This window comes from Pinus tabuliformis, chromosome J (genome assembly GCF_031772625.1).
Source record: "Pinus tabuliformis cultivar Carrire ecotype Pingquan chromosome J, CPIR1, whole genome shotgun sequence".
Taxonomy (NCBI): domain Eukaryota; kingdom Viridiplantae; phylum Streptophyta; class Pinopsida; order Pinales; family Pinaceae; genus Pinus; species Pinus tabuliformis.
Window position 1 is genome coordinate 1,472,720,771 of NC_142295.1, and position 72,089 is coordinate 1,472,792,859.

At 38.1% G+C, this 72,089-nt stretch overlaps 1 protein-coding gene across 2 annotated transcripts; it reads right to left on the minus strand.

Moving 5' to 3' along the window:
* Window positions 1–25,151: 25,151 nt before the first annotated feature.
* On the minus strand, window positions 25,152–37,978 carry LOC149232938 (mitochondrial outer membrane protein porin of 36 kDa-like). 2 transcript variants are annotated; one of them, XM_089379565.1, is made up of 7 exons: window positions 37,768–37,978; window positions 37,542–37,665; window positions 37,383–37,450; window positions 35,620–35,730; window positions 35,290–35,376; window positions 26,140–26,348; window positions 25,152–25,988 (listed from the first exon to the last, which is right to left on the minus strand). In XM_089379565.1, the coding sequence occupies exons 2-7, from the start codon at window positions 37,588–37,590 to the stop codon at window positions 25,682–25,684; spliced, it is 831 nt and encodes a 276-aa protein (XP_089235691.1). In that variant the 5' UTR covers window positions 37,591–37,665; window positions 37,768–37,978; the 3' UTR covers window positions 25,152–25,681. The 2 variants fall into 2 exon arrangements, with proteins under 2 accessions (XP_089235691.1, XP_089235690.1); XM_089379564.1 differs by having other exon boundaries at window positions 37,542–37,628; window positions 37,768–37,976.
* Between the last annotated feature and the right edge of the window lie 34,111 nt (window positions 37,979–72,089).

The following is a 72,089-nucleotide window of genomic DNA, read 5'->3' on the forward strand; positions in this document are numbered from 1 at the left end:
AATGAGCATCACACTGCCACAAATTCCTTTAGAAGTTGCCCCATAAAAAAAAAACAATCGAGTATGTGTGCCAAGTGTCCTTTAGAGTAAAGTGTCTACAAGTGACCTTATGTTTCACCGAGCCTTTCTCTAGAAAAAGATATGAGCTTTTGATGCTAGTCTCTCCCACTTAAAGTATCCTATGCTAAAAAATCAGGGAGTTTCTAGCCATCCATATACCCCAAAAGATGTAGAAGGGGAGGGCTTTGTGTTCCTTGTTATCCCTTAACCAATTGGGAATGAATTTGTTCACCAACAAATGATCCCACATATTTCCTATGTGTAGATGAGTGAGTACCTCATGCCAAACGATTACGGCAAAGAAGCATTGTAAAAATATGTGACAAGTGTCCTCCACTGCTGCCCTACATAGTGTGCACCAACCCGGCCCCACGAATACTCCCTTTCGTAGATTATTCCAGGTCAGAATTTTATCGTGGACGAGCAGCCAACCGAAACAAATCGGCTTCATAGATATGTCCTATTTCCACACAGCTTGAAGCCAACCATATATGGGGACCCCATAAAATCCTTGAGTCAAATATGAATATATACCTTTGACGGTGAGTTATCCCATGACCATAGTGCCATTCCAAGTAAGATGATCTTCCTCCTTGGACAAGCCTAATCCAGAAGACTTGAAAAGAAGAATGTATTCCTCCCACTCATACATTAGATCTCTCATGAGGCCTATATATGTTGCCCCCATCCATATGCAGCGCCCTAACATTGGATCACAGATAGCTATATCATCCTTGAGACAATGAATCCCTTTGCCATGTATGTGATGTAAAATAGGAGGTGATAGATTAATATATTCCGGCATACCAATAATGGCAGCCAAGCTAATCTTTGTTATATCCCCATTACTAATGACCCACCTCAAATTGCTCATAAACCAGGGAGTTATTTTCATAAAACACTTCCAAGTCATAGATGTTTCCTTTTTTACAATAGCACCCGCACGAATCTAGGGGATCAGAGATTGTTGCTCTTTATAATCTGATTCCTAATACCCTCCATGTTGACTACCCTCCAAAGGTTTTTGATCAATAATTCCTAGATGAAAATGCCCACGTCCAGGATACCCCATCCCCCAACTGACACATGTCTAGTAAGAAGCTCAAATTTACAAGATGATACTTTTTCGTATCCCCTGTGCCTTCCCATAGGAAATTAGCCATAATAGACTTGATCTAGTGAATGACTGACCCCAGAAGGAAAATAATATGCATCCAATAAATCGAAATACCCTGAAGAACTGCCTTTATCAACACCAATCTACCACCCACTGATAACCACGTATGCAACCAAGTTGTCAATCTTTTTTTAAATTTCACTTCCAACCAATTCCAATCATTAATGTCGTATTTATTGGGTTTTATGAAGAAACCCAAATATCGAAAACCATCACAAATATTTAGGGATAAAACCCCAAAACAGTTGGTTATGTATGATGCCAATGGGGACTCCTGCTCTAATGAATATAGATGTGACTTCTTTGAATTCATGAAGGGGCAAGATGCATCCCGAAAGTCTCCCATAATGTAGTAAATAGATTATCGTTCCAAAAAGGAACCCTGGCCCATCATAAGCACATTGTCAACTAACATCAGGTGGGACAGAGTCACTATCCTAGTAAGTTTGTAATCGGCGATAATCCCTCTATTCTTGGCATCCAACATCCTTCTACTGAGACCATCAATAACTAGCAAAAATAATAGGGGAGACAAAGCACAACCCCGCCTCAGCCCGCTCCCTAGATGTCCTGAAGAAATTAGTTGGGTATCCATTAATGATCACCACCAAATGCGCAGTAGAGACACATGACATTATCCATCTTACCGTCAATAGACCAAAAACGATCTTGAACAATATCAGTCTGATGAGCTCCCAATCCATGCAGTGATAGGCTTTGACCAGGTCGATCTTCAGGAGACGGGCATCCAACTGCTTAAATTTGATAGAATGGGCACATTCTTGTGCAATGACTACAAAATCATGGATGTGTCTCTGTTCTAGGAAGCCAAACTAATCACAAGTAATATGCCTAAATAAAACCAACTTAATATGGGATGCAATGAGCTTAAAGATCACTTTGTATACCAGATCTCCATGTAGTTTCCATCACCAAGAACCATGAAGTTGAGACAATTGGTACAAGTGGACAAATTCCGTGTTATTTGGATGATGGAGATAGCTATGAGAAGTCATTTCAAGCTCATCGTACGTCCTTTGATCGACACTTATGCACTCAACTATTATCGCAACTTAGCCTTGGTGCATTCCACAACCAAGGTGGAAGTGATCTCAATCTTATGGATAGTTATTGTTAAAATATCTATGTTTTTGTAGGAACACCCAACTCTACACTCCATTTGGACCCCTCGCTTTGTCATCTTAGCCTCACTCCCCCCGCCCCCCACCTCCATGTGTTTCCATGCCCTTTGGTACCCAATCCCTTAACTCATTATTGGGCTCAACTATATCCTCTTTAATCTTTGTGCATTATTGCTTGGAACCAACATTGGCCCTCATCACGCTCTTCGCCTCACTCTCCCTACTTACCTCCTCTTTATCCCTCTTGTCCCCCTACTTACCACCTCTCTATTCCTCTTGTCCTTGACCTAAATCTCACCATGTTGCACCATACCTACTGTCTTAATCGTCATGCAAGCCAAGGGAGGAGGGCGATTCCCAGTTCAAGAGCTCCAACTAATATACAAGTTTCAGCCACCCATTATTAACAACACGCTTCCCATGCAACTAGGGAGAAGATTGACTTGGTCGAGCAGCAAGCAAAATTTGAACGTTGATTCATTTTTTATATAGAGGGCGAAGAAAATGTAGGACAATGGATTCTAAACAAGGGGAACATGAAAGGAACAGTTACTCTTGGTTGACATGGTATATGTAAATAATGGATATATATTGGTAGATAAAACCATTATGAGTGAAGCTCTGGTGGACTGTAGTGAGGCTTAGTAGGAGATATTGCTCGGACTGAATAACTTGCAATTGTAGCACGCAACAATGGATAACAAGGCCTCTATGCTTGCTAAGAAAATTGCAAACTTGGACTTTCCCAATAGTGACTAGCAAGAAGCAACCACTCAAGTGGTCTCCCCCACTAATCTAATGATATTTGTTTTGGTATTTTTGCACCTAAGTAGACATGTTGGCCTAACTATTAGCTTAAATTCTATATTAATTAGTGGTTTTCCAGATAGACCTAGACTCAATTCTTATACAAACATGTTTTAAAAGTTGGACTGATCATTTTGACAAACATTATATCCTTGTGTCATTGGTCTAGTTTCCCAAGCAACATGCCAAAGCTTCAAGAATGTTATCTTTTGCTTGAAATAAGATAAATTTGTGCCTAGCTTACAAAAAAGATGCTTCAAAATAATAATGATAATAATATAATTTAAGGTCACATCTAAGACAAACATCAAACTAGTGTATGAAACCCCGTTGTTTTTGGGACAAGATACTCCCCCTGCAATGATTTGACTACTAAAATATACAACCATTCAAATTCACAACATTCGTTTAGGGTGTCCTTCAATTTTTTGAAGGACAAAGGGGTGGCCTTTGTGTTGGAAAAGTAACTAGGTTCGGTCTTCATTCTTGTATCAATTTGTATTTTTATGTAAAAGAAGAAGAAAAAATATTTAAGCATGGGTTTCATGCTCCATTTAATTGTCTTCTAGGTCAAGCATGCATTTCATGCTCCTAGGGTTTGTCAAGAGTCAAAAGAATTAGTTATATGTAAAAGACCCTCTTAGGAAATTTGTATCAAAAAATAAATATTATTTTTGAAATTATAAAGTCAATTTGGACTTCCAAGACCAAGTCGGCCTTGCCAGTGTAAGTCGGCCAAGAAGAGGAACATTTGATCTCTTGCATTAGGGGAATTTTGAGGTCTAAAATGGACCTCCTAAGAAAATAATAAAATAATAGTCAAACCAATAAAATAATTTATGAATTTGCAATTCACTTTTTGCACCACAATCCATGTAACCATGGTTAAATTCAATTCAAAATTTGTACCAAAATAAAATTAATAAAAAATTTGTATTAATGTGACTAAATAAAAATAAACTTTTTAAAAAAAATCATTATCATTCAAAAACTAAAACATTTTCCCTTTGTACTTAAAAAAAACTTGAAATAAATTATAAATATAAAATCATAAATTTTTAATTATATAATATACTATTAATTAAAAATTATATTATTTAATTTATATAATAACACATAATTAAAATACTATATAAAAGTTATATCATATTAGGGAATATAATATATATTTTATTACATTTAGATTATTTTTCATAATATTAATATAATCCTAATATTATATATAATGATATATAATATTAATATAATCATAATAAAATGAATTGAGTTGTTTTTTTTTTTAAATTGAAATAAATTTATTTTATATTTATGGGGAGGTATTTATTTATATATGTATAGATATTAATTTATAATTAATTTGAAATTGTAATATTAAATAAAATGAAATAAATATATATATATGAAAAATAAAAATATAATATTTATTGAAAAGTGTATAGATTGTATACGAATATACATTGTTTTTTTCAAAAAAATTACGAAATGACATTTATTTTGAGTACTTTACTTTAGACTTAGAGCACTACCATGGTTACCCATGAGTTTTTGTCCACCATTGAAAATATAACAAATACTTTTAACTCAAGCAATGGCAATGCCACATCAATCATGGGGGATGATGTCATCTCCTAAAATGTGATTGATTTTCATAAAGTAAATTTTGATTGTATCTTTTTCTTAGGAGGCCAATTTTTTACCTCAAAATTCCTCTAATGAAAGGTGTATATATAACCAAAGACTTTGACATATTGGAGCACACACTTACACAGTTCAATCTACAGCAAAAAAAGAGAAAGTGAAAAGCTCAAGAAGAATGTTTGAGAAATATATTTTTTGTCCACACGTGTGAGCAGATTAGGGCTTTCTGTGCAAATTGCAGGGACCAAAGTTGCAAGGCGAATTGCAAAATTGCAGTTGCAGGGCCGAGATTTCGATAGATGCGGAATTGGCAAAAATTTGACCTTCGTTGACTTTGGAAGACTTTTACTAGTTTGGAAAAAATCATTTGGAGGGCTAACTAGGGACTTGAGGAGGTCTTGGACTTGGTATTTGAGTCTTGGAGGTCTCATTTTGATCTAACTCTATAAGAAGAGGATTGTTAGAGTTTTCCCCAAGTTGTCGGGTGTTGCCCTGGCATGGAGCGTATATCTTGCATTCTTTATGTTTTGTAATCTTTGTGTTTTGATAATTACTTGATGAAAAATTAGAAATTAAATAATAAAATGCCAACAAATATCACAAGTAATTATCATGAAAGGAGAATCAAAATTAAACTACAAATACTTCGATTTTCCAACATGGTATCAAAGCTAAGGTTGGTAAAAGGAGGTCGGAGGATCACTCATGTTGACAGATTGAAACAGATATCACTCACGAAAAGGGGAAGAAAGGCTTGAAGGTTTGTACCCTTATCACAATCCCCAATTGATCTCAAGACTAAAGGCATCAAGGCCCTGAAAGGAAGTTTAGACCAAGACCTCTATTGAGACGATTAAAGTTGTAGTTAACAATGATCCAAGGAGTTTCTGAAGTATTAAAGAAATACTAAGGAAGAGCTAATTTTTATGTTCATTAGTACGAAGGTCTGCAATAAGAAAATTGAAGAACTACGAAGAATGAGTGCAAATTAATAGGTCGAGCAACAAATAATGATCTCTAATCTAAATAGAATTACCTCAGTTATGATATGTGGAAAATATGTTCAAGATAAGAGGCATATGAACCCTCTTTTAGACATCCATCTGAGCTACTACAATATACAAATATCGCAGTGGCATGTGTTGTCACTCCCATGACTATGATTCGATGCTACTCTAACTTTGATGCCCTGAATTACTATGGCAGTAATATGTTGGTTACTTTCATTAACATAACAATGTTGTACATAATACAAACTCTTTATGAGGTTGAGATGAGGTTGAGATGAGGTTGAGATGTTGTCCATATGTAGACCAAGTTTGAAGGTCAAAATGGGCTGCTAAGAAGGCCTTAATCTTATTCATCCAAAAGAGGAAACATCAAAGGCATATCTACCTCTGGGACAACCAAAACCTGATAAATCGCAAAGAGAGAGGAGTAGTTTGTTTTGGGATATTTGTCTCTTGAAATTGCAGACCAAAGATAGGAGGAGCAGCGAGTGAAGGAGAGAGCCTTGTAAGGCATTCTTGTGCCGAATTTGAAGGGTATTCTTCTTGTAGGTCAAGTCTAAAACTTTTGTTCATGCCCTAGTTACGGGTTGCATACTTGAATATGACTTTTGAGGGACTAAAAGCCTAATCAAGAGGGTCGTAAGTGGCATAAGGAACAACGAGTTAGGAAGATTTTTTTGAGAGGATAAGTTGCAGACTTTGGAAGCTTAGACAACCAAGTTAAGCGATTGTCACTGTTGTTACAGTCAATCCTAACCAAAAGGTCGTGATTGTTGAGGGAAGGTACAAAATGCAAGGATAAGGACGACAGTGGATTGTTGGTAAACAAGGTGTGGTTGTTCTATTGTTTTGATGCTTTTGCTAATGGATAGATAGTCCAAATTTGGTACAGTTGTCATTAGGGGAATTTTGAGGTCTAAAATGGGTCTCCAAAAAAATTATAAAATAATTGTGCAAATAATAAAATAAGATTTATATTACATCATCAAATTTTAGAGAGAAAAAAGAAAACAATTTTTTCAACTCGTATTTTCAACTTATCTCCCTATGGGTTTACTCAAATTTTAAGCAGTAACACTCATTGGATGCAAAATTTGATTCTACATCCAAGGAGTACCCATGTTGCATACTTTTGATGAACGCTACTACATGAAAAATAAAAAATACATGCAATCACATTTTTTCATGTATTTCTCATTTTTTATGTAGCAGGGTCCATCCAAAGTATGCAACATGGTTATTCCTTGGATGAGGAATTAAATTTTGCATCCAATGAGTACTCCACTTGAAATTTGAGTAAAACCTTAAAGAGATAAGTTGAAAATACGAGTTAAAAAAATAGTTTTATTATTTTATTATATTTTTATATCTTTACTTTTTTACTCCAAAAATAGTGAATCACCCCCATGGTTGACATCATTATCTTGAATCCTATTGGTCCTTGTAAAGTTTGTTTTGTTTGTACATTTTTTTATGAAGCCCATTTTAGACCTCAAAATTCCCTTAATGTGAAGGACACTTGTGGATTGTTTGGAAGGCAACAAGTAGGCATCTCTTATGCCCTAGGTGTAGATCTAAGAATGTCATTGGGCTTACTAGGAGTGTGATTTGGAGGCCTAGTGGTTGATCACCTGAAGGAAGAAGTGGCAACCTAAGTAGACTAGTAAATCATACCTAAGTTGACAACTGGAAAAGGGCATTTTGAGCAAAAGGAGGAAGATTCTCACAATCAAGAAGGGAATAAAACTTCTATGTAATTACAAATTGAAAGAAGGTCTTGTTTTGGAGGCTTGAGTTATCTTGTAGGCTTTCCAAAACTAGGTCACATCTCTTTGGGGCAACTACATAGGAAGAAGGTTCTTTGGTGAGGGTTTTTTGTTTTTCTTTGCACATAGAAAGAAGCCCTAAATAGGGTAGAATGGTGTAGGCTCAGATCAACGATTAAAGAAGCTCTTTGTAAAGTAAATAAATGAGTTGGTTCACTTATGTATGGGCATATTTATGAAAACCTAAAGGATAGTGAAGAAGTGGACATTCACTATCAAGTGGGTTATGCTTGGAAGACCTTATGTTAATGATCTTGGAAAAGCTAAGTCACTATTGTAAGGCAATTTGATTGGTGCCCTAAGGAATGTCAATTTGAAGCAGCAATAAGATAGTTAGAGGGTTAGGAACACAACTAAAGGACTAACATGAAAGTTCATTTGAAGACCCCAAGAGATGGTTATTTTGAATAGATGAAAATAACAACTAGAGGGCATAATTATTTATTGAGTTGCATTGGCAGCCACGTTGACTGGACAATGGATTGCCTGACCTAGTATTGTGATGATCGGAACTATGTGATGGATTATCTTCAAGGCAAGAAGCAGTGTTGGAAGTAGTGTCAGCCACAATTTTGGATGCAATTGATGAAAACCTAAAGTACAGTGGATTATTAGGAGGCAAATTTGGAGCCCCAATTCAAGAAGTTGCAAGATGAGCAAAATTAGTAATAAAAGGGTTGATTAAGGAAGCTACAATTGGTAGTTGATGTAAAGGAAGCATGAATACTTTTGATACAAGTTGAGGCTTCTTGATGAATTATCCCTGTTTGAGAGGGAGTGAGCATGGATTTCTCCTCTCGGGTTGAGAGGGAGTGAGGTTGCATACTAGGTCTCCATGTGTCATGTACTAGACCAAGACTAACCATTGTAAGTCTAGTGCATGCATCATGGATAGGGAGAATGATGGATTGAATTAGCATGGTTGTCCTTGTGTCAAGTATTGTGACGAATTAGGACTAATATCCTCAAATGAGTACATGGATAAGGAGAATGGTGGATTAGACATACATGGATTAGAATGGAGATCATAAGTACATGGACTTGGATAAAAATGCTTTGATGGACAGACATTTCGTTAAGGGAAATGGTCCGATGAAAGATACTCAAGTATCCTAGGTGGAGTATATACCTCGATGAGGCAGTATGTTGTCTCATGGAATGCCTCCCAACATTGTGCTTTGATCTTGTGAGAGATAGAATGTAATTGTCGAGGCCTTGGTAAAGTGGCAATGTTGACTATAATGATCTTTGATGCTTATCAATTTGGATCCTTTTTTATGAGAATATCTCAACTTGAAAAACACCTATTGAGCCATTATGAATGCCTCCCTAGTTGACAAGGAATGTTGGAAAAGTAACTAGGTTCGGTCTTCATTCTTGTATCAATTTGTGTTTTTGTGTAAAAGAAAAAAAATAATTTAAATTTTAAGTATGGTTTTCATGGTCCATTTAATGGTCTTCTTGGTCAAGCGTGCATTTCATGCTCCTATGGTTTGTCATGAGTCAAAGAATTATTGTCATATGTAAAAGACCCTTTTGGGAAATTTTAATCAAGAAAGAAATATTATTTTTAAATTTATAATCAATTTGTACTCCCAAGGCCAAGTCAACCAACCAATGTAAGTCAACCTAGAAGAGGCACATTCAATCCCTTGAAAGGTGTATATATATAGCTAGAGACTTCGACCTATTGGAGCACACACTTTACAAATTTGATCTCCAACAAAAAAAAAAATCGAAAAACTCAAGAAAGAAAAGCTAGAGCAAGAAATAAGGCTTTAAAAATATATCTTTCAATCCAAACGTGCAAGCAAATTAGGATTTGCTATGCAAATTGCAAGGTAGAAGTTGCAAGACGAATTGCAAAATTGAAGTTACAGGGCCGAGATTTTGACAAAAGCATAATTGGCAAAAGTTTGACCCTCTTTTAGTTTGAAGCCTTTGACTTGTTTAGAAGAGATCATTTGGAAAGTTGACTTAGGGCTTGAGGAGGTCTTGGGCTTGGTCTTTGGGTCTTGGAGGTCTCATTTTGCTCTAATTCTATAAGAAGAGAATTGTTCTAGTTTCCCCAAGTTGTGGAGTTTTGCCCTAGAATGGAGCTTATATCTTGTGTTCTCTGTGTTTTGTGATCTTCATGTTTTAATAATTGCTTGATGAAAAAGTAAAAATTAAATAATAAAATGTCAACAACTATCACGAGCAATTATCATGAAAGGAGAATCAACATTAAACTACAAATACTTTGATTTTCCAACACTTTGATCCACTAACATGTGCATTAATCACGAAACTATTTAATATAACCCCTCAATGTGCAACCACACGTTCGACCACTATGGCTTCAAGTTACGCCCTCATGGAATCTGAACATTATACAACATTGTTTTAAGGGCATGGGGATATGATTTGATCCACTTATGTGCACATGTCATGAGATCATTAATATGATCTCTAACTGCAATCACACATTCAACCACTACCTCAAAGTGTCCTTATAGTTTCCAAGGTAAACGACCCTCACGAGAATTCAAAATTACCCAATGGCGAAAAACTAGACTTTTTACCATTAGATCCAACCTCTTTAGACAAAGGGTGGTTGGGCAAACAATTAGTTCTCCTTCCCACCCCAATTCAATTCCCACAAATGAACGTTGGCCCACTGTAATGAGGTTAAAAAGATAGATGCCTTATAGTGAATGAGACCCCCTTGCAAGTTCATCACCAAACGCCTAAATCATTGCTAAGTAATAAGTTCCCTACTAAACATTGGCTTAAGAAATGTTGGCACTAACCTAGGGGCTATGATGGCAATTAGTCAAATTAAAAAATATCAATTTAAATAACAAGACAACAAAACAACAAAAGAGATTCAATGGTGTACATACTTTATCCCACTCTTGATTTAAACATGTGACTTCTTATGAAGAAATACATGTTCTTAACCTTTAAGACCACTCACAATGTACATATTAAAGGCATAGTCTAACTTATAGATGAAATAGCCTTTTTAGGGTATTTTTTCTAGTTAATTTCTTTCGGTTAATTTTAACCAAATTCTCACAGAGATTTTTAAAAACTTGAGTTTAAATTATTTAATTTGTAAAATTCAAGTGCCCAAAGGGTTTTTCAAAGTGATGAATCCAATTTATGCATTTAAAAAAGTGTTTTAAACAACAAAAGAAATTGTATCAACAAATTCTGGTGAAAAAGGTTATTAGAAGTTAGACCCTATAATTAATATATTATATTAGAAGTTAGACCCTATAATTAATGCAATTGGTTACACCATCCCCCAAGGTAAAATGGGAAGGACGTAGGAAAAATCCATTGGAGTCCCTCAATATTGCTAACTGCTATTGTTACTAATAACTGAGCCATTCTCCATCCAAATATTATGTGGAAGGGAATCCCCCAATTGTCACCTTACCAATGCCCTAATTCATGACATTCTGATGAGGTGCACAACCCAAAACCAACAGGTTTACTTGAGATGCCATCCACAAATGTGGGAAAGCATTCCAGGGAATTTCTAATGAAACTTCCTTTGCAAAAAATAGTATGCTGATTTAAAATTTAGAGTTTCTTAAAGAGCATATACAAAATGTTTCAAAATAGCATCATGGAAAAGGATGTCGACATCCAAAAAACAAGGATCAGTTGGAAACATGGACGAACAACAAACGGGGCACTAAGCTTGTTGGCAAGCTTAAAAGTAAAAGGTGGACGAGTCCAAAATGATGCCCATCAAAATTTAAAAATGAAAAGAACGAAAATGTATAGAGAATTGCTTATAACAATTGGAGGAATATCAGAAAGCAGGGTGAACACAATAAAATGAATACACAATTGAAGCAATTGAAGTTACTTATATCGCCCTTTGTTGCAGGGAAGATAGTCTTGCAAAAGACAAGATAAAAGAATACACAATTGAAGTTAGCTATATTGCCCTGTTGCAAGGAAAATACAACAAAATAATTTTGTGAAGGACAAGATCAAGAAACACTGAAAGTTCACACTAAAAATTTTCAATAACCATTTATTATTCAAAAATATCCCGTTACTCCAACGAAACATGATTGGTTTGATATAAGCTTGCGCTGATTTCCCATTCACACAAGGAATTTTTAACTGAAAAAGCCGTCAGCCGTTATCTGTCCGGTGGAAATCAGCGCAAGCTTACATCACACCAATCATCTTTCGTTAGAATAACGTGATATTTTTTAATAATCAAAATAACATTAGCTTTGGAAAAGAATATAGTGTGTAATGACTGATGCAACAATATCACGGGGAGAAGAAAAGGCAAACTGTGCTAACTGAAATATTGCTATAACAAATTAGTTATTAGTATATGTTGAAGGTCTCGTTTCCAAATTAGAGGCATCTATCAAGAAAGGTGTGCCACAGGTGGTCCTGTTGAGGGGCACTAAGCTTTTTATCAAGTAAATTCAAAAAATTGCAAATCGAAAATTCTCCGCTATAGATTTAATAAATGAGAGAAAGCAACAACACGGGGGAAAAATTAATAATATGCCGACCAACTACCATGAGAAACCTTAGTGAAAGATCAATTCTTAAAACACTGCAAAATTGATACAACATTCTGGATAGAGGCCAATAAAACCAGCATCTCTCAAATGCAGGCAACATTCCCGAGGGTTGCAAAGAATGAAAACCAATGACTTTATAAATTTAAAGTGATTGTACCACTGTTGAGTGTCTCGCTGTATTTTCTCAAGGAGTGTTTGGATATCCGCTGTATTTCCGAGTGTTTGGATATCTGCTTTTGAATATAGGCCAATAAAACCAACATCTCTCAAATGCAGACAATATTCCCCAGGGTTGGCCAAATGAGAACCAGTGACTTCATAAATTTAAAGTAATTGTAGCACTGTAAATTTCTTGCTGTGTTTTCTAAAAAAGTGTATATCTGCATTTGGTGCTAAAATGGGATGGTGGACCCTGTGGCCTGTATGTATGCATGGAGCTTCTGGTGCATGTATATGTGTGAGAGAGAATATAGATTATGAAGGTCTAGAAAAGATTCATGGAATCAACTGAGGTCAATCGAATGTTGCAGGCTGTGAGCCTAACAATAAAATTTCAGTTTGCAGTAGTTCCATGTCTTGTACTATGGGTAGGAGGCACTGAAAGTGGATTAACAGTCTTAATGTGAGTTGGCAACTCAAAAAGGGATAAAAAGTTCTACTGTGGGAAAGGCTGCACAACATCTAAACATGATACCATTACTGAGACAGGTCCTACTGTAGACTGAGAAAATAACACAAGGCCGGTAGACTTCACACAAGGCAAAGACTAATGCAAAAACTGCAATATAATAATATGCTTTCTACAAATGTAAGTGATTTCCGACAAATCTTGTGCAACTTGCTGGAAACTTTGCGTTCCTAGAACCAGATCAGAAGCACTTTTAAAGGGAATTTCAGACGGATATCTGTTAATATACAAATATTTTAACCATTCAAATAACCTGAGTGGTGAACTCAAATATAAGCATCCATCGCATGCAGACAATTCATTTTGTTTAAGCCCCAAAAATTCAAGACAGAATTCATAGAAATGAAATTGGAACCTTCTTTTAAACAAAGTTGTTAACAACATAACGAGTCAAAAGAAGCATTACTTGCCAAGTTAAATACATAAATAGTAATGCCATTTGATGAAACGATGCAACCATTGAAGCCTATGCTCAAATTTCCAGTCTTCAAAATGGTAAAGATCAATTTACCAAGCAAACATAACTTACAAAAAATGAAACCTCTCCCAAATTCCATAAAACCCTGACAATAACCAGACCGATCTGCCCTTGAAACCATTATATTACTAGTTACAGCAAAGTCGTCCCAGGTAACCTGATTGGTCTGCCCTTGTAACCATTGTATCACTCATTACAGTAGAGGATGACAAAACAAACTCATAAATACTCATATTCGAATCACTTTGCTAAAATAACAAAGTATTTCATTCAAACTGCAGCAACACCAATAATACATGGAATGTAGGCATAATCAAAGAACATTTACATCAAAAATGCAGCAACAAATGTCATTTTTACTTGTGGGAAAAAATAATACAATAGGCTGACATGTATCTCTAAAATAGAGGGCAGGTTGAGCTCTGAAATGTGTCATTACCGCTAGTGTGAATTTATAATATATATACATATATATCATTAAATGGGGAAGCAACTGAACCCTAGCTGATATTGAACTGCCACCAGATTCTGAACCCTTCAGTCCCATTCGGACATGGATCCAGTCTAAGGAGGGAAATGCAGCACCCTCCCAACACCCTGTGTTACCAGATAAATGAGGTCTTGATGCTGGATCCACAGATCTGCATTTCGGATACAAATAACAACACAGATCCACCTAGCTCCATGTAAGATCCACCACATAAACGGATCCTTCAAACCTGGAAATGGATCCCATGCTACTGAATGGATCCTGTGCCAACTAGCATTCACATGATGGATTCCAAGTATATAAAATTAGAATTTTTGGTTTATTTTTTATTTTTTACAAATATCTGCCATCTGTTTGAAACCCTAAAAAACAAATATTCTATTCAGATTTTTAGTTAGACTAATTATTACTAATTTGTCTACTGTACAGTTGAATAAGTTATCAATTACCTATAGGCTATATAGCACATGATAATGCTAGCAGGAAAGGTCTGACACGTCAAAATTTTAAGTTTCAATTTTTTATAATACTAAAAGAAAGCTTTCAGACAATACATAGATAATAATATTATACATGTAATGCACAATGGATGGCTGCGTTATTAACAATTTAATTAGATGATCATGTAGACCCATTTTTGGACATATATTTAGGCATTCTACATCATCATATCAATAAAGTGATCATCGATGAGACACTCAATTTTGTATTTCCAGTTATCCTATGCATCATGATTTCAATATTCAGATTTATGAATTATCTAATGATTTCATTTCTAATGTTGTGATTCATGAATGGTTTTGATTTTTAACTCTGAATGTGTTCTTTAAAATTGAAAAAATATTGTTGTATTTTTTGTACATGGTGTATCTTGTGGATCCGTATCCAAATCCGAATCTGGATCCATGTCCATATCCGTTTCCTTTTACAGGTAAACTTAGGCCCCCCCCAACAATGCTGAGGAGGCAGTCCATGAGAAGTTCACCAGAATCTGGCCCTCCCGAAGAAATATGGACATCTGGGTGAATAAAAATTAGGTCACCCGGATAAAAGAAAACTGAAACTATTTCTGCAAAAGGGGGCTTTATGCATTTTTATCTGAACTCAAGGTGAATCATGGAACCAGCGGGTGTATCTGAATCGTTGGACAACCGATTTTGATCCAGAGCTAGATGTGCTTTCTGCTATCCTGATCTGGATCCAATTGCCTCACCTACCACTGTGTTGCTGGAACGAAGAAAGACTAAGGGCCATCGGCAACTAAGTAGGAAAGCATAGCAATAAATCAAAGACAAAAACTGGTCTGTTTGCATAGGCAAGAATTTGGTATATCTCTAAAAGTGCCTCCCAAAAACTATTCTTCTGAGTCTGGTAAACTGGAAGCACATCCAAAAATTAGATTATGAACTGCTGTCATTCATGTACAATTCATACCATAAATACTGTGGCTTCATCAATGACAAAAAAAGCAGACCCAGTGCAAACTCCAGCTCAAAACGAAGTGCAACAGGAAATTGTTTAGAGTAAAATCAGTCAACATCAAGGACATGTGCCTGCCAAAATCAAGCCTCTCAGAGACAGAAATCAAATCAAAGGCCAAACCTCTACACCAAAGGCTCAGAAAAGGAAAACTACAAACTCAACTAATCACTATGACATCTTGTCCCACAAAGATTCCGAACCTTCCCCATACTTTATTGATTCCAATTTTAAACACATCTGGTGGCAAAGTAAACAAAGGGAAAAGCCAAATATACAGATCGAACATCAATGCTTTGCAAATACAGCTCATTTCTAGAATTTTGCAATTTCCAGTCTTTTCAAACACGAGCTCCTACAAGCATCTGGGAATGCTGATAACATTAGGCAACCCATCATCTGCTGTTTATTGAGCAAGACGAAAAATAAAATGACTGACTGCAGTTCTCAGTGGTTAAACCTGAATAGCAGAGATATGCTCGTAAAATCTATCCTATCCTCTCTTCCTCTATATCAATGCTCAGTTCTTTTGCCAAGAGATCTGAAAGTTTGTGTCTCAAAGTAGAAAATCTAACTCTAAAAAATTTCATCATCTAACCTGGAGGATGATCCAAACTATGGCAGTCCGGAAATCAAGGACCCTGCTCTAATGAAAATTGTTCTTGGTGCAAACATCCTCTGGTGGGTTATCTCTCGTACCCATGAACAGGGGAAGAAACAATAGTCACAAAAATATTTTTGCTCCAGCAGAAAAATGTCCTGATAAGCCTCTCTTAGAGAAGCGAGGGTCTCCAATCTGGTGACTGTAAAGAAACAGGCCCCCTATATTACAATCCGATCTGAAATGGATTGCAGGTAACAGAAAATTGATAAATATATGGGAGGATGGTGTAATGGGAAGAACCACTGCTTAAGAACAAACATGAGTTAATGGAATTAAGAAAAACTATTTTTGATCTCTCGATATGGGATGAAGAAGATGAAGGCATATGGTTGGAATGGAGAACTATAGAACTATATCTCCTTCAGATAAACTTCTCCCTCAACTGGCTGTTTTCCAAATGCAATTGAATGGTATAGCTCATGTAGACAAGCTCACTCTTGACAGCCATGGATGGGGTAAAATGCACTGGCTACATAGTAAAACTGGGTTACATTGCTCTAAATTCAGAGATGTTGCCGCCTCCCTCTACCAGGATACAGAATTACATATGGAAAAATGATGGTTTGCCAAAGGTGAATATTTCTAACTTGACCATAGTTATTAACAGCACAGAATTTACAGAAACGCGATATCCAAGACCCCACCAGATGTGTCTTGCTTAAAAAGGTGGAAGATAATCAAAGATACGTCTTCGATTGTGACTTCACCATTCAAATTAGGTGTACCTCACAGGCCATGCCTAAATTCATTTATCTGCAAATGTGGTTGGCTAGAAACAATACAGGGATGTTGATGGAAACAATACAGACTAATGGAATGATGAGACAGAATATCCAGATGCTAGAGCAATAACAAAAGAGCTGGATCAAAGATCTATTGCCAGGAGGGATGGCACATCCAAAATGTATCCTCGAGAAGCCCAGATCAGTGGAGATGTGGCAAATTTGAATGGATGAGTATGAATCCCAAAGACGACGGATATCTCAGAAAAAATACTCTTTTTCAACAGGAGCTCAAAGGGCAATCCAGACCCAGCCAGGGTATAGGGGCAGCGGAGGGGGGGAGAGTCATGGGTGGTGTCTAGGGGGGCATCAAATAATCGATCAACTGATCATCATAGGAGATTCTTCTCTTATTATGAGGTAGATGCCAAACTTATCCAGTCCAGTGCTTCTTAATCTTGCAAGAATAATCTCAACAATCAAACGAGAGAAAAAAAAAAAGTTTTGATTTCATTGATTTCTACCATGTGCTAAGAGGACTAAACCAGAAGGCAGATCACTCAATAAATGCAGCATCTTGCCTGGAAGCCTGAAAACTAGTTACAAATGGAAGGAACCTCACTCCTCGCTGTCCCTATCCCATGAGCTCCAAAATATGATTTATTCAAAGCTTAATGTGCAATACAGAAAACTGAGATCACAATTCAAATGTCAAGACAAGAGGAGGCCTGCAATCTTGTGGCAAGGATAAGCATCATTATTCCTGTATACAAAAGTGTGGCAATCAAATGCTGGAGAAGATTGATGGTAACATGCCAATTAGCTCCATAATGACAAATGCAGATGGAATTGACCTATTGAATGGGTTTTTGCATTGTTATTTCTAAAGATTCTGCAGCTCTGCCTGCTGGACAGTATGGAAGAAAGTCTATCAGACCCTTGACCTTCCTTCTCTAGGGATTGGTGACAGACCACAAGCAAGTAGAATCACAGGGCAATGGCCACTACGTAATTTAATGGATGGAAGATAAGCCATGAGGCCACTATCAAGATCCATTCCTCCAGCTTCAGAATGACAAGTCAAATGAACTTACAAAACAGACGTTAGAAACAGTAAACTTACAAAAAAATCAAACTGCTCAGCTACAGACAGATTGTGCAAGGACTTGGTGTTTCATTCAACCAGGAAGAATATCTGCTATGTTATTGTTATGACAAAATCTTGCGCCTTAATGCAAAGTGTTTCACAAAAGGCTAAGAAAGTGTAACATGGGAATGATACCACTGCTACATAAGTAATCACTTCCTCTTTTTAGTGAAATATAAATCCAACAAGGGCGGCTTCCCTAGTAGCCTCAAGGAATCCTTAGGAAAAACGAAATCAAGTCTAGGGTCTTCTATACTGACTACTTATTACTGCCGCTTAAACATAACAGTCAAGGTAAGGAATTTGCATATTTTAGCATATGAACCTTCTAAGATAATTTTGGGATGTTTATCAAGTTAGCATAAGTCAAAGAGTAAACCACAAACACTACAAATGAAGAAAAAGTTATGGCTGTTGCAAAACATGCAATTAAGATAGTATATTTCAGAACACAAGTTATTACAACAGCAAATAAATCGGCCCTTGAACTTGAATGCCAATGAAAACTAGGGCTCAAAAGAAAAATTAGACTAGATTTTAATTAACATACAAATTCTGAAAGTAAAAGGGCATATAAAAGCCCTAAAATGCAAAAATGTCCCTACGAAGGCTGTAAAAGAAATCAGCAATACAAGATATGGTGAATGAGTAATTTTAACCATACAAAAGCTCATAAAACCTAGACATCTAGCTATTCTACAACTGAAAATGAAAATTTAGTTGTTATAAACCTTAATTTAATCTTAAAAGTTAAAACAGAAAACAGAATAAAATTTTGAATTTTATGATTGACTATTGGGAGAAGACTAGTACCTACTTATTTTTTAGGCATATGGAGTTAAAGAAGGACTCCTTTGGGGGAGTAAGATAATCTATATCTAGGGCTGTCCACTACTAACCCTAGAAGATCTACCTAGTAACTTACAAAATCCAAGAAATTTATTGCGAAGTTTATCCACTAGAAAGCTTCCTAGGGTCTTAAAGAAGGGATTTCCTCAAAAGAAACCAAGTGAATGCACAATTTGCACTAACAAATATAATTAATAAGAAGAAAGATTTTGAATTTTATAATCAACTGTTGGGAGAAAGAGTAGTACCTACTTATTTTCAGAGCATATGGGGTTAAAAAAGGACTCCCTTGGGAGAGTAAGATGATCTAGAAAGATATCTAGGGTTGTCCACTACTAACCTTAGAATATCTACCTAGTAACTTACAAAATCCAAGAAATTTAATGGAAAGTTTCTCCACTAGAAAGCTTCTTAAGGTTTTAAAGACGGCATTTGCACAAAAGAACCCAAGTGAATGCATCATTTGCACTAGACAAATGCAATTACATTTAAATCATCCATAAACAAATCCAACCAGATCGTCTAAACCACTTACTCGTTAAATCATTATCATCCATCATCAATACCCTAGCCATCAAAATTCATAGAAAATGCAAAATCATTGACTAAATTCATCTCCAAGAGGAAACCAAGCACCCTCCCTGGTCTCTTTCTTGTGGTTGTCAATAGTGTCTGAGTTAGGAGGATTAGGGTTTCAAACTTTGTGTCTTACCCAAGTCTAGTTAATTGTGTTAATTCGGGCTCCAGTGTCATTACGTCCTTGGATTTCGATTTGTGGTCCTCGCTCAAGGCATAAGCTGGGAAATGTGAGTCTAGGTCAAAAAAAATTATGAGGGCTTTGTAAGGTGTGGTGTGGTTTTAGTTGGGATAAGCTCTAGTCAAAGGAAATTGGGGGTTGACCAGGTTTCTCTGGGTTTTGCAGTCCTCTCGTCCTCTCATTGGTGTATTTGGGTTCAATGGTCAATGGTGAAAAGTTTGGGGAGGAGGTTGTCACTCCTTTTGTCTCAATTGTTGGGTCGTTTCTGGAGTTTGGGTCAAACATATGGAGCTTTTGTGATGATTTAGTTGGCCCCGTGGTCTTCGTGGTGTAGGGTCTCATATGCTCTTTTGCAGGTAAAGATTCGCATAGAAGTTGTTGGAAGCCCGCCCCCGATTCAACCATGTCATCGAGGCAAGGAGTGGGGGGGTGGTGACCAAGTCTAGCAAGGGCAACATGGTGCGAGGCCTTTTGTCCATGACTCAGCTGCCCACCTTTTCAATGTAGTTCCATCAAAGCGCAGAGAAATTTGAAAGATTGAGACACAAGTGTGGGTAGAAAGACAATCGCCCTCCATTCGGAGCTCAAGGAGGACATGCCAGCCTGGGTTCATGACCTTGAGCATACTAGGGGAAGGAAAAAACGGTACCTAAACTTCGTAACTCTTCATTGGCAAATGAAAACCCTATTAGGCCTACTCCTGAGGGACAAACAAATGGAGAAGTACAACATTTTTGTGCCCCTTGATAACATCAAGAGAATGCTCAAGAACCAACGATTTTGTTTAATACTTTAGATAGACTCGACTCTTGTCTGGGTCATTTAGAAAGTCCTAGCACAAGGGGGACCTGATGGATCCTCCTAGTCCCAGCACAAGGGCACCTGCAAATATTTCATCTTTTGATAATGATTAGAAATATCAGTGGCGAGAGAAGCAGTTCAATGGCTTTTTTGGGAAGGATCTAGGTTGGTAAGGATGGGAGTTTGGCTTCTTTAGTGGTCTCCTCATTACATGGCAATTTGCAAGGTGACTCCAGGCACAGCCTGCTAGGCATGTATCACGTCTTTTGCTCATCTCATTGCTTTGTGTTCTTTTGTAGGTAGAGGTTCACATAGAAGTCGTTGGAAGTTTGCCTTCGATTCAGCCATGCTACCAAGACAATGGGAGAGGAGCAAGCGAGGGGTGGTGGCCAAGTCCAGCAAGGGCAACATGGTGCCAAGTTTTTTGCCCATGACTCAGTTGCCACCTTTTTCAATGCAGTTCTGTCGAAAACACGTAGAGAAATTCGAAAACTTGAGACAAGGGCGAGGGTCGAAAGACAATCCCTCTTTGATTCGGAGCTCATGAAGGACATGTCAGTGTGGGTTCCTAACCCTAGGCATACCAAGGAAAGGAAGAAATAGTACCTAATCTCTGTGGCTCTTCATTGGCAAATGAAGACCTTGTTAGGCTTGATCCTGAGGGACACAACCAAGTGGAGAAGTACAACATTTTTTGCATCCCTTGAGGACATCAAGAGAATGCTCATGAACCAGAAATTTTGTTTTTTGGATAGAATCGACTCTCGTTGGCTCATGTCGAAAGTCACATAGCTTGTGAATCGGAAGGGGGACATGATGGATCCTCCTGGTTCTAACGCGAGGGCACTTGCAAATATTTCATCTTCTAATAATGATTAGAAATCTCAATGGGGAGAGATGCAGTTCGATGGCTTTTTTGGGAAGGATACGAGTTCGTAAAGATGGGAGCTTCACTTCTCTCATGGTCTCCTTGTTGCATGGCAGTTTGTTTGGCAACTCCATGCCCAATCTACTAGGCATGTGTCATGTCTTTTGTTTCTCTCGTTGTTTGGTGTATGGTCGATTGTGGCACTTAAGACCTGGTTGTTTTTCTTGTTATGTTTATTTTGCGAATAGGTTGCGGAAATTAGGCCTAGTTATATGTATTTTGGCAATCTATCTATGATTTTTAGACCACTAGCGTTGATGGTTTTTTAGGTTATGCCTAGTATCTTTGGGCGGTAAGGTTGGAAAATGTTGCAAGACAATATTGGCTTGGCTCTAATGTCAAAGTATGTAGTCTACTACAGAAAGTTGCATCCTCCATGGTCACTCTGGTAATCCATGCAAATCCATGTAAAAGTTGATTTTGATTAATATAAAAGCCTTAGTTTACAAAAATTAATAATAATAATGATAATTAAAAATTATAATAAAATCTATCTTGACTAGAATGTATATGATGGCTACAAACTTGAAACAAGGCAAAAAGCATAACTTCGAAGCGTCATGACTCATTTTCCAATTTAAACCCATGATCCTTACTTGAATGCCATGTTACCAAATTCACCAAGTTTGAGGGCTAGATTCATAGATACTCAAATCCAATACAGATACAAATTCTGAACATAACAATGCCAAATGTCAACCTCAATGAACAAGGGAAAATTTAGCAGTCGCAATAATACATGGATAAATAGTGGACTGTTAAGTGGGTTGTGTGAAGACCATGTTATAACCTGTGGCCATGTCTTTATTTGACTACACCCAATCAAAGTCTAACCTAGTGGGGGTAAATCCTTAGTTCTATGTACCCAAGGCAACAATAGCAGGGCCCTAGTGGGGGTAAATCCTTAGTTGTGGGCAATAGTTCTATGTACCCAAGGCAACAGTAGCAGGGACCCTAGTGAGGTTGGCTCCTTAGTTGTGGGCAATAGTTCTACAAACCTAAGGCAATAGTAACAGGGGCATTAAGAAGATCTTATGAACTTTAATGCATGTCAATTGGCTTTGTTAACATTGAATGTGTTGTAATAGTGTTCCTCGAAGGCCTTTGCCATTGTGTCTGGACCTACGGATTTGGGCTCAAAAATTGTTAATTGAAAGCCCATAACTAACCTTGATCGAATCAAATACAACTTGAAACTAGTTTCTTCAAAGTCTACAGTAAAACGGGTATCTATAATATGTAAAGAGGTGGGCAAACAAGCGAAGCTTGAATGATATTTCGGTCTACACGACAAATGATGGGTCATTCAAGATCAAATATGGGGGAGGAGGCAGTGTCGAAGTGATATTTTGATTGATCATATGAGTAATACATCTGAATTGGGCTAGGATTAGGGCTGAGGTGCAAAGTTGGGAAACTAAATATAGACATTTCTTCTATGCGTGCATGGAAAAATGTCTGATTGAGTATAAAGGAATTCAAAATTTAAAAATAAAATATTGACTAGTTTTGGTTGGTTGCTAAAAGATTGAGGTGGTTATTATTATTATCATTATTATAAGTTTATTTTTAAATTACATTTAATTTTTACAAATTATTTATTATTGCAAGAGGATTGTATGATTATTTATTATAAGAGTCCTAAGTGTATTTATAGTGTGATGGGAAGATGTTAATAAATTAAATTAAAATATATATATATATATATATATATATATATTAATTATGAAAATATATAATAAAATAAAGTAATATAAATGCATTATAACTTTGGATTTTTGGGGTACTGAGAGAATTATGTTTTTTTATTTTTGTAATCCCTTTGGTACTTGTTAGAAATAGGGTTAAGATGAATTAATGGTGGTCATTAGGATTTGGTCGAATAGATATCCCAAATTAAGTAGCCAAATGATAGCTATCATAAATGTGTGAGAAATGCTCGCTTCATTGTAATAAAGTTTCATATTTGGAGAACGCATTGCTTACTTGGGTTGACCAAAAGTGTTCAATTAAAAAGGGAGTCTTGGAGTGGTTTGTTATACTTTATAATATATAAAAAAGCATATTCAAATTGTTTGTGCTTATTGTTTCTTTGTCATATCCGGATCTTGAGCTTTTTCGAAACACTGGTGGATCCATATCTAGCTTTACCTAGCTCTGGATGCTGGTAATAACTTAGAATAAGTGCCAAATACATTAAACTTAAACATTTTGGATAAAACAATGACTAAGGTACCTCATGTGTTGGGTCAACATCATCATTGAATGAGTGAAATGAACATTGTAGGTTATTGTGTTATGAAGAATGTTGCTCGTCATCAATGGGTGTCTATAGTGTGGATCATCGAAGAAAAAATCTCCTCTAGTTTACCCCTAGTTGAGAGGGGATAACAAGGATCACACAGCCAAGTCCATTTCAAGTCTCAGTGCTAGTAGAAGAGAGAGGAACAAACAACTCAGCAAGATTGCAAGGACGAGCAGTTGAATTCAGTGGAAAGTATGCACCCTCAAAAAAAACTGAATGAAACCTGCAGTGTTGGGTATGTGTTATATTTTTTCCACGACTAGTTTCACACATTGTTACGTTATGTCAAGCCAAGAGAGGGGGTGGGTAGCCCCTCTGCATGGGGTCCGAGGAAATTCCTTGGGAAAAAAATTATGCAGATCCATTAGTAGTTGGATGGGACCTATGCATGTTTTTTTGGACATGATGGTTTTTCCCATGCTATTTTGTAGATCCGGTCAAGGGAACTACAGTTATGTTCTAATCAAGGGTTAATGGATTGGAGTTTATGCATGCTTCGGCATGTATATAATATATTGTAACATTGAAAGGAATATAATGATAAATCAATCTGGTTTTCCCAGTTCTGGGTTCGAGGAGAAAACCCCCGTGTATAATTTTTATGTTCTCGTCATTGTATATTTTTTATGTTTTTAAGGATTCGGTTGTAGATAATTTCTGTACAGGGTCAAAACCTACATGTCGTGGGAATGCTATCTCTTAATTTTCAGGCTTATGTTTCGTAAGTTTATTTTTGTATTAGGAAAGTACATTAGAATCTTTAGAATCTTTAGAATTCTAAGGGATACCTCACTAGGAAAGGAAGAAGAGTTACATACAGCCAAACTCTAAATTTTCTGATTTTTTTTATAATATGAACTCTAGACTCTGAAAAAAAAACCTTGTGTATTATCAAGCTGAACAGCACAGCTGCACCCTATTTTCTAATACAAAAGTAACCATTCCAAATAATGTATCTCTACCAGCCAATAGCACAATTCCCAAACTGTCTCACAATGCAGTTAACATAAGAGCTATCTTAATAACCTTGGAAAAGGCTAAAGCCAGAATAGGTTTATTTATTGTATTGCTTGGATATTCTAGCTAGCTAATCCCTCCTATACTCTGTTACTTCTAACTAGCTTACATTGCAGGCATTTAACATAAACATTAACGCAATGAAAGTATTGCAGCGCATCTAATACCAAAGTAACCGTTCCAAATAATGTATCTCTACCAACCCCTACACAAGCAAGTCTCAGGGATGCTTCACTAGGAAAGGAAGCACAGGATTACATACAGCCAAACTCTGAAATTTTTATAAATTTGAACTGGCTGGACTCTGAAAAAAACTACTTTTTGTATTCTCAAGATGTACAGCACAGCTGCACCCTATTTTCTAATACAAAAGTAACTGTTCCAAGTAATGTATCTCTACCAGCCAATAGCACAATTCCCAAACTGCCTCACAATGCAGTTAACATAAGAGCTATCTTAATAACCTTGGAAAAGGCTAAAGCCAGAATAGGTTTATTTATTGTATTGCTTGGATGTTCTAGCTAGCTAATCCTTCCTATACTCTGTTACTTCTAACTAGCTTACATTGCAGGCATTTAACATAAACATTAACGCAATGAAAGTATTGCAGCACATCTAATAGAACCAGAGTAAAAATGGATAACATAACCATAAAGTCTGGCACCATATTATTACAAGTCAGGCTTCTGCAGAAAAAGTAAGACTACTTACCAGAAATTATTCACCCTCAACTTATTAATTCAATCAAAATGGGAAGGTCTAAGCCTTCGTCCAAATGCTGAAACAATACGAAACAAAGGGCCTGAACAAAACCCCACCATATCAAATACTGAAGAGCTCAGCATTGCCATCAAATACTCTTACCATTGCCTAAAACCAAAAATGTTTCACAACTTTTCAACCAGATTGAAGCTCCAGCCAACCATGTTTGGCAACACCCATTTTCAAGAGCATGTGCCTTAAAAAATTAACAGCATCTGACTTCACAAAATTACATAGCTAATTAAGTCAAGGTGCTGAGCTGCTCTGTGCCTCAACAGAAAACACAGGCATTGAAATAATTATTTTGAAAGGAAAAACTCAAAAATTCCAATCAAAATTTGGCACAGACCTTCGCTTAAATCTGTACCAAATAGTGCATAACCTTCAAGGCTTCAAAACCAGAGATAGCCCCACCTTTGCACTGTTGTGAAGGGCTTTGGTGTCCACCTCACCAGAAAGAGTAACAAAACTTTTAGGCCTCCACTCATGCTGAAGTAGTGCAGCTGCCCTTCCATAATTATTGAGGCACCCCTTAACTGTTGTTAGTGGGTCCAAAGCATGCTGAGTGCCTATGGTGAACGTATTCTCGTTCCTTGAAAAGCTATGTGATATCTCTGCTCCAACAGCAGTCTTTGTCAGAGGACTCACAGTATGCAAGTAAGATGCCTTCAAGGTGTCACCCTTACCAGTTCTGCAAAGCATTGGTCACTTTCAGTATGACACCAGAAAATTTTCTTTGCAATGCTTCATAAAAAAAAGTTTCCAATTGCCCCTATATCGTACCAGAAAATCCACTAAATTCACTATTTCAGTCTACATGAATATCAAGGACCAAGTCTTACAAGGTCAAAGAAGAAACGAAATCAGGCTTGGAAAAACTCAAGCCTGCATCATATTTCAAGAAGTTTCCCGATGCAGTGTCAAACGAAACTTCACCCCCTGCAGAAAAAGTATCATTTCCAATTACTCCTGAGAAATGTGTTATTGGAGATGGTGTCAAGCCAATGCTTGCACTGACCCCTGCATAATCATGCAGATATTGAAGCTCAACCTGTCAACAATACAATATATAATGTAAGCAAAGTTATAGTGTAATCAGTGTCACAAACAATTTACTTACAGAAGTACTTTTATCACTATAAAGCATGAAGAATGTTGTTAAGCATTGTGTTTATCACAACAGACCAGCTTAAAATTTTACCATGTAGATAACCTTAAGACTATTGATGATGAAAATTAGGGAGCATGCTGATGCCTGACTAATACAGATGTCTGAAGAAATGTCTACAATATTATAAAGAAAAGACTCCATATGGAAACAAGAACAAGATGTTTTTGTTGCAATGGTTCTCACATATAAAAACCAGTTACTATATTTCAAATCCTTCCAAATGGATTATTTCAGACTGCTGAACTGGCATTTGATCCCTTCTCGGGTGAAAGTGAGTAGGAGGGCAAACTCCAGATGAAACAACATATTGCAAATACATGCAATCAGGAAAATGGAACAATTGACACAAATGTCTGGTCACCTTAACTGTCATGTCTTTCTAAATGGTAAAAAGGAATGCCACAATAACTGAAAGAATGCTTTAACTTATAGAATGTAGCAATGCGTGATTAATACAGAGTACTGCAGGCTGTTACTTTACCAACAAGCACCTACATTAAGCATGTAAACACAAAGGTGCAATAGACAAATCACAGAATGAATCAATGATAAAGACAATAATAGCACTAAAATAGGAAGAAAAATCAAATTAAAGGCAGCAGATAAATCAAATGAAACAAATCAAGAAGGATCAGATAAAACGAGCCCATATGACTCCAAACATTTAGAACAAATGACAATAACCAATTTGAAAAAAAAAAAAGTAAAAATCAGTTTATATTGGAGTCATACTAAAATAGAGTGTGATGTATGATCTTGAATTGGTGAAAGTATATGCATCAATAGAATAGATAACTTAATATGACCTTTCAATGTAATCAAGTAGCTTCACAAACTTGATCTTGAGATTTGGGATTGCTATCATTCTAACCTTTGAATGTGGTGAAGTGGCCTCTATCTTTCTGCATTTGGGATTTCTAAGTTTCTAGCCAGCTGTCTTTTAACATATGCCTATTTTGCTCTGTCTAACCCTTCATTGATTTCTCCTAACATATGGATTGGGTCTTGCTATTCTTATGCCCCTGTTAACAAGGCCCAGCTACTACAGTTGTCCCTACTTTCTTTTCCATCCCACCACCACTATGAAATCTATCTTCCTGACTAATATCATTTGTGAAGTTACCCAAGACTCTTCCACTAAAACTATTCATTTCCTAACCAACAAATCACCCACCCACCCTCCTGGTTCTTTCCCCATGAATAGAATGGTATAAGTGCAACTGCAAAACTATGTATATAAAGCATGAGCATGATATAGAACAGCCCTGGGCTAGAAATGACCATTGGGAGAGAATATTATTTTCTCCTTGAACTAAGCCCTGCTTTTATGTATTGATGTGAAACGGTCCTGGCTGATCTCACTGAAGATATAAAACTGCTTTGGAAGACTATAACATGTCGAAGTACTGCAAGCTAAGTTGCACGAAACGGGGAAACGCGGAAGCGAAACGAAACGGGGAAGCGAAACGAAACGCGACCTCCCCAAATTTTGGAAACGGGAAACGCGAATATATATAATAATATATATATATATATATATATACACTAAAAATATTTAAAAATTATTATTATATATATGTGCAATCATAAAGCATGAATGATACATTTACTTACATAAACATTTAAACATTAAGATTAAATTTACATCACATTTACTACCTGGAAACCCTAAAAAAAATTTAAAAAAAAAAAAATTAAAAAAACAAGTGTTTTTTTTGGGGAAACGTGGCACGTACGGCCTGGAAACGCGTTTCCGGCCGTACGGCCAAGTTTCCGTTTCGGGAAATGTGGCCGTACGGCCGGAAACGCGTTTCCAGGCCGTACGGTACGGGGAAACGAGTTTCGTTTCGTTTCCCTGGGGAAACGGACCCCCTGCCCACGTTTCCTGCAACTTAGACTGCAAGGAAAAAAAGATTTTGTGATTTTTATCACAACCTTGCAGCTAAGACGTATGTTTTGTTTTCTTCTAGAAATACCAAATTTACTGTTTTTTTCTTGAAAGAATGGGAATTTTTTCCAAATGAAAATTAGCATGAGAGACATTTTTGAGAGATCAACACAATTGTAGAGAGACAAGCGTATTATGTTGAATTTTGAATCATAGATACAATTGAAAAACAAACAGTTCATTGCAGAAGAATAAAAATAATGATCCAATATTAGACAAAAATTATGGTTGAGACATTGTCCGCAGCCTTCAGTGATCCGTGTATTTTATTTTAAAATTTGTATGTAAAGTTCTCTACCATGTCATTTTATTTTAGCCTTTACTACACATCGTTATCCTTCATGGGAGGGTCCCAGATTTAAGGGCAGATAAGTACTGTTTTGTTAAAATTGGCAACTAGGGCCAAACTCCATGTGGGTCATCTTATTTATGGCAGCTGATATTTTTCTTGGATCCTTCTCATCGAGAGGTGTAGCATGAGAGACATTTTTGAGAGATCAACACAATTGTAGAGAGGCAAGAGTATTATGTTGAATTTTGAATCATAGATACAATTGAAAAACAAACAGTTCATTGCAGAAGAATAAAAATAATGATCCAATATTAGACAAAAATTATGGTTGAGACATTGTCCGCAGCCTTCAGTGATCCGTGTATTTTATTTTAAAATTTGTATGTAAAGTTCTCTACCATGTCATTTTATTTTAGCCTTTATTACACATCGTTATCCTTCATGGGAGGATCCCAGATTTAAGGGCAGATAAGTATTGTTTTGTTAAAATTGGCAACTAGGGCCAAACTCCATGTGGGTCATCTTATTTATGGCAGCTGATATTTTTCTTGGATCCTTCTCATCGAGAGGTGTAGGATTGATCTAAAGATCATCCGATTCCGATAAGTATTCATGGAATTATGAATTTATTTGTGTTACAAGACAATTCATCAAAGTCAGCTAACAACCAAATAAACCCCACATGTGCTCAACGTTTTAGTATAAACAGAGGTGGCCTTCAAGCCATTTCAACACACTTGGGATCTCTTCCTCTCTCTACTTGTCTTTGGGTTTTAATAGGAAGAGAGATCCTAAACAATAACGTTACCCTGATCCAGAGGGCAGAAAAGCCAGAAGAGTCGGAAAAGCCAGAAAAGCCGAAAAGCCGGAACTGACAGAAAAGTCGGAACCGTCGGAAAAGCCGAAAAAGCCAAAAATGCTGGAACTGCCGAAACTGCCAAGACTGCCAGAACTGCCGGGAACAACTAGAACTGTCGGAACTGCCGGGAACAGTCGGAACTGCTGGGAACAGTCGAAACTGCCAGAACTGTCGAAACAGCCGGAGCATCTGTCTCCGAAGGAGAGCAGCATGCAAGGGACAGCTAACTAACATTGGGGCAGTTGTATGGTACTTAGCAGCAAATACACCAAGCATGCAATGTTACAGCTAGCATGCAAGGGACAACTAGCATGCAACAACAAGCATGCTAAGGACAACTAGCATGCTAGGGACAACAAGCAAGCAAGGGACAACCAGCACATAGGTCAAGATGGCAACATGGTGCAGCGATGGCACATAATGCAGTACAGTGACGGGTACAGTCATGATTAATGAAGCGTGATGAGATGCAACATAGTGATGATGGGTGCAGCCTGGTGCAGCGCAGTGAGATGTAGCATTATGAAAAAATGCAACACAACGATAAGTGAAGGAGTCACCTTGGAGAATTAGTTGAAGCAACGTCTTCAATTGATCTCATGTATCATCTTCTTAGAGATGATCTATGCTCTTATCTAGATAAGTCAAAGTGTTGACTTCTGTTGTAAACGTACTATCTCTCTCTCTCTCTACTGAACTATTGAAGAACATATAAGAAAAATTGATCAAGGGTTTCCCCACATTGGGGTTTGTCCCTGGCTAGCGCCACATCTTGTGCCTCTTGTCTTGGCTTGTCTTCTGCGATTTATGTTTATTTTCTATCTACAGTTTACTTTAATGTTGATGTGATTGTTAATCTGGAAAAGATATGGAGCTAACTGTGAAAATTGAAATAAATTGCTCTAAGCATAGAACATACCTAAAATTAACATGGTATCAGAGCTGAGGTGAATACAATGCCCAAGCAAGAGTGAAAGAGCAATCACAGAAGACAGTTGGAAAAGGACAAAAGGATCAGTGGATTCCTCATCCCTCTTCAAATTCACCAAGGGTGAAGTCGACGCAGAGAATATTATCAGAATGGCGCAACGGAATATGGCCTACCTAAAGATCACTTCATTGGAAGATCGGATCTCAAGGTGGAAAGGCAGATAACTAGTTCGACCATTATGCGAAGGAGTGTCCGAATGGCAGGGACACACCACTTGATGATAATAACAATCATTCCAAGTGATCAAAGGAATGACAGGTAATGCAAGTGATCAAGGAAATGGCTGACTCTTCATAGAAAACAACGAACCCCAGGTATGAAGAATCAAATGTTGTTTCTGATAAGATAAAGAAGCGTTATCTTGTATTGGCCCTCTCCTTCGGATTCTTTGGGAATCTGGCTTATAGATTGTAGTGCTTCAACACACTTCATCAAATAGATGGGTGCACTCTCTAATTTGGTAGAGATGGAAACAATTGTGGGATTATACTTGGAGCCGATGCCACCTATCCCGAAAAGGGTGTAGGGAATGTTAACTCTCAATTGAATAAGGGTAACTCGATTCATTTACGGAATCTCTTTTATATACCTGATCGCAAGAAGAACCTAGTGTCCATCTCGGAAATGGAGGTCAAAAGTTTCAGAGAGGCATTCATCGATGGAAAGATACGTGTTAAAAAACATAATTTACAAAGATGCTTTTTCTCATGGGTTCAGGGTTGGCAATTTGTATCAAGTTGCAGGATGGTCCATTGGGGATCATGTCAATTGACAAATTGCATCTATAACACCGGAGGTCTACCTATAGGGCCCTACATGATTTGAGTCAAATGGTGATAGGGATGTTTGAATTCAAGTGGAGCATGAAGGTACATGTCTGAGATGTACCGAAGGAAAATCTTATAAGGGGACCATTCCCCTCATGCAGCAAGTCCAAAGGTTTGGAACAACCCGAGGAGTTTGAGATTCATGATCGGAAATCTCATGTATACGGGTGGAAGAAAGCCCTCTATGGCTTGAAGCAAAACACCCCAGGCATAGTATGAGAGGATTGATCGTTGTCTGATGAAGTTGAGATTCACTAGGAGTGAAACTGATCCAACCCAAAGGTTGTGGATGATAGACCTCTCATACCGGCACCTTATGAGGACGACCTATTTCTAACAGGTACAGACCCTCTCATTTGCAGAAGTAAGAGGGAATTGGATTCTGGATGTGGAATGATAAACTGCAAGCCTGTAACTACCTCGAGGATCTTAACTTTCAGAAGCTATATGGTAGTGATGTCGGACCAGATTTGGGAAATGCCTCTGATTTTCATAAACTCATTCGCGTTGATGTTCTTGGTGAACTTCCGTCTGGACGCATGTTTTGCAGTTAGCATGGTGAGCTCATATTTGGTTGAGCCTCACTAGATTGGTGCCAAGAATCTTCTGAGATATCTTCGGGGCACAATCTCTCATGGATTGAGATACACAGCCGGAAATATGACACTGCATGATTATTCGAATGTTGACTGGGCAGGCAATGTGGAGGATCACTAGAGCACTTCTCAGTGCTGGTTCTCTTTGGATTTTGCTTCGATATCATGGATGAGCAGGACGCAAAAGTCGGTTGCTATAAGCACCGCCGAGACCGAATACATAGCTACGAGTATGATCTCGTGTGAAGCTGCATGGTTGCAGAAGCTCTTAAGTGAGTTGTTTGTACACATGATGAATACCACTATGATTCTCTGTGACAACCAGAGGGGGGATTCGATTATTGAGGAATCTCGTATTCGATGATTTCTCCAACAAATAGACATCAGATACTACCTTATCTGCGATATGGTAAGTCGATGAGCGAGGAGGCCCCATCGCATTGAGACTAATGTACAGGTCACAGGCATTTTGTCAAAGCCCCAAGGAAATGTCAAATCTGTGACTTTCCCGAACGCCTTGGAGTCGTTGAGAGACCTTCTTATAAGGGTGCTGCATGTTGCATGCATTGAGCTCTGGGAGCTCTGGGGGGCTTGGGGTATTTACTGGAGCAACATACGACCACAGGGCGACTCACCCTCCCCTGGTGGTGCACTATGAATAGGATGATTAGTTCTTCTGTGGGTCGGGATGATTAATTCTCCCATGGCAATTGTGGAACAAGATGATTAGTTCTCGTGTGGGCCGGGATGATTAGTTCTCCCATGGCAACCGTGGAACAGGATGATTAGTTCTCCTGTGGGCCAGGATGATTTGTTCTCCGTTGCGACTGTGGAACAGGATGATTAGTTCTCCTGTGGGCCAGGATTATTAGTTCTTCGCGGCATCCTCCGTTGCGACTGTGGAACAGGATGATTAGTTCTCTTGTGGGCCAGGATTATTAGTTCTTCGTGGCATCCACTGACAGGATGATTCATTCTCCTGTGGATAGGATGATTAGTTCTCCTGTCGAGGCATCCTACCCATGTAGTCTGGGACTCATGGGAAGTACCTCTCATCTGATCAATGAAAAGGGAAATGAGGATAGGGACCATAGTAGTACTATCGATGGACACATCGCTGTATCTACCATACTCCCTATGCTAGGCTGACCTCCATTGATCTGGGATCAGTATGAGTGGTTTGAGACACTCTCTTGTGACATTGATCTGGGACCAATGAACCTGATTTGGAATCAGTATGAGTGGTTTGAGACACTTTCTTGTGACATTGATCTGGGACCAATGAAACTGATCTGGGATAAGTATGAGTGGTTTGAGACACTCTCTTGTGACATCGATCTGGGATCAGTATGAGTGGTTTGAGACACTCTTGTGATATTGATCTGGGATCAATAAAACTGACTTCGGGTCAGTAAAAGTGATGTGACACACTCTCTTCACATGAAACTGACTTTGGGTCAATAGAGAATGGTATGAGACATTCTCGATCAATTCTTCTTCTTCATGGTTCAACAGAGCAGAGCTCAACAGATCAAAGTGGAGCAAAGCTCAGCAGAGCAGAGCAGTGCAGGGCACTAATGGCAAAGATAGTACAGTCAGACATATGGATCAATGGATGGAGTTCTCCCTAGTTGAGAGGGAGTGTTAAAATTGGCAACTAGGGCCAAACTCCATGTGGGTCATCTTATTTATGGTTGCTGATATTTTTCTTGGATCCCTCTCATCGAGAGGTATAGGATTGATCTAAAGATCATCCGATTCCGATAAATATACATGAAGTTATGAATTTATTTGTGTTATAAGACAATTCGTCAAGGTCGGCTAGCAACCAAATAAACCCCACATGTGCTCAACGTTTTAGTATAAATAGAGGTGGTCTTCAAGTCATTTCAACACACTTGGGATCTCTTCCTCTTTCTACTTGTCTTTGGGTTTTAGTAGGATGAGAGATCTTAAGGAATAATGTTGCCATGATCCAGAGGGCAAAAAAGCCAAAACTGTCGGAAAAGCTGGAAGACTCGGAAGAAGAGTCGGAAAAGCAGGAACTGCAAGAAAAGCCGGCACTGCCGGAAAAGCCGGAAATGCTAGAACTGTTGGAACTGTCAGAAAAGTCGAAACTGCCGGAAAAGCCGGAACTTCCAGGACTGTCGGAACTGCCGGGAACAATCGAAACAGTCGGAGCATCTGTCTCCGAAGGAGAGCAGCATGCAAGAGACAATTAACTAACATTGGGACAGTTGTATGGTACTTAGCAGCAAATACACCAAGCATGCAATGTTACAGCTAGCATGCAAGGGACAACTAACATGCAACAACAAGCATGCTAAGGACAAAAAGCATGCTAGGGGCAACAAGCAAGCAAGGGACAACAAGCAAGCAATGTGCAACCAACACATAGGTCAGGATGGCAACATGGTGCAGCGATGGCACATAATGTAATACAGTGATGGGTACAGTCATGATTAATGAAACGTGATGAGATGCAGCATAGTGATGATGGGTGCAACATGGTGCGGCACGGTGAGGTGTAGCATGACGACAAAATGCAGCACAACGATAGGTGAAGGAGTCACCTTGAAGAATTAATTGAAGCAGCATATCTTCAACTGATCTCATGTATCATCTTCTTAGAGATGATCTATGCTCTTATCTAGATAAGTCAAAGTGTTGACTTCTCTTGTAAACGTACTATCTCTCTCTCGGCTCAACTATTGAAGAACATATAAGAAGAATTGATCAAGGGTTTCCCCACATGGGGGTTTGTCCCTGGCTAGCACCACATCTTGTGTCTTCTTGTCTTGGCTTGTCTTCTGCAATTTATGTTTATGTTCTATCTGCAGTTTACTTTAATGCTGATGTGATTGCTAATCTGGAAAAGATATGGAGCTAACTGAGAAAATTGAAATAAATTGCTCTAAGCATAGAACATACCTAAAATAATGATCCAATATTAGACAAAAATTATGGTTGAGACGTTGTCAGCAGCCTTCAGTGATCCGTGTATTTTATTTTAAAATTTGTATGTAAAGTTCTCTGCCATGTCATTTTATTTTAGCCTTTACTACACATCGCTATCCTTCATGGGAGGATCCCAGCTTTAAGGGCATATAAGTACTATTTGAAGCAGATGAACCTTTTGCTAGGCTAAAGGTCCATGTTAAAATCTGTAATAGGAATCTCCATGACTTGAACTTTGGAATAGTTTTGTGCATTGACATTGCAGCATTGCAGTTCTTACATCTATAATAAATATTTTTACCATAAAAGGGGCATGCATATTTTGTATCCATGAAAGGACAGTCTCGTACCTTTCCAGATCTTTGATCTGGTACAGTAAAGCTAAATATTGCCTTCACACCTGGTGCCGGTTCGTCAATTGTCACAGTTGCAAATAACTGCAGTGTTAACCCAAAAAAATTAGAAAACCGTGAATATTTCAATACTGCATGTGAGAAAAGAATGGTCATGTGACAAAACAATAAAGTGCATCCCTTAGATTAATATCACCTTTATTTACTGAAAACAGTAAGAGAAGACCAACTTAAATTAAAAAACATGATAAACTGATCGCGAGTTTGCAAGTAAAATTGATCAAATAAAATTACAGAAAAATATAAAATAAATACAGAACACCATACATTGGAACTTGTATCCACTTTAATATCAGTTGTGATGTTATTATTCTTCAGCTGAGTGTTCAGATCTCCCAGAAAAAACTCTCCTTTCTTAATGCCGGTAGATGTAAATGCCTGTAAGTAACAGAGATGTAAATAGGATACAAGACAAGGTGTAAACATCTGGAATACCCTCAATACATTAAATGGCCTAAGATATATCACAAACAGAAAACTATATAAACAGTTATAATAAAGTACAGATACTAAAGGCATTTGATAAATACTGTCTAACAAGTAGATATTAACACTTCAAGCCCAGACTGGTTTTACCTTTTAAAAGGCCCCCATCTAGAATCAAATATGAGAAGGCTTGTGGAAACTGAACATACTTGACTGCAAATGGCGATGGAGGAACATAGGGAGGTGGCAGGGTTATTAGAAACCATAATGACTATGTCATCCTCATGCATATCAATTTGCCTAGGTACTTTCTATTACCTGAATGAATCAGGTAATAATTTTGTATCGTGAAGAGGAAACAGTGGTAATGTGGCCATGTATGATACAGTGGTAAGTTGGTAATGATGGCCACACTAAACTGTGACAGAATAAGATACTTGGTACGCAGAAAGTCCAACCGTATATTCTGTGACAGTAAGGAGAAGATAAGACACTCTTGAACATTGAGATTAATGCATCATGCATCGTAATAAAATTGAGCACTCTTAAAACTTGCCTAGTAACATCAATTCTACCTCCAAACAAGATGCTTGGCTTGACTTGGTCAAGATACAGTGAATTCAGGGGGGGAATCAGTGAATTCAGGAATTGTTCAAAACTCAACAAGCTTGACTACAACCATTTAAATCAATCAAAACACACATTTTTGTAGAGCTTTACTTTTTAGATTGATAACATTTTGCCTATTTTTGCTGAATCGCACCACGACTGTGTATTAACACTTACTCGATCGACTATGCAGTGAAAGTTATCCAAATTTCACATTCGAGGCATTTTCCACAGGGAAGCATTATGGTGAGGACAGAGAACGCCCAGTTCAAAAGCATGAATTGGGACGGCAAGATTTTAAAAAGGGGTAGAGAATAGCAGGAATCGGATGCAGAAATCTAAAAGCAGAGCTTCAACATTCCTGGATATTCAAAATCGAAGAAAGTTATCTTAGCTCATGAAATGAGCAAAAAAGCCAGATAAACTTTGTCGAGGATGGAAAGGACTTTCTTAAAATATAAAGAGCGATGCTTGACCATCTCGTGAATACAGTCAAAATGGAGTCATTCCGACAAGGAATCCTCAGATATCTACAAGCAGTTTTGTGGGAATGTGACAGGCAACAAAAGCAGCTGCCAGCGGGCAATCCATAGCTACAATGATGGGCATCAAAACTGGCTAAGCAACGGTGAATGACTATTTACTTTTCTTAGCTTGACGACCCATACACAGCATCAATGACCCCATACTTCACTAAGCTGGACCATCCGGTGAACCTGGCCATTAGGGATGCCAATAATGTTATGTTTACTTAAAACCCTAGGTATTCTAGTATCATAACTGGATCTATAATGAATTATTTCTACAGACTATGAGATGTAAAATCAATAGTAAACGATCAAATTAAAAAGGCGACTGCCCATGCAGTGATATCTCACGAAAACTGATCTCATGTTGACGAGAACCTTGCAAATAAATTTGGTTTGCCCTTTCTTGCTGCTCTTATTGTTTTTTGTTAAATCTACCGACGGATTCAAGAAAATCAAAATACTTACCAGTCCAGTGGATGTGTAGGAAGTGAAACTAAACTTCTGATCGAAATTGTAATCCTTGTTAAGAAGATCTGAGAAAAAACGCAGAGCTCAACAACGAATAAAGGAATTCATAAATAAATGTATATAAAACCCTTGTAACAAAGCAAGATAAAATCCAACCTCTGGTCTTCTTTCCAATGTCGGAGTACAGTCCAGGACCCTTTCCCATGGCTAAATTCCTTCGATTTCTTTCCAAGAAAAAAACACCTTCAGAAGACAGAAACCGTCCTTGAGTTAAACAGCCCTTCAAATGTTCCGGAAATTCAACCAAAAATTGTTATAAGGGTTTCCAAGATAACAGCGATTCCACTGAAAGATCCTTCAACTGAGCGATCGGAATCCATACCTGAAGAAGGAAAAAGCTCCAGCCCAGTAGGAAATGACAGAAGCCCTCTCTACACACCCACCAAGATTGCTTAAAACCCTAGGAGAGACAAGTTTTAATCCATTCAAAGCGACCATGACCGTCCGATCCTGGATTGGCCCACAAGTCTCAGTCACAAAGCCGTCGATGAATGCAAGCAAGATATGTGCCACCCGCTACATAGTTCGCAAAGGAGTGTGGCATGTTACCACATTTTGTCGCGGCGGGGGGGGGTTTATGCGATTTATGATGTTTTTTTCATAAAACTTTTATACGGCCACCGTTGCTCTAGGGGGTGGTGATATTTTCGCACACATATTATGTTTATATATCATTAGTGTTCTTTCATTGTTTACCTATGAGAAGAATATGGGTATATTGTCAATACTTTCAAATATTCGTTATGTTTTTTTGGAATCTTGAATATTTTTTGAGAGGCTGTGAATCAATATAGTGTATTCATGTAGATCAATTTTATGTTTGTTTTCTTTTCCATATTTATTTAAACTATTAAAGGAATAGTATAATATTATATGAACAATAAATTTAATATGTCAATAATATTTATAGCTTAAGAATGAGTAAACAAAAGTAATACATGTGGACATGATATATAAGTGGCAAACTATAGAGGGAAAAATCATGAATTCGTTTTTGTTATGATGCAAAGGCAAGCTCTTACTTCCCTTATTACACCAGTTTTTGGAGGCTTTAACCTCTCTATTATTTTGCAAGCTACAACTTGTTGGAAGTTCTCACTCCCACTTACATCTATTTTATGCAGGCTTCTACCTACATGAGGCTCCTACCTCAATTTGTTCAACAAACTACAACTTTCTTGGAAGCTCCTACTTCCACTTCAACAAGCTCCAACCTGCTCTTTTTCAAGCTACTACCTAAAAGGAGACTACAATCCCCTTATACATAAAAGATTCAATGTGTTAGCTTACTTGGTTTTTGTCTCTATTCTGAACTGTGTTTTTGTCCTTTTTAAATTTGCTCGTCTTTGCCTCATTTTCCTTATTTATGCATCACATCTGCTCCTCTTTCTCTTTGTATCAGGTAGCTCACAAACTATGTCTCATCACAACTCAATCAACTCTCTAATCTTTTCAGCCTTCTAAAAATACATATTTTTATAAACACAACTTGTTGATTGTTAGTATTCCATGTAGGAATATGAAGTGAAAATCTTGTCTCTTTGTATTCCAAGGTTGTCTCTTTGTGGTCCACCTATTCGTTTCCAAATTTTTTCAACTTTTGAATATTAAAACACATAAATCATAAGCCAACATCAATGATTACAAATGCCAAATCCCTCTTGCATTACAACATTTTAAGCACCTCTACAAATCACACTTCATCTTAAATCTAAGCAACCACAAGTCTTGAACAATTGTAATAAGTCTTGAACTATAATTAGCCCATTGTAATCAGGGTTTAATCAGCTTTAATCAGCCTTACACATATAATGCACAAACGAGCTTTACACATCACAATGCACAAGTCAGCCTTCATAAAGCATATGCAAGCATTTATATCACAACATCTACCATACCTCTGACAACAACATAGGAGTATTGACAACAATACAAACACAACATCATACCATATTCAATTGTGCCTTAGATCAACAATATCAAACTCATCCATAACAGCCTGACAGTTGTACATGACATAAAAAAAACGCATACTAGCCATTGGACAACATCAATTGTAGTTTATGCTGATTTTTCGAGTGCAATAGATACAATCACTATTTTTTTTAAATGATAATTACATCCAATGATGTAGATCTTAATTTAGAACTTCCAGTTTATCATCAAGCAATTACATTTCATAAATTCAATCATAAACGCATAAGGATAGTGGATATCACAATGCACAAAGATAACACAAAATTTACCCTAGAAAACCCACTCACGGGGAAAACCTACCAACCTTTTCCTTAGAGAAATTCTTCAATTCAACAAGAGATACACCTAATTTTTCTAATCAACTATGATGGTCAAACTGACCAACAATGCTATGGTCAAACCTGGTCAAACATCCCTCTTGTCAAGTCATTATTTTGGCCAATAAACTCGAGCCTCCCTGACCTGCTTAGGACGAATTTCGTCCTCCCATAAACTACCCAAAAAATCAACCCTTCTGCCTAGAATAAGTTGCCCAAAATTTTGGCCTTGCTACCCATAAATTATTGCCCATAAGTTTGACCTGCTGCTCAGAATATGCCCAGAAAGTCACACATGTGAAGTCAAAGAGAGAGAGAGGTATTCTTAAGATGAATTTGTCCTTCTTCATACCTCTTGTCTATCCTCTTCCTCCACTCGGATATCTTCTTGTGTGTGTGGTCGAATGGTGTCTCATGGAGGAGGTCAAGTGCCTTATATTTAGTGTTCTGCATGTCCAAATGGGTGTCTCTTCATGAGGATTGACTTGACTTTAAGAACAACCGACATGACAAGTTTGGAGCCAAAAATTCAAAATTCATAATTCAAAAATTTCTCTTTTGATACTAACACGAAGAACATGTCTTATATTAATTATTTCAAGAGTTAATCAATAAAAATGATATGAAGAACATGTATTACATTTTCATTATATATTTCAAGGGCTAAAATATAAATTATGAGCAACGACCATAGCTACAAATATTTCACACCCTCTTAGCTATGGAGATATTCATAATGATTATCGAGATGTTCTTTTGTTGACAAATTTCTCTAAGAAAATGTTATAACATTTCATCAACATCATCTAGTTACCATAATCTTGGTGAAACAACTTTGACACATGGTAAATTAACAACACCAACAAGTTACCATAATTCCAGTCAATACCTCTGACTTATGGTGTATCCTCACCATAATCCTAATCAGTATTCCTGACACATGGTACAACATTAGCGTCAACTAGTCACCATGATTCTGGTTAGCACCTCTAACCCATGGTATATTGACTAACATTCGTTCATCATCATCCTAGTCAATCTTTTTGACTCATGGTGAAACCCTAGGGATGTACTCAATCCATTTGAGTACTCTAGTCCCTAACCCAAAGGCCTCATTTTAAGCCATGATGCCAAATGAGATCACTCAACCTATTTGGAGAGTAATATGAGCCTAATGCTGAAAGGCACCCACTCAACTGAGTGATCCTGAGCCTCTAAGACCATTCTTCCCAATTTTCGTCAACATACTTGACACAACAAGAATGATTGTCCTATGTCAGACCATTCTCCCTAATCTTGGTCATCCTGATCTAGGGAGAATGTTTGTCCCCAATGCTACCATTTTAGCACTCCCTCTCACTGAGGGAGGCAATCTCAACAAGTCCAAACTTGTCCCTGAAGCATACAAACTTTACTTTGGTCAAAGGCTTTATAAGAATATCAATTATATGCTCATCAGTAGAGATGTATTAAAGTTTCATTACTCCCTCATGCACCATGTCACAAATCAGGTGGTACTTGATCTCGATGTGCTTCGACCTGTCATGAAAAATTTGCTTATCTGAAAGCTTCACATAGCTTTATTGTCAGAATATATCACGGTTAGTTCTAGCACCTAATCAAATAGTCTCGCGAGAAACTTCTAAAGCCACACTACTTCATAGCTCGCTAAACTAGTTGCAATATACTCTGCCTCAATAATGTTGAGTACAACAGATGTTTGCCTCCTACTCATCCAAGAAATCATAACATAGCCCAAACTAAAGCAACTTTCGAATATACTCTTTTTGTCTTTTACACTCCCTTCCGAATCTGAATTTGTATATCCTTATAGTTGTATATCATCATTTTAGACATATATCAAACCATATTCAATTGTACCACGTAAATATATCAATACATCCTTTGTTGCAATCTGATGATCGTGTGTTAGTCCCACCTAGAACTAGTTTAGAGTGTTCACTACAAAAGAAATGTTTGGCCTGGTATTAGGCAAATACATCAATAAGCCAATCAGCTTCCAGTACATGGATGGATCTACCAAATTTGACTCAAAGTCTCTTAACTTCTTGCAGCGCACAGGATGAAATTTTCTCATTTTGGCCAAAAAACTTTGTTTTTCGCCTAGTTTCTTCACAGTTTGACTTTTCTCTTTCTAATAGTCAAGATCATGATGTAATTTAATGTGACTTGATAGATTTTTATGTAATTATGCTAAATTTTCACTCATATGGGTAGATTCATCATGAAAAGGTTATTTGCAACTAAATGAATCAGTTTCCTAGGTTTTAGAGGCATGCTATTCCACTGCCTACTTTTTAGTTCTTAGTTTAGATCTTGTTGAAACAGCTCCTAAACTCATGAATTCGACCCCTAAAGCCTAGCATGATTTGTTTGATGCCTATATCTAGTATTGTTTCAGTCATTGGTAAAGGTTGGACTCTTGTGAATGCTTTGAGCATTATTGTACACTCATTTCAGCAATTTGGCAAAGGAATAGACCAGGGTTTGCAGCACTTTATGGGATTCTTGTGGCAACTTGATTTGGTATTGTGTTTTCTTCTGTAATTGCAAGTTTACATGTGTTTTATGAATACCATCATCTCTCTTTGTTCATCTTAACTAAATGAAACAAGGATAAAGGTAGAATTCATTGAAGTTGCAGTGCTCTACCTAGGGTTTATTTAGTTATTTATGTTTTCAGCTGTTTGAAGAGGATTCCTGAGACTTTCATGCCCTCTCCAACTCCTCACCAGACTAAAAGCTCTCCATCTCACTCAATTTGAAGTGCTAAACCATTTGATTACCTCACCCCATAGAGATCTCTGCAAGACTGTGTCCATTCCTTAGACCCAAATTTGCCTTTCACATTTGAGCCAGCAAACCAAAATTAAATTCAATCAAACTCCTTTGTGCACATACCTAGCCTAAAATCAGTCTTTACATCAGTCATCTCAAGCTTTATTGGCCATATTTTCTGAGATTGACAAGGAGAGAGCCCTCTCCCGACCTGGTAGGGCTAGCTACTAGGTTAAGCGTGGTTTGATGTTACCCTAGATCCTACCTTTCTCAGCCTGAGGTAGATTTAGGCCATAACACTTTGAACCCCTGCAACCTGTTAAGATAGACGTCCCAACCTACATTTACGAAAATATGCCATACTTCCTGGTTGTTTCGAACCACTGTTGTATCCTCCGGCTCATGGTGCACAACCAACCCACCCATCGTTGTAGAAACGGTAACATCACGGTAGACACAGTTGGTTGGTAGGGGGAGAGTAGCCGCAATCTGCACTAACAGTGGCGATGGTAACAACATAATGGCCGCGAGGTAAAAGGGTGGTGAAAGTGACAGGTAAATTCTTAGAAAACGTAGTGAATGATGGCGAGTTATGGCAGTACAACTAAATGATTACAGTAATTAAATGCAGTGTATTGGGGAAAATACCGATGAGGTTTTTGGCGTACGAATTCAAATCCCAATGCGTTGGAATCATAATTATGAAATCACAATATTTTTTTATTCCCGTTCACATTAGATTTGGTAATGATGTGGTACAAATACGATTAATAGTACGCCGTAATTTGTTTATGACGGGACCCCCCCAACTTAAATGTGGTCGTCCGCGGCACGTACTAGTCTCTTTAATGGAATATTTTAATTAAATCCGTAAGAGTCAACGGAGGCGTACCTGGCGACCTACCTGGTGGTGGAGTAACAACAAAAATGAACGGCGGAGTAACAACAACGAGGGAGTAACAGCAATGGCGGAGTAACAACACTGATGGAGTAATAACAGTGGTGGAGTAACAGCACCGACGAAGTAACAACAATGGAGGAGTAACAACACCGACGGAGTAACATCAACGGTGGAGTAACAGCACCGATGGAGTAATAGCAACGACAGAGTAACAACAACGGTGAAGTAACAGCACCGACGGAGTAACAACATGAAATATTTCTTGGAAAAAATTTCTTCCAGCTCCTTTTTGTCATAATTCGACCATTATCCCTGCAAAAGACAAACAAGTAAGTAGTAACAGCATATATATATATGTACAGTGATGTGTGGTTTAACGGTAAGTCAAACGGGCGAAGCTCGGGAGACCAAAGTTCAAATCTCATGGAGTACAGTGACCTGCTGTGGTGGCGGCTAGAGGGGCGGACCCCCCCTGACCGCTGGGTCTGCTCTTGCTAAAATCATAGGATCTTAGCATACCCGACTTGCAGGTAGTTGGTTATGCTCTTGGTGTTATAGTGGTAGCAATGAGGTTTGATCCTGGGTCTCCCGTGGATTAAACTTGATAATTACCGATTCACCATGTGGTTAAAAAAAAACAGCATATATATATATATATATATATAAGGCAGAGAGAGCATTCTTTGCACCAACAACCATCAAACTAGAGTTATTAGAGAGATGTTTGATGAAGGCATCCTTAGAAGTTGGACGGTGGTATAATTTCAGATGATGTCCATTCACTAGGAAGGAAGTACGAGTTTCATCTATTGTAATCAATCTGATTGTTCCATTGTCAAACACAACGTCCACTTCATAGGGTCCCATCCAACAAGTGCAAAGCTTCCCTTTAAAGTCTTTGAATCGGGAGTCATAGAGCAATGCCAAATCTCCTATATGAAACACCTTGTTCTTGATGAATTTATCATGCCACTTCATTCTCTATTGTTGAATAGCAGTAGTTTTTTGGACAGCCACTGAACGAATATCATCTAACTCATTGAGTTGTTCCAACCGGTGTTTCTGGGCCTCTGATAAGTCTATTCCTACTTCGAAAGCTGATCTGATTACGTTGATCTCAAATTCTACTGGGAACAAGGGGGATTTCCCATAGACTAACTCAAATGGTGAAAACCCGGTTGTATTTCTCCATGTTGTCCTATACACCCAAAGAGCTTCAGAAAGTTTCTGAGACCAATCCCCTGATGACTTGCTATAGTTTTTGTTAAGATATTTTCCAATGCCTTGTTTGTACTTTCTACTTGCCCATTCACCTGGGGGTGGTAAGGAGTTGTAACTCTATTTTAAACCCCGTATTTCTGCATAAGTGTTCCTATCATGTGGGATGTGAACTGTGCTCCCCCATCTGAATTACCTCCCTTGGAGTACCATATCGAGCAAAAATCTCTTCAAAAAGAAAATTTGCAACCACCTGTTTGTTGCTTTCACAAAAACTCTAGCTTCCACCCACTTAGTCACATAATTAGTGCAGACTAGAATGTGAACCTTTTGGTGAGAAGGTGGGTTGAAGGGTCTGACGAAGTCAATGGCCCATTTCTCGAAAGGTTTGAGGATTATCTAGGGTTGGAGTGGCATCTCATCCGATTTCCTAGGCTATCCCATCCATTGACAACTGTCACATCTTCGGACATAATCTCGGGCATCATGAAAGATAGAAGGCTAGTAGTATCCCATTTGCAACACCTTGTGGCCTGTTCTTTTATCTGCAAAATGTCCTCCATAAGGGCCATCATGGGTAGCCTTCAGTATTTCATAGATGTCATCCTCTGATACGCAACGTCGAATCTGCTGATCAACCCCTGTATGAAAGAGGTACCCTGCCATCCATGAATATCGGGTACTTTGATGAATAATTTTCCGTTGATCCCTGTTTGACAAATGACGAGGTACCTTCCCTGTAGCAAGATAGTTAGCAATATCTGCATACCACAGAGTGTTAGCAGAAATTGCAAAAAGATGTTCATCTGGAAAACTATCTTCGATGGGTGTACCTTCAGCATTATTTTCTAGCCTAGACAGAAAATCAGCAACCACATTGTCCTTCCCTGGTTTATCTACTATGGTAATGTCAAACTCTTGAAGTAACAAAATCCATCTTGTAATACGACCAAGAGTAATGGGTTTATTCATCAGATACTTGATTGTTGCGTGATCAGTATGTACAAAGGTGGGGTACCCGGTAATATAATGCTAGAACTTGTTGATGGCGTAGATGACAATGAGGAATTATTTTTCAGTCACTATGTAGTTCAACTCAGTAGGAGCCAAGTTCTTACTAACATAGTAGACTGCATATGGTACCTTATCCACTTGTTGTCCCAAAATTGCCCCAACTACTGTCTGAGAAGCATCAGCATGGATATGGAATGGTAATGTCCAGTCCGGCCCTCGAAGGATCGAAGCGCTACAGACAAGTTCCTTGATCTTCACAAAGGCTGCATCACAGTCATCTGTCCACACAAAATCTGCATCTTTTGGCACCAATTGAAAAAGTGGATGGGTTATTTTAGCGAAGTTTTCTATAAAGCACATGTAATAACCAGCACAACTAATAAAGCTACGTACCTCTGTGGGTGTTTTAGGTATAGGGGAGTATAATATTACCTTTATCTTAGCTGGATCCATTCAAATTCTAGCAACTGAGAGTAAATGTCCCAAAACTATTCCTTCCTCCATCATCATGTGGCATTTTACCATACTCAAAGAGACATGCGCCCGCTTGCATATTTCAAGTAATTTTTTCAGATTTTCCAACCCCTCCTCGAATGAATCCCTGTATGGAGTGAAATCGTCCATATAAATCTCAACAGTGTCATCTACTCGATTGGAGAAAATCCCCAAAATTGCCCTTTGGAATGTTGCAGGCGCATTACAGAGACCAAATGGAAGGACCGAGTATGCAAAAGTTTCGCAAGGACATGTGAAAGTGGTTTTATCCAGATCTTCGGGCCTATCTGGATTTGGTTGTACCAGCTAAATCTGTACAGGAAGGAGAAGAACTTCTTCCCAGCCAAAGTATCCAAGACTTGGTCGATGAATGGTAATGGAAAATGGTCTTTCTGCGTTGCCTTATTTAATTCTCTGTAATCCATGCATATCTGCCATTTACCATTTTTCTTAGGAACCATCACCAATGGGGAAACCCATTGACTGTCCGAAATGGGGTAGATAAATCCCACATCCAATAGCTTTTGAAGTTCTTCCTTGACAATGTTTTTCAGAGCAGGGTTCATCCTTCTCTGAGGTTGTCTCACAGGACGACAGTCCTCTTTGATGTATATATGATGGGTGCATAAATTGGTAGGAATCCCTTTCATGTCTGTGTAGTCCCAGGCGAACGCTTCTTTGTGTTTTCGAAGAACATCCAAGAGTTGTTTCGTCTGGGATTCTGACAGATCTGGATTAATATTCAGGGTCTTCCCTGGCTCTATTTCCACCGAAATGTTGTCATGGGACACAGTTGTAGGTAGCTCATCGAATCCATCGGCTGTTCCGATACTTTCTTGCGTTTCACAGCTCAAGACAGACTCTAGGATTCACTAATTTGAATCTGAAATAGAACAAGGATCACTAATAAAAGTAGTAATTGTATCATCTTCTGTTTCTGTTTTCAACTGAAGGGCCTATCCAATAGTAAGGACTGGTCTTAATTCCTCATTTTCAGATTCAGATTCTTCCTTTGGTAAAGGTTTCTTGCGGACCAATGGTTTCGCTGATGGACTAGGTTCTGTAGGAGGATATAACACTAAATTCTTAGTACTCTGTCCATTCAAGATAACCATATGTCTAGAACGACACCCAATATAAGCGTCTGCAGTTGCCAGCCACGGTCTTCCCAGAATCAGGGGATGGCCACCAGCTGGGGATTGCGTTTGTAGTACTAGGAAATCCACAAGGTAGTGCCATGAATCAACCGAGATTGTGATATCTTCTAACTTCCCCACTGGTTTAACTGTAGATCGATCTTCCAGCTCTAACACAGTAGGTGTATGTTTCAGGTTTCGAAGACCCAATGCTTGCATGGTTTCAGCGGTAATGACATTTGTGGCAATGCCCAAATCTACCAGCACGTTTGGAATTTCTACTCCATTAATTTGCACAGTTAAAATTGGGTTCCTAGGATCCCCATATTTCATAGGCATGACCTTCCCCATCATAAAATCGGATAGCTTTCCCATCACATGAATGGTGAGTGATGTTGTAACATGTATTTTGTTGTTTGTTTCATTCAAAAAATCACTTGAAAAATATTTTGAAAAAAGATCAGGCAAGAGGGAGATGTAATAAGTTGTATATCGTAATCAAAACATAAAATAAATGAAGAAATATATCGGATTTTACAAAGGAAACAAATGTTAAAGCATTAACACCAGACCCGAAATAATATATGTTGCGTTTAAAAGTTTGGTGGGTCTGCAATGATTATCGACGGTTAGTTCCGCGGACAAGGGCCGATTGCGATTCGCGATTGGGTTCCGGACCTAATATGTTATATGCATGTTTTATAATGACAGCGGGTCCGGAAAAATATAGAGTGCTTATATTATATGTATGTGACCCCGCCGATTGTGATTTGCGATAAGGGCCGGACCCGAATATATACATATATATATATATATATATATATATATATATATATATATATATATATATATATATATATATATATATATATATATATATGTATATATGTATATATATATATATATATATATATATATATATATATATAAAACCCGGATGCGGGTGTTAACCTTAGCATTTAAGGACATGGCCTTCTGCCCAGCCATCTGGATTGCCAGCCGGCAGGAGGGTGATCATCCGGCCCGCATGAAACACGCCATATTAAGGCTCATGGTAAGTGAATTAATGTTCGCTCAGTCTCGGACGGCGCTGCAATTCAATGCGCGCATGGCCCTTTCGTCCTGGTTCGCGCTCTTCAACATGACGCGCCTTCATTTTCTCGCTACAGGTTTTGCCTTCGGCCTTTATATCACCATGTGGTCTCAGATGTTCCATCTCGTCCCTCCTGTGGCCTCAGTCGTTTGGCTCTGCAACAATTCGGGCTTCCATAGCATCCCTGCTCCGCCGATTCTTCTCCGTCTCAGCTGTTTTCTCAGTTTCCCTGGTGCTTCCCCAATGCCTCGCAGTCGAGGTATTCCGCGAAGGGGTGGTCGCTCTGGTATCAGAGTAAGCCCCTCGCCTTCAGAGCCCCGGCAGCTAACTCCAATTGCATTGGCTCAGCCCTCTTCTCCGCAGTCTGACCAGGAGAGAGCCAACCCAAACAGCTCATACCAGTCTTCCAGTTTTGTCTTCCAGAGTCGGATTAATAAACCGACGGTCACTGTGAATTTTTCTGTGTTTATCTCTGAGGAGGAAACCCACCATCCCAGCTCGACCCCTCCGGCTTCCCCCAGTTCTCAGAATGAAGGCGTTCTGCTCGGAGATATGACGGGACTGGTTTATCACCCGGACTTCATCAACGAGGGAGCCCCTGCTTCGAATGTTCCTCAGCAACCCGCTCAGGCCATGGAAGAAGACAAAGTCAGAGAACCAGCTCATTTCCCTTCTGGAAATTTACACCTGGTAACGGATTCGGCTGGAGAACCGCTGATGGACGAAGAAGGCTATGTCACATGGGTAGCCTCTCCAAGTCCGGTGAAGGAAGAAAGGCAGGCCTCTCCAAGTCAAGCCGACTGATTCGACTCCGGGTGCCTGTTATGTTTTTTGACTCTGTGTCTATGGTTTTACAGTTTAAGTCTCGGGTCTGTTTTGTCTTAGGCTTCAGATGGTTATAGCAACACTAGAAAATTCAGACTTCTTTTTCTATTATACAGTCAGTCTTGATAGATATCAATGTATTTTTGAAACTACTGAAGGAAGGGCATATCATAGTCCGGATATTTTTTGTCAGGATGTCAGGGATAGCAATCAATATCTCAAGATCTGCATTGTTCATCCTGTGAACAACACCTACTGTAAAATCCCTGAGTTTTTGCTAAAGGACTGGCCTCGGCCTCCTGTGCGGCTCTGATCTTTGTACATATCTTTTTACTTTTTTAATAGAATAGCATTTACCGAGAAAAAAAAAAAAAAAAAAAATATATATATATATATATATATATAACTCCGGTGGGTCCGAAAAGCCTTTATACATGTATGTTGGTTCCTTTGCTGATTGCGATGAGCGATGGGGATTCCAGACCCGATAGTTTATGTGCTATATTTTATAATTCAGTGCGTCTGTCTTATCGTGGGTTGTAAAGATTTTTATTGATATTCATATATATTTTTGTTTACAATGTTTTATATGAATTTCTATTATAAAGGATTATAATAGAAAGGTCGGACTCGAGACTATATATATATATATATATATCTATATATATATATATATATATATATATATATATATATATATATATATATGACATGCCGATTGTGGGCTGGATTCGATAGTGATATTTATTATGTTATATAAGTCCGGCAGGTCTGCAAGGTGCACGAAAAGGCAGTTTTCAAGTTATAAGATAGGTTTTTGGGCGGAGCAAAAGCGGTAGATGGTTTTTATTGGAACTCACCCGATTCCACTCAGCATTCGACACGTAGCAGTTAGGTGAAGAGAGAAAATCGCCCATTTCGGGAAGTTATTCTCCGGGCTTATGTCTTGCCCGAAACCTTTACAAACCATCTGATCTGAAAAGCACAGATCTACGGTGGGGATGAATCGGCGAGAAAGTATACCTCGGAAATTGTGCGGAGCCGTATTGGAAGTGGAAAAAGCATGTTTTATCATATATTTTCATTATAAAAGGTTTACAATAGAAAAGCACAGATATAAAAGATTTACACATAATTCCAGCATTCTCATAGTTATGCGGTCTAATGGTTCCTCGTGGGCTTCAAACTGGCGTGGACCTTCTCCTCCTAGGCAGTTTCGCCAATGAATGCCACAACAACAACTCCAGTTTCCCTCTAATATGCCCTTTGGTAATTAGACTATTTGCCCTCAACTTCCCATCCAACCCAATCCAAATCCTAACAATAAAGGAGCTCAGCAAGTTGACACCCTCAACCCACCTTCATACATCATCTCCACCGCAGAGTTTTATGAGATGAATTTAAGATCTAGGCAGGTAGTAGATGCTCAACCCTCACTTGTTATCACTGAGCAAGTTGGCAGTGAGGTAAAGGAACCAGAAATGGTTGAAGAGGAACCGAACCAAGTCAATAAAAATCAAACACCTCCTCAACCGCTAATTACTCAAAAACACCAAGCTGAACCGCCTTATCTAGAAATATTGGCTTTGAGTAAACAGATCCCTCAAGCTGAGTTTGATTTGTTAGGGGAGTTACAAAATTTGTTTGTTAATATTCCCCTACTGCAAGCTATGAGGGATGTACCTATATATGCAAAAACTCTCAGGGAATATTGCGCTAAGAAGCCTAAAAAGAAATCAAGGGACCCACTTGTTGTTCCTTAACAAACCAATTTCCTGGCTGTGGGGAAATTGTGCTTAAGACATTAATAAATATTATTTACTATCACTTAATGTTTGTTATGTCTTCAAATGAAGGACCTGGAAAACTTGGTCTTTAACTCTTAATACGTGTATGACTAGAACATCTAAGAATGCCTATTGTTGCTAGATATAAATGATGAATGAAGAAAGTTTGAAGGAGAAGTTAAAGATAATATGCTGATCTTTCACAAAAACTATTATCTGTAACTTAGAGGAACTATGATGATGAGAATTGAATAATAGACAATATGCTGGTCTTTCACAGAAACTATTATCTATAACTTAGAAAGGAAGTGAGGACTTCAAGTATAGGAGCGCTCTTTTAATGAAGTTTAACTTTATCTACATAAGCAAATAAAGACCTGCAACTTCATTACTATACTTGAAAAGAAGAAAAAATAGCATGACACATGACAGATAAGCTTACAAAATTATATGCAACAACTCATGGAAACTTTTGATTCTTTCATAATCAATGATGATATTAGGCATACAGTGGCCTAGTCTCCAGGTTCTCCAAAATTCCAACCCTTTCTTAGTAAATTTTCCTCTTTTTATACATTGTGGAATAGTTATTGATTTCTGAAACTGCCCAAACTATCTAACTGATTTTCTAACTATATGAAGTTAAAACTATTACAGAATTTTACAGAGGGTAAAAGACACCTCAAAGAACATGAAATAACAGGAACATAACTAGATTCAGAAGGGGATGATAACTGTTGGCTTGCTCTATTGATCCACTGTCGAATTCCTCTGTTAATGCCCTAATGATGCTTAATTCGTCTTAGCCGTAATGAAATGCATTTAGTCTGTGTAATCCTGGGCTTACATGGGCATTCTGATTGGCCAAAACACTAAGAAACATATCAGATTGTCTTCCTCTTTAGCTTCGGCTCTAACCCTGATTTTCCACATTACACAGCGAAATTAACGCGAACTTCTGATTAATTCTTCATTCATCATTTATATCTAGCAACAATTGGCATTCTGAGATGTTCTGGTCATACATGTATTAAGAGTTAAAGACCAAGTTTTCCAGGTCCTTCATTTGAAGACACAACAAACAATAAGTGATAGTAAATAATATTTATTAATGTCTTAAGCACAATTTCCCCACCTTTGGTTGGAAATAAGTTTGTAGTAATACATTTGGATGATATTACTATTTTCTCAAAGTCTAATGAAGAACATTTGGATCATTTGAAGAGGACTTTTGATAAATGTAGAAGATTTGGAGTTTCCTTAAATCCCAAGAAATCCATTTTTGCTCTGGAAGAAGGAAAACTATTGGGACACCTTGTTTCCAGAGAAGGAGTGAAGATAGATCCAACCAAAGTACAAACTATGCAGGAAATACCATTGCCCAGGAGTAAAAAGGATATTCCAAAGTTTTTGGGGAAGATAAACTTAAAACACCTCCCAATTTAGCCCCCGAGGACCTAGATAGAAGTGAATTTGGTGGCTGCAGGAAAAGCACCAGAAACATAGCCTACCCAAGACAAGGGAAAGGCAAAGATAGAATCCTCTCAAAGTCAATCATTGGAGGATATGTGTAATGTAATTAAAACTATGTCAGATAAGTTAAATAGGTTAGAGTTAGAAAGTAAGAACTCTCAAAGACAAACATAATATAATAAAAACTTTAATCCCCAATTCGAAAGACAACCTTTGCAAATTTTGCAAAAGGAAAGAAAAGATCAAAATCAAATTCAAGCACCACTATATGAGAGATTGGGCCTAAAGATAAAAATGAAAAACAAAAGAAAAATCACAAAACAAAGAAATGACTACGCTCAGGTTCTGGAGTAGAGTGAGAAAACTCCTTCTCTCCCCAGGACGAGATATTGACCCTCTGGTCGATACAGATCGTGTCTTGCACCTTGTTAGCCTTCCCCGGCAATGACACCAAAATGTTGGTGTCCAGGTATGAACAAATTTGTCAACCCTTTTCCTACATTAATTCATCAATCCAGGTGTGTACTCTTTTCAAGGTAACGCGCAAGGTATATGCAAGAGCAAGGTTACAATCTTACATCAACCAAGGGTTCGTGATTAAGAAATCAAAGCATCGTTGCAACAGTAATGGAAATGAACTACAGAACTTAAAAAGGCATTCACAGCAATCTATGTAATCTGTAACAACAATAAGGAAATAAATACAGCAAGTAAAATAAAACACACAAAAGGAAACACGCAACACCTAATCAGAAGAGCGGGCCCAACTCTTTGATTAGGGTTGCGTTCACTGACAACCGAAGATAGAACAACAAAGTGTTTATATTTTATTAATCTGAAAAAAAGTTGTTACAATACATATCCTGGTACGGCTAACCCTTCGCATAGGAATGATCCATCTTTTATACAATACAAGGGGTGATAACATCTTCCCCAAAACCTAGCAACTACATGCCCAAAAATATACATCAGTTCAAAACAGCACTAGTGTCGAGAGAGCGAGAACAAAAATGATCCAAAATGGATTGGAAACAGCTACAAGTTGGTTATGTTGTTTCAACGCTGCTGAATGGCTGTTGTGAATCACAAAACTACTGCTATATGCCGGGAGATCAACACCTGTTCTCCAGAATCTGCGGACATGACAAGTTTAGTGGTTCGCATAGGCAAAACCCTCATGACTTTACTTCATTAATTAAATATTCCAAGAGATAGAGAAAGGAGGGTTACCTCATAGGTTTAGCATAGTAGGTACATGTTAATGAGTGCAAAAAGGATGAAAAGGTGAGTGGAAATGTAGGGAAAAGATAAGCAAATTTGGTGCCCAACAATTTCCATGTGCCAAAAGACAAAAGGAACAAGCTAGAAGCCACTGGAAGAAAATGTATGTTTGTTGGGTATTGTGAAGATTCTAAAGAATTAACAATATATATTCCTAGTCAAATCAAGGTTGAAATTAAAAGGGATGTAACATTCGATGAATATGTTTCCCTTGGAAATGCAAGGGACCTTCCTCTGCCTCCTCCTCTTGAGAAGAAGAGTGATGATATGGATATTATAAAAGGTCCCTCCATGTCGAAATCTAAGAGAGACATTGTTGATGATCCCATGGAGACCATGGACCCCTTGGATCTTCCTCCATGTGATCCCCCTGCTAGGAAGAGGTTACTTTGGCTTTGTGACACATTTCAAGATGTTGTAATACATGTTGTTTCCCATGGAACTTTTAGAGAAAGAAAAAAGCCATGCAGATACCAGGGATATGTTACAGAAATGAGTAATATGATTCAAGTTGAGCCTCACACCTTTGAAGAAGCCATGAAATAATAAGTCTAGAAGGATGTTATGGCCAAATTATATGATTCCATTATGAAGAATGATGTATGGGATGTTGTTCCAAGACCGAAGGGGAAAATAAGAGGTGACTTAAAAGTGGTTATTCAAGATCAAGCATGGAGCTAGTGGAAGCATTGAGAAGTATAAGGTGAGGTTTGTGGAAAGAGGATTCTCCTAGAAAGAGGGAGAATATTATGATGAAATTTTTTCTCTTGTGGCCTGATATACCACCATTCATTTTATAGTTTCCCTTGCTACAAGTTAAGGATGGACCCTTCACGAGATGGATGTGAAGACGACATTCCTTCATGGCATTTTACAAGAATAATTTTATGTTGAGAAGCCATAGGGTTTTGAAGTGCAATATTGAAAGACACACGTTTGCAAGTTGAAGAAGGCATTGTATGGCTTGAAGCAAGCCCACATTGCATGGTACGACCACATATATAATTACCTAGTGAAGCTTGGATTCACAAGAAATAACATTGGTCCCAACTTGTACTTCAGTGTGGTCCAAGGTATGCCCTTGATTTTAGTTTTATATGTTGATGATCTATTCCTCACAGGTAGTGAACCCCTAATGATTGAGTGTAAGAGAGAGTTGGCCTCTAAATTCAAGATGAAGTACCTTGGACTCATGCACTACTTCCTAGGTCTTGAGGTGTGGAAAAGGCCTTGTGAGATCTTACTTTGCAAGGAAAATATGTTGTGAAGTTGTTGGAGAGATTCGGTATGAAAAAATGCAATTCCATAGCCACACCAATGGAATGAATTTCAAGAAGCTATGTGGAGAAACCGCAAGACTCTATTTGGTGAATCCATCGAAGTATAGACAGTTGATTGGGGCTCTTATGTTCTTAGTGAACACTTGTTTGTACATATGTTATGCAATGAACACGTTGAGTCAATTCATGACCGAACCTCTTCATGCACATCGTGTTGTTGTAAAACACATTTTGAGATACTTGCACGAGATGATTACCCTTGGTCTAAGATATTCTACCGAAGATGTTTGACTTCATGGATATATCAATGTTGAATGGGCAGGAAACGTTGTTGATAGGAAGAGAACTTTGAGTTGTTGTTTTAGCCTTGGATCTGCCATGATATCTTGGATGAGCAGAAAACATAAGTCTATAGCTTTGAGGACTGCCAAGGCTAGTTATATTGCCACTAGCATGACTAGCTATGAAGCAATTGGTTGAGGAAGCTCTTTGGAGAGTTGTTTGAGCAAGTTCTAGACACTACAATGATATATTGTTGTGATATCCCTCAGCTTAAAGGCTTTATTATAATTACATGTATATAAGTTAATTTTGAAGTTATTATGTTGCATTTGAAAGATAGACAAATAATTAATTATTAGTAATCTTACTAATAATGGCTGATGTATGGTTGTTGTAAATAACATCTTTATGTTTTATTTTGTGAAAGAGGACAAACTGGAAATTAATGGTTGAAGTATCGATGGTTGAAAGAGGAAAAAGGTTGCAATTATTTTTATAGAAATTATTTTATACATTAGCAAGTCCTACGCGTCTAATCTCGGTGACTAGATTTAATACTAAAAATTATGTATTGGCAAATTTAATTTTTCCTAGAAGACAAAATTTTGTCTCCAAAAGTGGGAAACAAAAGCTCATAAATGAGTAGTTAACCACTTGCCACTTGTTGATGAGGTGGAGACAATTAATAACCACCTAAAAGTGGTAGATGGATAGAAGAAGTCTATAATTTTCTGGTTTTTGTCTCTTAATTTCCTGAGAGAAGGAGGATTGAGAGATTGAAGAGAAGCGGAAAAAGAAAATACACAAGGAAAAGGGACATTTTAGGCCTAGTTTCTCGGGAGAACCAACATAAATTGTGTCAAGGAAGGGAGGAGCCAAGCACTTGCTTTTTTAGTTTCCCAAAACTCTTTCAAGTTAGTGTTCTTTAACTTTGCATCACATAATATATATGTATTCATGTGTTTCGATATGATATGGAGTTGAATTATTTTCTCTACAGAAGAGTAAATTAAAAATAAAATATAATATATTTCATTAATGTGAGAATGATAGTTTCTTCCTTGTTTATGTTTTAAAATCGAAGATTGCATGCTATGTTTGAAGGTCAATTTCTTATGTCGGATACTAGTTCTATATAAAAATTGTGAAAATGAATTAAGAAATGAATGCATATATAAATATATTATCTTCATTTGTATAAGGATTTGAATGCTAGGATTAGTGAAAGAAAACAACATTAGAGAATTGAGCAAGTAAATGTAATTTTGATTACCACGATATATAAAATTATATTATGCAAGAGCAAGTAGCATTGTAGTTTAATATGAAAATAATAATTTAGAGTAGATTTCATAGTTATTTTATTTTACAAAGTTGGGGGAGACCCATCAACCACATGATATTAATGGTTTTGAGCATGTAAAGGAAATAAATGAAGACTATTGGAAATTAACATAGAAGAAAATAACCTTTTATAATATGGCTTTATTGTCAAAGAAATTGATTTTTACTTAATAATGGAAGTTGTTTGTCTACATAGTGCTTGTAAATCTACAGGTTTATCAACTTAAAAAATTAGGAAAGGAGAAATAAAAACATCAAAAGAAAAATCTTTTATACCCTGAACTAAATAAATCTAAATAAATCCTATGTGGGAAAATCTTTGAGAAAGGTCTACCAAATCTTTGAGAAAATTCTACCAATATCTCATAGTGGTGTTGGAGATTGTATGAATGGAAGAATGTAGAATTCTTTGAAGAGAATTGGATTTTCTTGCTCAAGATGATTGTTGCTAGATGTTAAGTTTTCAATTGGGAAGATATCCTCTCTCATGAACTGCAACTTCACATACAACAGGCTAAAACAATCTTACAAGCCAAGCAAGCACCATATTTTTATATGTTCACTTATCTGCTAGATGGTATATGTGCTTTTTATGTGTTCACCGGGATGAAATGGAATTGAACCTTGTAAGAGAAGTTACCTATCTACTTCCATTGTAGACTACTATCTGATCCAGATCTTAGGGGCATGAATCCACCCATGATATTCATCCACCCATAGTATTCATTCACCCATGGAATTTACCCATAATATTGTAAGTGGTATCCACCCATGGTATTTTCCCATGGTATTGTAAGTGGCACGTCCCTTGGTATTCATCCTCCCATGATATTTATCCACCCATAGTATTGTAAGTGACATCCACCCATGGTATTTACCCACCCATGGAATTTACCTATGGTATTGTGACGAAAATATGCTATAAGTAACAAGTCGCATTTTGTAAAAGGACATATTGTCCAACACAATGTAGTATTTACAACTATTATTCGTTTTAATTAAAAAACTATAAACACTACATTGTGGTGGACAATATGTCCTTTTACAAAATGCGACTTGTTACTTATAGCTTTTTTGGTCACAATACCATAGGTAAATGCCATGGGTGGGTAAATACCATGGGTGAATCAATACCATTGGTGGATGTCAGTTACATTACCATGGGTAAATTCCATTGGTGGATAAATACCATGGGAGGATGAATACCAAGTGTTGATGCCACTTATAATACCATGGGTGGATGCCACTTACAATATCATGGGTAAATTCCATGGGTGGATAAATACATTGGGTTGATGAATACCATGGGTGGATACCACTTACAATACCATGGGTGAATGAATGCTATGGGTGGATTAATATCATGGGTGGATGTCATTTTCCATTCGGATCATTCCCCCCTCCTTAAGAAGCAATGGTCCCCATTGCGTGAAGTTCCCTCCTGAGAAGACTTTGTTGAATATGAAGAGCCACTAAAGCGAAGGGTTTTGTGTGTTTAACTCATAACTGTGATGAACGAAGATTCGATGATAGAGATACCCTGTAATTCTTGTGACCAACTGTGATATTGAAAGTGTGCAGCCTAACAAATGGACTTCAATAAAGTATGAGTTTGTGGATGACCCATATTTATGACAAACAAAGATCCAAGGATAGAGATAACATGTAATGCTTGTGACCAATTGTGATACTAACAGTGTGTAACTTAGCAAATGGACTTTGATGAAGTGTGGGTTTGTGGATGACCCATAACCATAAAAACAAAGATCTGAAGATTGAGATACCCTGTAATGCTTGTGACCAACTGTGATATTAACAGTATGCGACCTAGCAAATGGACTTCGATGACAAGGATTTTGTGTAGTTGACCCATAACTGTGATGATGACTGTTGATGAAGTAGAAGGTGCCTACACAGACTAGGGTGGGATGGAACGTCTCCAAAGAACCCGAGTCAGACGCTGCTATGCTAAAACTAATGAATGTGAAGCATCTGCCTACTAGAGCAGGGTGGGAGAGCACATCTCCAAAGGGAACCCGCTCTGAATGTTGCTCCAGATTTAAAATGGGCATAACTCGGTCAATATAACTCATAATATTTAATATAACCTATTTTTGGAAATAGAATGACCATTTTTCATCTTCCCATGTGATTAAAATCCCTACCTAGACACTCCGGAAACTTAGATTCGCGCTACAACTGTCTCGTCGTCACAAAAGTTCTGAAAAAGAAATAAAAATAAATAAAAAAAATAAAAAACTGATTTTAAATCAGCGATATCTCCCTCGTCCGAACTCCGACTCGACCAATTTGTTTTTTGAAATTGGGTGATTTTTTTAGAGGAGCTCAGATCTACAATCATTTTTCTAAATTTTTTTACAAAAAATGATAGTAGAGCCGCCGTCCACGAATTGTCGTCAGAAAAAATTCAGCAACACAGCTACTTTTTAAATCAGCGATATCTCCCTCATCCGGACTCTGATTTGGCCGTTTTTATTTTTTATTTATTTATTTATTATTATTATTATTATTTTAATTTTAATTTTTTTAATTTTTTTTTGAAATTGTGTATTTTTTTGCAAGAAATCCAAATATATTATTTATTTTTGTAAATTTTTTATTAAACATTTCATATCTTATCTGAAAACTCGCCCTCCAAAAAAAATCCTGCAAAAAAAAATGAAAAAAGAAAAAATCTTCACGCTTTGCCCAAGAAAGTGCTCTATAGAGGTCGTAGCACGTGCCTGAAGTTTGTTTAATATTGCTGCAAAAAATTGAAACTAAAATATGCATCAAACCCCCATTCCCATGGAATCATAACATGAATATGATACCATTGATCCAAATCTTGGGGGGAGGTCCCCAAGATCTGAAAAAAAAATAAAAATGAAATGTTAGAAGAAAAGAGGAGAACACACAATAACAAAACCACAAAGATTTTTTTTTTTATTAAAACAAATAATAATTGTAAAGACTACATTGTGGTGGATAATATGTTCTTTTACAAAATGCCACTTGTTACTTATATCCTTTTTTTGGTCACAATACCATAAGTAAATTCCATGGGTGGGTAAATACCATGGGTGAATGTCACTTACAATACCATGGGTAAATTCCATGGGTGGATAAACACCATGGGAGGATAAATACCAAGGGTCGATGCCACTTACAATACCATGGGTGGATGCCACTTACAATATCATGAGTAAATTCCATGGGTGGATAAATACCATAGGTGGATGAATACCATGGTTGGATACCACTTAAAATACCATGGGTAAATTCCATGGGTGAATGAATACTATGGGTGGATGAATATCATGGGTGGATGCCATAAAAGCTAGTTTTCAAGGAGTTTATACACAATTGGTTGAGTGTTTCTTTGTAGTAATATACATGATGATCTTTGAGATAGATCCTCCTTGCATGAGAAATTAGGTGAAGGAGGAACTTTATGAGATTGCAGATTGATTTGTTTCGCCAAATGGCACATACATCAGATGTTTCAGGTGTCAAACAAACCCTCACCTTATGCTGAGGTATATGACAAATAAGGTTGTATTGCAAGAGGTAACCTATCAACTGAACAATGGATTGTCTACATAGCTCCACAAGAGGAAAAAGGACCCTTGGCCCTCTTTTCCTTTACGAATTGGACTTTATGATCTAAATATCCTTAAGGTGACTGAACTTGAAATTGAAGGACTCAAGAGCCTTCAATTTGGAACGTTTATATTTCACATATATGATCCTAGAAAGGTGTGCATGCAACATTATGATAAGATACAATAAACCTGACCATATGTACCAATGACCACTTTAGAAAATGAAAGGATTAAGAATCGGTACAATGCACTAAGGAAGAATCGGATGGGAGATGAGGTAGGTCCCTCTTAGGTTCCACAAGTACTCGATGTTAAGATGGAGGAGATTAAACAGGAATCAACTACTCAAGTGAACATTATAGCACCATTATAACACCTAGGAAGAAGCTATAACATGATCCAGTGGAAAAGAGTAGTATAAATTTTAAGGTTGATCCTATGAGCAAAGGCACAATTAAGGTAGAGCAGTGAAGGAAATAGAAGGAGGAGAAGAAGAGAAGGATAGAAACAGAGAAGCAACTAAAAGAAGAGCGTAAAAGAGAAGAGGAGATCTTATAGAAAGAAAAAGAAGAGAAGAAGAAGCAAGAGGACTTGCTAAAGCAAAAAGGAAAAGAGGAAAGGAGAAAATTAGTGGAAGAGGAACTACAGAAGCAGTTACTGGAAGAAAAAATGAAGAACATACATGAGGAAGAAGTTGCACAGATAATGGAGGAAGAATAGATGGCCCATGAATTAGAATCATGGAGGAGGAGGATGCCATTGAACTAATTGCAGATGAACCAAACATGCATCCAGAGCCTCCTCTCACCAAAGACCATCTCCCATTTAGTGAAATGGGAATCACTCCTCCACCAGATGACAGGGTTACTGATGTATCTAGCCTTACCTTCAACTAGATGAAGAAGAGGATTGTATAAGAAAGGAAAAGATACTTTCCCAATTATCCTTCCCATCTAGCCTCTGTATCCACAAAGAAGGTGATAACATCTAATACCAAGAGAAATCCTAGAGCATTCATGGTAGAAAATGTGGCTTTTATTGTAGCACTGCAATATAATAACGACCCTCTCGAGTGAGTGCACGATTGAGGAAAGATCTAGTTTTCTCAAAACAATAGGTTGGTCACCTTACCAGAGAGAATCAACAGTTAGGCTTCAACCAATATCAAAACGACAAAGTTGTGGGTAACCATATCTAAAGAATTTAAACCAATGGAAGACACCATGAGGCATTTGTACAATAAGACAATTCTCCTGCTTGAGGTGGTGACTCACCTAGCTCAAATTTAGAACAAATCTCAAGAGATCTTGAAGCTTCTAAAGGTTACAAGAAGAGTTGTAGATTTGATTCAGGATTTGGGTGTCAAGTATAGATGTTCCTGAAAAGTTAGTCAAGAAGGATAAGATAGCTACCGAGGTGAATAGAGCACAATTAAATTCTACACACTTAGAATTACACCCACATGGGTGAACAAGCGCCAACACTACAGTTGTTTATGTCCAACTACATAATGGTTTATAGTCCCTCACACATAAACACAAAGTACCTTTTGTGGGTTCACTTGGAGATATAAGGGCAAGGAAGTCATCATGTAGGAGATGAAAGAATTCATTGAGTAGATCAAGCAAGCAATTGATCAATAAGGCTTGGAAAACACCAGTAACACTACTTTATAGTGTGAAATTGAGTCAACTAAAGTTCACATGAACTTGTCCTGGCTCTGTAATAACATACAATCGAGCTCCAAATCCATATTCTCAGATGATTTGGAGGTGAAGATGTGATATGTTGTAGAGCTTCCAGTTAGATTCAAATTTATCACAACAAATTTCACAGCATTCCACTCCTACATCACAAATGAACTCCATGCTCAAGCTATTGAGTTGTCTTTTTATTCTTCATGAGGAATATTTTGTCTTATTAAATTTTTGTCTTATGTAGCCACCATTTTGATGTAATTTTGTCTCTTATGTATAAATGTAATGTAAAAGAAGTCCAAGATACACGTGGAATGTGAAGAGACACATGTGGATTGTAAAACACATATGTATAATATGAAGATTTACATGGAATCCCATAGGTCGTGGAAGTTAAAGAGTCATGAGGAAACTCAAGAGCCATTGTCATTTGTTATAAATAAGCCCTCATAACTCAAAAAAAGGGCTTGAACTTTTAGTTATTTGGCCATAGCTTCTCTAATTGTACATAAGAGAGAAGATCATTCTTTTGGAGAAGTAAGTTGTAGCTTCATGTTCCACTATTGGAGCTAGTGTATCATCAATGTAACAGTGTAATTGGATCTTTCATTAATTATTAGAATCTCTTGGAGCCAATACTCTTTCATGCATGTATCGTAAATTTTGTAAGACTATTATTTACATGTTTATGGTATATGTTGTGTTATGCATACTAAAGATAATGAATTACTTCATTTCTTTGGCTATGAATCTTGTTGAATGGGTGTCGTTATGTGTTTATATGATTGCTTTTATCTTGTGAACTAATTTGCAGCTTAATCAATGAATATTTCCATTGGCTCTCATGTGTCTCTCTTAGGATAGTACTATTACTTTTCTACTAGAGGCTTGTTTCTCGTCCCTCTCTTGGAAGCTCCATTTACACCTTACACTTGATGCCTCATAAATCTTACATAATTTCTACCCTAAATTTATGTGCATGATCTCTTGTGTGTGTTGTGCAACCAAGGAATCCCTTTAATATCACTTGCAATAGTGGTTGGACCTTATATCTGAATGGGGCTCCTACACCAAATGTTGTGAGGTCTAATTAGGACTTCACAATGGGGAGACCCCTTGTATGCTAGAGGCATCCAACATCGTCAATAGATTGATATGAAAGTACACATGCTCTTTGTTGGGGCCTAAATCTACCTCAAGTTGAGAAAGGTAGGATCTAGGGTAACATCAAACCACGCTTAACCTAGTAGCTAGCCTTACCAGGTCGGGAGAGGGCTCTCTCCTTGTCACTCTTAGCAAAATATGATTAATGAGGGCTTGAGATGACTAATATGAACACTGATCTTAGGCCAGGTATGTGTGGAAAAGAGTTTTATTGAATTTAAAGATGTTTTGTTGGCTCAAATGGAAAGACAAATTTTGGGTCTTGCGAATGAGGCTCAATTTTGCAGAGGTCTGAATGGGGCAAGGTAGGCAAGTGATTTGATACTTCAAATTGAATGAAATGGAGATATTTAGACAGGTAAGGAGTTTAAGAGGGCAAGAAAACCTCAGGGATACTCTTCAAACAACTGAAAACATCAATAACTAAGCAAACCCTAGGTAGAGCACTACAATTGCAATGGATTATACCTTTATCCTTGTTTGTTTTAGTTAAGAAGAAGCAAGAGAGATAATGGCATACATAAAACACATATAAACTTACATTTACAGAAGGAAACACAATATCAAAGCAACATGCCACATGAATCCCGTAGAGTGCTACAAACCCTGGTCTATTCCTTAGCCAAAACCACTGATAAAATGTATACAATGAAGCTCCAAGCTTTCTCAAAAGTCCAACCATGCTAATGACTGAAAAATCATAAGATATAGGCAAACAACAAATCATCCTCGCCTCTAGGGGTCGAGCTCATGAGTTTAGGAGTTGTTCCAACTAATTCTAAACTGAGAACTACAAATTAGGCAGTGGAACAGCTTGCCTCTAGAAACTAGGGAACTGATTCATTCAGTTGCAAACTACATTTTGATAGATGAATCTACCTCCATAAGTGAAAATTTGACATAATTACATCAAGATCCATCAATTTACATTAAATTACATCATAAGTTTGACATTAAGAAAGAGAAAAGTCAAAATGTCAAGGAACTAGGCGAAAAACAGAGTATACTTGGTCAAACTGAGCAAAATTTCCCCAATGCGCTACACTGATTTCTCTATGCGTAACGCCTGTTTGCAGCCACTTTTGGAGGCCTTCCCGGTGTCTAAAGTTTCTCCAAGTGTGCTTGTTGGAAAGGTCTGCCTGTCTAATTTCCAGAACAAGTGGAATTTTTGAATTTGGCCTCTATTTGCCCCTCCAAAACTGAGTTCTCCCATCACTGCTTCCTGTGTGTCAAAATAGGGGCAGTAAGGTCATTTTTTGGGTGTTTTTGACCTTTTTGGGGGCTCAATACCTGTCAAAATTTCTTGGCCATTGGTAAGCATGCATATTTTTCCAAGACAAATCCAAATATGTTGAGTTTTAGTCATTTGGAGGCCTCCATCAAAAGCGAGCGCCAGGTGGCGCGGCGCATTGGGCAGAAAATTCTGTGTTTTAGCCCAAAAATTTCAAAAATGCAAAAAGTGCCCCAATTTTTTTGAAATTTGGGCCGAGTGTTCTCCGTCAAGTGCTGTGTTGGGCGAAGGAAGCCTCAGCCAAGATCTGAAGTTTATCTTGTGCTTTTTGCCTCCTCGATCTCTTCTTTAACTTGGCCTTCAAGTTCCTGATTCTAGCTTGGCACACCATATTCCTTGACAAATAGTGATATGCCATGTTTCTCAACATATTTTTCTCATTGATGGCCTTCTCCAACATCCTCTCCAATTGGATATTAGTCCTCTCCAACCAAGACTCACAATCAGCATTGATTTCTTGCTCAAGTGTTGTGAACTTGACTTTCCTCCTTTTGACAGCTTGCCGGTTTTCTCGTATGTTTCTAAGCTCCATTATGGTTTGCTAATCCTCTAGTTGCTTGTTTCTTTGCTCCAGGTACTTTATTATCCACTCGACTCTTTCCAAGTTGATGGACAAAGCATTGATGTCCGCATGTTGCTCTTGGATGACCTCCTTGAGCTTTGAGCTTTGTGGGCCTAAATCCTTGTCATCGTCCTGAATGAGAATGAAATCAGTCTCCTGCCCACCTGAAGGCCCCTCACCATGTAATGGCCTCTTGCCCTTATCTGAAACCTGTTGTACTGAAGAAGGAAGTGAGACCCCTTCCACCCCGGGTGGAGATAATACTCGCTTTGCTGCTGCAAACAACCATCTAGTGCCCTTTTGATAGGTGACAAACACCGGCACACTAGCGGTCTGTGTCTCATGACCCTCCTGCTGATGAGAAGGTCCACCTGTCTCATGAAAAGTCTCTGGAGGTACCTGAGGAGCTGTGAAGAACTCATGAGAAATGAAATCCTCCCATGAGATGCCCTGCAAACCAAGCTGATGCATGACCACAATTTTGATGAGTGCAAAATGGTATATACTGTTAAACTGTTGCTGAGGAGTCTTCTGTTGTACTAGGGTGGTCATCTTCTCAATATTTTGGCACATGAAGTAGGGGAGATTCATCATTCTCACCCTGGTAAAGTGCATCAACAATCTGATATGATAAGCATATAAGCGAGAAAACCGGCCCTCACAGCTGAAATACTTCATTATGAGTTTCATCAAGGGAGCATATGAGTCTTTCAAGTACCGAAAGGGAAAAAATCTGCTGAGTTGTCTCAAATAATCAGGCTTGATGTATGGTTCATAATGTTCCCTATCAATCTGCTGCCTTTTATTCCACTGCTCTTCGACATTAGGAATGCCGGTTGCTAGAGAAATAGACTCCGGTGTCAAGGTGAATGTCACACTAGCTAGAGTGGCTTGGCCATTATGTAGATGAAGCACAAACAACCGGGCTAGCTCAATATGCTACTGGACTCTAGCAACCATCTCACATAACTGATAATAGGATTGGTGTTGGAAGCATGTGATATCAAGAGGGCAGGCCTACAGCTTAGCAAGTGAAGTATGATCCTCTCGTATATGTTTGCCACCCTTGTGAGGTCTCCTTGGTGCATGCATTTTTGTATGAGAGTCACTGTGTGTCTCTTCATCTTGGTCATATGAAGGATCAGATTCCATGCTTGCTAATGTGTGAGTTTTATTGATCAGTATGAAGAGATTTATGGTGATTTTAGTTTTCTGCCACCAAGGGTAAGAATGTATGAGGGACTATGGAGGGAGAGGGTATGAGAGGTTTTGGGAATATTATGATAGGTTTTTTGGGAAATAGGGAGTTTAGGGGATAGTGTGTAAGCTTAGGGACAACAATTAGGGTTTAGGGATTTTGTAGTTAGAATTTGGGAAAATAAGAATTGGGGATAGGGGTGAATGACTTTTTGTTTTAGGAATATGGAAGTTAGGGAATGAGTGGATGAAATTGGGAATCAAGTGGAGGGATCAAAAGTGAGGGAGTGGTGGAGTGAACCTGGCAGCAAAATGATAAATGTAAACCTTAGGCAATCATTTTTGATAAATTGCAAGGGAGTAGGGTTTGCGTTTTTTCACACAACCACTATAAATTTTTAAGAAAATCTCTTTGACTAGCAAGGAAAAGGGCTTGACTTACTTGCACACTAGAAGACTTGAGAAATTTTGGCAATTTGAGGGAGTTAATGATGAAATCAGGCTTGGAAGCTCTGTGCACCGCGCCACAAACCCAACGCGTAGCGCCTCCTGTATGCGTCGTGCCAGTATAAATTTAACACTGTGGAGGGCGACCCAATGCGCCGTGCGACTTGTATGCGTCGCGCTTCCAAAAACTGAATTCTTTGCTGTGTTTTTGCTTCCTTTCTGCAACACGACCTTCACTTTGCTCAATCTTTCTTCTTTGAGTGCCAATGAGCTTTTTGAATTGTAAAAATAATTTATATACAAGAGCTTTGATAACCCACTTTTATAATGTTTGCAATGTGACTTACTTTTCAACTCTGTTTTTGGGCAGTTTATTTTATTTGTGCCTTTGATGAACTGAATGACTTGATTTTTTGTTTGCCTTGCAGGGGATGGAGCTACTGAAGCTTGTCAAGGTGACCAAGGTTGCCACTAAAGTGATTTACATATAAGAGAAATGAAATTACATGAATTTATACAACAAAAACCTAAAATACTCTGTTTTCCTCAAAACAGGGTTTTGAGGAAAAATACATTTTTGAGCATGAGATTGTGAATTTTATTGGTACTGGAACTTTATTCAACATCCTCATATGCCTGCTGGCTACTATTGGATAGTTTGAAGACCTTTTTGATGAAACCCTAGACCTAATGAAACTGAAACCCTAGAAATGACTCTTGCGAATTTAAAGACAAAAAGTGACTGCAGATGATCTTGATGAATGGAAATGGGCCAGTAGGTAAAGGACACGAGGGAAAATTTACACCAAGCCACTACCGTCAGATGATCCATGCTCCTAATGGAATGCAACTGACTGAGCGAGACACCTAATATGCAATGCAACAAGAGAATTTGATCTGTGAGGGAGGGATGAAGATACCGACTCTAACACTCTCTAACTTGAAACGCCTTTAATACTCTATGTTGATTCACATATCTCTTCTTCCTATCTTGAGTTTCCTTCAAATTCTTTTTGATAACCTAAATATCTTGCTCCATCTCTTTCAACATATTAGGTCCAATCAACACTCTGCTCATAAGATCACTCCAAATGATAGGGGTATTACAACTCCTCCCATAGAGAGCCTCAAATGGACTCATCTTCAAGGATTCTTGATACCCATTATAATAAGAAAACTCCACCAGTAGAAGATCCTCCCCCCACTTCATTTTTTGATGCATGACATACATTGTCAACATATCCTCAAGGATCATGTTGATCCTCTCTATCTTCCCATTTGTATGTGGATGATAAGTTTTACTAAATGCTAGCTATGTCCCCAAGCCTGAAAATAATTCCTTCTAATACTTGGAAGTGAACTTGGCAACTCTATCTGATATGATCCTCTTGGGAATTCCATGCAAACTAATTATCTCCTTAATGAAGGTTTGAGCCACTTTGCTAGATGAATTAGTAGACTTTACTACAATGAAGTAAGCTACCTTTCTCAATCTGTCAACCAAAACCATTATGGAGTCATTTTGTCTTGATTTCCTTAGTAATCATATAATGAAATCCATGGAAATAACCTCCCATTTCCATTTTGGAATCGAAATAAGTTGTAGTAGACCAACTGGATCTTGCATTTAGATTTCACCTATTGACAGTCCAAGCAGTTAGCAACAAACTTAGTCACCTCTTCCTTCAAATTAGGCCAATAGTAGAACTTCTTAATGGCTATCAAAATTTTATGGTATTCTAAATGGCCTAAATATGGCTTGACATGAAACTCTCTCAAAATGAGCTTCTTCAATTCACTATTATTAGGCACATAGATCCTACTCTTGAATCTAACCAAGACATTTATTGTGAGGTGATACTCCTCATCCTTATATCCATCACCTTGCTAATGCAATATATGCTTCAGCTACTAGTACCTCTCATCTTGTTTACCTACACATAATATATGTTTCAAATATATCCTATAAGATCTCATGATTGAAATATGATTCACCTGTACTCTCATACTAAGTGCATCCACAACCTGATTCTCCTTGCCTTTTATGTACTTGATTTCAAAGTCAAACTCACTTAGAGTAGCCAACCATCTAGCTTTCCTTACATTCAAATTGGGTTGGTCAAACAAGTACCTTAGTCCACTATGATCACTAATCAAAATGAACTTTCTACCAAGGAGATAATGTCTCCACATCTTCAATGCATGAATGATAGTTTCCAACTTGAGATCATGAGTTGCATAATTATGCTCATGTTCATTTATCTTATGTGATTCATAGAAAACCACCTGCCCTTCCTGCATTAAGACTCCACCAAGTCCCTCCTTGCAGGCATCTATACAAACCACAAAGTCCTTATAAAGATCTGCAATACTCAAAACTGGAGCATTGGTAAGCAATTGCTTCATTTCATCAAAGTTGGTTGCACATTAAGCAGTCCATTCAAACTTATTTACTTTCCTCTAGAACAATGTGATAGGATGGTGAATCTTGGAGAATTTTGTCATGAACCTCTTGTAATAGCCTATGATTCCCATGAATTATTTGACCTCATTCACATTCTTTGGAGTTGGCCACTCCATGATAGCCTTAATATTTTCTGGATCTATTATTATCCCCTCCCTGGAAATAATATGCCCCAAGTAATTGTAACACCTTCATCCCACATCTACCCAAGTAACCAACCAACTGGGGCAAACATGTGACGAGAAGTTACTATGATATGATTCGACCTCCTAAGTCACCTTAAGGAAGTGGAAACAACATAAACACACCATACAAACCTTCCACATCAGCAACAGGACTCCCAGGAACCATCCCAACCTCTAAGGTAACCAGCCCCTGGGTCCTACTGAGTTTTTAGACCATTAAACTCTCGAACACTCCCTTAATATGGGCATGCATTCTTCCAGAAGGCTTTGGATGCTCCCATGACATGGGTATGCATGCGTGTAGATACTTTTCTCCTCATGACTATGCCTGTGTCTCCGGGATTCGTGCCACTTTTTCGAGCCCATAGCCTAGGTCACTGCCCAAAACTCAATGACACTTTCAAAAATTAATTTACACAACATAACAATGATGCATTTGCAAAAATATCAATAAGTATTAGACTGGACCCCTACTAGCCATGACAATAATTTCATAAAACATGTCACAAATATATAATCTACAGGTTTAAACAACAAATTTGAGCATAGGGGTCTCATATCTGAGAATCACTAAGAAGCATTGTTCCCTTATATCATTAGTTGAATTATCATCTACTACATCATAGATACAATGTTCATTCATTTACAAATAAAAACATGAGGAGATCCATACATCATCTCTGTCATAATACATATTCATAACTAGCATAAATAACAACTAAAATACCAAGGATACATCAGCCATAGTGTTACACAGTAATTTGTCACTGTCTCCCTGTCAGTCACCCTACTGTGTCAGGAATTCACCATAATCAAGTTCATGCTTTCTGAACTGGCCCAAAACCCACTTTTCCAAAGTTTTCCTCATCAGCACGTCTGTTCCTAAAATATCCGCGATGACTGGCAGCTCGTAGTGTATTCAGTGCGCTGCCAGCGCGGAAGCACATCACTTTTCCGCGCTGGTCGCATTTCATGAGCCAGCGCACCTCTCCTTTGCATTGAGTCGCGCTGACATGACTTTCCCAGTTATTGAGGCGCGACGTCAGCGTGTCAGTTGCCTTATAATCCGCGCTGATCCTGTTTGGGCGAATTTGTTCCAACAGCCAGCCTTCCAGATAAATCCAGGCTTGGTTGTTGGCTTAGTGAGTATCGACTCCCTTCTATGGCATGTCTGTTCGACCCTTTGTAACCACTTCCCTCAAGGATAAGCTCATCCTTCCACCCTTTTAGGAGGCTCCTTCTCCTATATAAACTTCCACCATTACCGTGAGCAGCTAGTTGGGAATAGCTTGGATTGTATAGAGCTTATAGTGCTCATATTGCTGCTACTATAGGTATTTGGTGTGCTAAGTGTGGAAGTGATTGATTGCTTAGGGAAGGTTGTTTTGTGTTGCTTGTGTGAGAGAGAGAGTTGCTTGTCTTGGGAGAATCATTTCCAAAGGTGAATGCTTGAGACTCTTCCTGACTGGCCCCTCCTGAGAAGGTTACCGACGTCAGAACATTTGGTTGTACTCTTCTCTATTTGATTAATAATAGATGACTGCTATTATTGTTCCATTCTCATTTGTCTATGCAATGGTTAAGTGTGAATTACATCTTTTCTGACTGATGTATGGTTACTTTTATTAAATTTCACGCTTGTGTTTGTTTCCTCTTCGTGTGTGCAGGTATCTATTCGCGGAGATCGCGGAAGATCATGACTAGCCAAAGCGAAGGAGCGAAGGCGGCATCTCTTCGTCAAACGACAGCGCTGGAATCCAAGTAGGTGTTCTTTACCTCTTGTTTAATTGTAATTAGGAACATGCATAGCAGCATTGTTTGATTGTTGCTAGACCCTTGCTGGGCTAGTAGGGATCGCCTCTATCCGTAGAGGGGATTTACCTCTCCAACAATTTGGCGACTCCGCTGGGGATCAGCCTTTTTGCCTCTTGTGTCCACTCTTTGTGCTTGAATTTGATTTTTCTCTCTTTTCGAGTTTTGGGGTTTGCTTTTCTGCTTGTAGCCTTCCTGGGTTCATTTGGGAAGTGTCTTGACTGTTAAAATATTTTCTACCTTTGGTTTGGGAGTTTCTGCCTTGACTCTACTCGTTTTCACCTTCATCGCGGTTTAATTCAGAACAGACGCGCTGACGTCGCACCCCTGTTTCTTTGTTATCCTTGTCATCGCGCCTGTACAATTAATAGTCGCGCTGACCTCGTTTTTAGAGACAGCGCGCTTTATCCGTGTGCTTCCGCGCTGACGTCGCACGCCTGCTTCTCAGTCCTCCCTGTCATCGCGCCTGTGTGATTAATAGTCGCGCTGACCTCGTTTTTCTGAGACAGCGCGCTTTATCCGTGTATTTCCGCGCTGACGTCGCAAAGTTGCTACAGGCCTCCTCCTGTCAGCGCCGAGTTGCTGAAGGCTACCCGCGCTGATCCTGTAGAACTCATTTTTGTCCAGATTACCCTCCTGAACTTGTTGCTTTAGATTTCCCCTCTTCTCTCCACTTGGTTTGTGACTTGTTTTTCATTACCTGAACTCTGAGCTGCTTGCTTGCGAAGTCTTGTCCCACAGGGTTTCGTTTTTGCTCGTTTTTCGGTTTTGCAAACACCTTCCTCTTTGCTTTCGTTGCTTGGTTTGTATTTCCGCCATCACTTTTACAGTTGCTGGATTGTGTTGAATCTCTAATTGACTGGTTGGGACTCTTATCCTTCGGGTGTTTGCTTTTCTCCATTGATTTCGCACTCTAGCCCTAGGGCATCTAGTGGCCGTGTGTGTGTCAAGACTTCCGTAGGGATCTTGTTTGCTTGTTTGACCAGCCAACTTCAGAT

Bases quoted from the DNA above. Each gene is read 5' to 3' on its own strand.
- LOC149232938 (XM_089379565.1), bottom strand. From the start codon at position 37,590: ATGGGAAAGGGTCCTGGACTGTACTCCGACATTGGAAAGAAGACCAGA. The intron at 35,731-37,382 runs GTAAGTATTTTG...TGTTACTTACAG, and splicing joins CCTACACATCCACTGGACTG to GCATTTACATCTACCGGCAT. The intron at 26,349-35,289 runs GTACGAGACTGT...TATTGTTGACAG, and splicing joins CAGATCAAAGATCTGGAAAG to GTTGAGCTTCAATATCTGCA.